Source organism: Triticum aestivum, chromosome 7A, assembly GCF_018294505.1.
Source record: "Triticum aestivum cultivar Chinese Spring chromosome 7A, IWGSC CS RefSeq v2.1, whole genome shotgun sequence".
Lineage (NCBI taxonomy): Eukaryota > Viridiplantae > Streptophyta > Magnoliopsida > Poales > Poaceae > Triticum > Triticum aestivum.
Window position 1 is genome coordinate 62646989 of NC_057812.1, and position 71486 is coordinate 62718474.

At 44.7% G+C, this 71486-nt stretch overlaps 4 protein-coding genes and 1 long non-coding RNA gene across 5 annotated transcripts; 1 reads left to right on the top strand and 4 right to left on the bottom strand.

Moving 5' to 3' along the window:
• Positions 1-15982: 15982 nt before the first annotated feature.
• Positions 15983-18274, bottom strand: LOC123151488 (iron-sulfur assembly protein IscA, chloroplastic). The gene is made up of 3 exons (XM_044571184.1): positions 17969-18274; positions 16673-16897; positions 15983-16439 (listed from the first exon to the last, which is right to left on the bottom strand). Exons 1-3 carry the CDS (start codon positions 18138-18140, stop codon positions 16264-16266), a joined length of 573 nt encoding a protein of 190 aa, XP_044427119.1. The 5' UTR covers positions 18141-18274; the 3' UTR covers positions 15983-16263.
• Positions 18275-20772: 2498 nt separating this feature from the next.
• Positions 20773-22656, bottom strand: LOC123154860 (uncharacterized). The gene is made up of 3 exons (XR_006477097.1): positions 22605-22656; positions 21009-21169; positions 20773-20893 (listed from the first exon to the last, which is right to left on the bottom strand). It is a non-coding gene; the product is annotated as an uncharacterized lncRNA (long non-coding RNA).
• Positions 22657-27874: 5218 nt separating this feature from the next.
• Positions 27875-31462, bottom strand: LOC123151445 (mitogen-activated protein kinase kinase 2). The gene is made up of 9 exons (XM_044571156.1): positions 31239-31462; positions 31040-31124; positions 30097-30237; positions 29684-29908; positions 29381-29563; positions 29062-29267; positions 28684-28729; positions 28486-28574; positions 27875-28395 (listed from the first exon to the last, which is right to left on the bottom strand). The coding sequence occupies exons 1-9, from the start codon at positions 31301-31303 to the stop codon at positions 28380-28382; spliced, it is 1056 nt and encodes a 351-aa protein (XP_044427091.1). The 5' UTR covers positions 31304-31462; the 3' UTR covers positions 27875-28379.
• A 2342-nt stretch (positions 31463-33804) lies between these two features.
• On the bottom strand, positions 33805-37974 carry LOC123147998 (nuclear speckle RNA-binding protein A). Its single transcript, XM_044567342.1, has 7 exons — positions 37771-37974; positions 35853-35956; positions 35636-35756; positions 35354-35596; positions 35211-35272; positions 34650-34731; positions 33805-34156 (listed from the first exon to the last, which is right to left on the bottom strand). The coding sequence occupies exons 1-7, from the start codon at positions 37817-37819 to the stop codon at positions 34041-34043; spliced, it is 777 nt and encodes a 258-aa protein (XP_044423277.1). The 5' UTR covers positions 37820-37974; the 3' UTR covers positions 33805-34040.
• Positions 37975-44631: 6657 nt separating this feature from the next.
• Positions 44632-46700, top strand: LOC123147999 (GDSL esterase/lipase APG). Its single transcript, XM_044567344.1, has 5 exons — positions 44632-44951; positions 45076-45206; positions 45455-45688; positions 45780-46035; positions 46161-46700. The coding sequence occupies exons 1-5, from the start codon at positions 44714-44716 to the stop codon at positions 46355-46357; spliced, it is 1056 nt and encodes a 351-aa protein (XP_044423279.1). The 5' UTR covers positions 44632-44713; the 3' UTR covers positions 46358-46700.
• The last annotated feature ends 24786 nt before the right edge of the window (positions 46701-71486 follow it).

Sequence of the window (71486 nt, forward strand, 5' to 3'; positions counted from 1 at the left end):
AGTAGGACCACCCTACCTAAAGGACGTCCGTTCCACAGAAGAACTCCATTTGCAAAAAAGAAGGGCAAGAAGATTGTGAACAGATAGCTAGCTAAGATCGATTGTATTTAAATTGTAGCCTTCATTTCTCGATTGTATTTCATGGGCACTTTTTGAACTATCATGAATATTTTTAAATTTCATGGACACTCGATCTCGATCCCCCTCCATCTCGATCGCTATCCCACCTCGCCAGATCCGGTCCCCCTCGCCGCCGAGCACCCCCCGGTCCACCGGCAGCCGCCGCCGACCCCCCGCACCCCTCCCCTACTCAACCGCCGCCGCTGACCCCCCGCACCCCGCGCACCCTCCCCCGCTCCACCGACATTACTGTTTGATGATATTTTTAAAAAAATTATTACTGTCTTATAAAAAAATATTACTGTTATGATTGAAACAAGTTTGAACATATTTAAACACAAATAAGTATCAAACAGCATTTTAAATGCATAAAAAAAATTTGTGGAGCCTGGGAATCAAACCCAAGACCTCCTGGTGTGAGAACTGGCTGCTGACCAGTCGAGCTAGTAGAAGGAACTTGGTGTGGATCAGGTCAGGTGGAAAATAACCTGTTGGCTCGAGTAGAAATCAAAAAAATACTAATGGCGCACCACGATGAGGTGCGCCATTAGTATGGATGTACTTATGGCGCACCTAGGGGTGGTGCGCCATTAGTATTCGCCCGATCCCCCCTTCCCTCTCCCCCTCGCCAGTTCCCTCTCCCTCGATCCACCGTGCCGCTCCTTCCCTCGTCCCTCCCTCCACCGCGCTGCCATCGCCGCTGCCCCGACCCACTGCGCCGCAGCCGCCCACGCGCCCCCGCCGCCTCCCTCTCCCCTTCCTCCCCCTCGAGCCCGCGACCTCCTCGGACGGACGGCAGCGCGAGCCTCCCCGCGCTCCCCGTGACCGCTCTCCACTGCCGCCGCCGACCCCCGCGCCCGCTCCACACCCGCTCCGGCTCCCCCGCGCCCGCTCCACACCTCTGCACCTCCCCACTTCCCCTCCCCTCGCACTGCTTCACCCGACTAGGTCGTCCCCGTCGACACCGCATCGTCCCCGCGACCACCGGCCCTCCTCCACCGCGACGACCAGGCGCCGCCATCCGCGGACTGCCTCGAGCTCTGTCCCCGTCCGCGCGAAGATACCCTCCACTCCGCGGGCAGGGGCTCTTCTCCTGCCGCTGCAGCTACAAGAGGAGAGGAGCACCGGCCAGCCACCACCGACGGACGCCTTAGTTTGGTACGACCTCGACCCCTTCACTGTTTTCTGCTTCAAAAGTAAGTTTGTAGAGCCAACAGGCATAGTATCCATTAACTGGAATTGAGCTAATTTTAATGGTATATTCGAAGTTAATATTTCGTTTAATCTAGTCTACGTGTTTGGTTTTTCTAACTAATATGAATGCCATGATTTCCAAGAACAAGATAGGATTGATGGGCCCCTGAAGCGGTTTCCATTAACCTTGCAGTGCATATTTGCAACAAGGTATTTTAGCATTTACACATTTAGTATAATTTTAGCATTGTTTCTCAGTTTGGCACACTACACATTATAGCAAAGATTCTCTATCTGGCACACTACACATTTTAGCATACTACACATTTTAGCACTGTTTTGGCAATGCACTGATTTGGAGTGATATCATTGGCTCATTGCTGCCTCTGTGCAATGCAGAACTGTTAAGAGTGATCTGGAGCAGGAGGGCGACGCTGAGCTCGGTTGGGGCCTCCTCGGCGACCGCTGCGGCGAGGTCTGTGCACTCAGTCTCTGAGTCCCCGCCGCGGAGAGTTGTACATACGCCAAGACCTTCTACGGTGAGCCCCTCACTCACTCAGCACCGAGTACTCTGCAATCTGGTCCTCTATCAGTAGCTTTTGTAGTAGTTCTTGCAGCGAATATGTCTTCCTGTTCAAATACAGAAGCAACACCCGGCGAATACAGAAGTAACACCCGACGAGTACACCCGGCGAGAATCATGAAGCACTTTTCTTTTAATTAAACACCTGCAGTAGTATACTTGGCTGAATTTAAACACTTGCAGTAGTACTTTGACGAGTCTGCTTGATCAACTAAATTTAAACACTTACAGTCTTTCTACTGCTGCTTGATCAACTGGAGTACTCTGGTACTTGATCAGTAGCTGTTTTGGTGTAGCAAGTGCAGCAGCTGTAGTACTCCATTTGGTACTCCATCTGGAGACTTTAACTGGATCAGATTAGGTACTCCATTTGCTGTAGTACTCTAGTTAATTAAAACTAGTGACATCACTTGAAGCAACTTAAGTCTGAATAATCAAATTCATCATACACTATTACTTGAATAAAAGATTATGTGCTTGCAGTGGAGTGCATGCGTTTTGGAGTAGCATCAGTAGCTACTGTTACTTTTCCACATGAAGTACAGTACTGGAGTAGCAAGTGTACCAATATTATTGGAGTAAAAAATTCAGTTAAGTTGTGCAGTAGTGTGCTCCTGCTTGCTCTTCTCTGAATCTTTTAAGTTAAATGAAACCTTTTTACTCCAGTAGAATTAGATGGATTTTGTCAGTACTGTGTATTTAAATGAATCTTTTGCTGTGTATTTAAATGAAAGGGGAGTATAAATACTGTTTGGTTAAAACCAAGATTCAGTATCTTGAACTACTCCAGTTGTTTAAATTTGACTTGGTGTAGTAATCCAATACTCCAAACTGTTGATGGACATATGGCCATTAGTTGGTGTAGTACTGCTTGGAGTAGCTTGTTGTAGAGATTTGTGTATTCTGCAGTTGAGTGCCAAAATAAACCTTGCTAGGTGAATCTTGTTTGCATTAGGAGTAATCGCTGGAAATTTACTGAATTTTGTTTCCAGTAGATGCACTATTGGAGTATTGGATTACTGCCTCTGTTTTTAATTAACCACTACTAGAAAAAGGGCTATAGATGGGAGCTCTGTCAGTAGCTAACTGCCTCATGTTCTGCTCCGTGAACTGCTATGTGGTGCTGCTCATGGATGATGGTAGGAATTTATGCAAATTCAGTGATTGTTGCAGCCAAGAAATGCCTAACAACTATTCTGCTCATGATCTTATTTTTAGTGATTGTTGCACACCAAGTTTTAGTTAAACACTGGTACTAGAATGATTTTGTGCTACTTCTGTTGACAGAGAATGGCATGTTAATACCATATAGGTACCCAATGTATTTTCCATGTTGTGATGGAGGCCTTTTTTGCCTTGTCCACCCGAGAGGCCCTTGAGTTTGCTGGAATGTCGATTAACTTCCGTTCCGGCCATATGTCCTATTTTCAGTAAAGGTCATGCTGAAATTTTCCGTGAATTTTAGCATGACTTTGCTAAAAATAGGACATATGGGGTACTTGTGACTAATGCATGGGCTGGGGTATCTTAGTAGTTAATTAAGTAGGATCAAGTGCCCCGGTGTACTTGTGACTAATGCATGGCTTTTAGGGTGCCTCGGTGTCGATAAAAACCAAAATGATGAAAGCTTAGGCTTTTAGGGTGCCTCGGCGTCGAAAAACCCTCAATGATAAAAGCTTAGCTTTTAGGATGCCTCGGTGTCGACAAACCCTAAATGATGAGACCATGATCTTGTTCCTTGACAATAACCAACTTTTTGACCAAACTTTGTTCCTATTTAGAGAGAAACATGGCCAACAACGATGAGGCCGGGGGTTCGGGCGTCAAGGCATTCTGGAAGCTGTCCCAAGAGATGGAGGAACAACCTCACTTGTATGAGGACGCCGCCTTCCCCACCGATCCTGAGACCACTGATGGTACCGCCGAGGATGACCCCACTGATGCCACCACTGATGGTGCCGCCGAGGATGCCACCACTGATGATGGCGGCGCACGCACAGATGGCAGCCAACCGAAGAGACAACGGAAGGACCGGCGCCCGACCGTGCTCCGCACCCTCAAGGAGGAAGATACTGAAGTGGACTCCGACGGGAATCCAACGGCGCCCGAACAAATAGTCAAGGGGTACTCGCTTCAGCTCAGGTGCATTCTCCGGAGCACCGTCTCGATCAACACCGAGAACCTGAGGCATCCTGACCGAGGGAATTTGCGCAACCTCCTCTTCACGAAGCTGCACGAACGATACAAGTTCCCCGCTGAATTTGAAAACACAAGCCTCAAAGGGAATAAAGTGAACAATGCTGCCCTCACGAAGATGAGCAAGGCCATGTCTACTTGGAAAAGCAATGTGAAGAGAATGATCGAGAAAGGTGAGAGTTATGAGAAGATCAAGGAGAAAAATCCTTCGATCACCGAAGATGACTACAACGACTTCAAGATCAATTGCTCGAGCACCGCAAACTCTGAATCAAGTAAGTGGGGGAAAGAAATGCGGGAGCTGAACTTAGGGGAACACACACTCGGTCCCAGCGGTTACAGAGTGGCGGAGCCTATATGGGACAAGGAGGAGGCGGACCGTGCCGAGCAAGGCCTACCGCCCCTCTTCGATAAATACGGTGACAAGCAGACCAGGAACTTTGTCAGGGCCCGGTACAAGAAGGACCCGAAAACAAAGGAGCTTACCACGGATCCGAAGACCAGGGTACTTGATCTTGTTCTGGTAAGGAATACACCCCCGTGTAATTAGCTCCATATGGTTGCATTCTAATTAATGAAGCCAAATTTCTAAATGGTTCACATTCCTTCCGCAGGCGACTGAAAGCAGTAGCGCGGGGTCGACTAAGAGCAACCCTTGGGGCACCACTCTAAATAGGGCGTTGAATGTAATGAAGAACAAGGATAAGCTCAGTAAGCCGACGTCAGCTGGTCGTGTGGCCGGCAAAGGCTTGTCGACAAAATGGTCGTCATACTATAACACTGGTGGGCGAAAGGAGAAAAAGACCAGCTCGGAAAGCCAGGCGCGCGAGGTTCAAGAACTCAGGGCACAAGTGGCGTGGATTCCGGAGATTGTCCAAGAGCAAGTGGAACAACAACTCGGAAGGACGATCACCGCCATTGTGCCTACCTTGATCCAGGGGATTAGTGCGTGGATTGCGGGCGGCCAACAGGGGTCGCCCCCGATTCCTAGCTTCACGGCCAGCAACTTGCAGAACGCGATGGCGGGGCCATTGGTGTCTCCGACGCCGGCACCGGAGCTTAATGCACCCGGGTGTACGCCAGCCGGCACCTCTGCAGCAAGCGGCCCCTCCGTCAACTGCACGCCCACCGTTGGCGGTGCCTCGACATTAGTCGAGCTCGACGCCATCATCACGGTAACTAATTAAGCCTCTCTCGGCCGAGGACTTCATCTCCTTGCCTTTGACTGGGCATCCCTGACGCCCTACATGTTTTCGCAGGGCGCCGCCGACGTTCCGTGCACTCTCCTGCACTTCGTGAACAACGAGTTGGTCGATGTCGCCAAGGGAAAAATCGTTCAACCGGGCAACCCCTTGTTCCATGGTACCCAGATGCCACCCAACTTGTTTAGGGTTCAACTGGTTCGGGTGCTGCCAGGCTGCGACGAGTTGTTACCTCCGATTCGACCCGTCGGGGCCGACGATGATGAGTGATGACCCTCAGCGCCTGCCTGAGCTGGCCCCTGCTTTGGCCGAAGAGCCAGATTCGTTTGGGGGCGGGGGACACCACCCCAAAGACAACACCGCCAGTCGTGCCGGCGCCAAGTCGGCCCCATGGCAAGACCGCCGCAACGGTGCCGGACATCCCTATGCCACTGGATCCAAACATGCATATGGCACAGGATCAGAATGACGACGACGACGATACATTTGCCAACGTCGATCAGTACTTTGCCGATCATGGGTACGGTGGCGACTTCATGGGGCCTCCTTCTCAAGAACCCAACCCAACAAAAGACGTGCGCGATCTAGCTGGTACCGCGGAGAAGCCAAGTTGCAACAGGCGTCGTCTACAGTTCAGCTCTCAGGAGACGCCTCCAGCTGCCGACTTCACCGAGCCTCAGATAGGCGAGGTGCGAAATATTATCAGCCCCAACACACTCAAAAAGGCGGTCTGTGAGTAGAACTCGGTCCCATTACAGGAGAAGAAGAAGGCACGCAAAAGAAAGACTAACAAGGGTGCGGGCTAGCCGGCACCGAGTACGATCCGTGCTCAGGACGGGCCATCTTCACCTGAGGATTTAATGAGGAGGCTGCATGTGGCGGGTAGGCCGATGCTACCGAGAAATATGCTCGATGCTGCAACCGGTGCTATGCGGAGTCTGCATGACAGTGTTCTTTCTTTGGAGAAGCGGCGTCTCAGAGAGAAGGATGTGGCATACCCGGTTTTCGCGGCCAAGGTGCCAGAGGGCAAGGGCTTTGTGGATAACTCCATCGGGGGTACGATCGTCCTGCGGTTTGATGACATCCACGCTATGTTGAACCTTCATCCGCTGCACTACACCTTCGTTCGGCTATTTTCGCTAAGTATGGAGATGCGGATCATTCGTGACAAGACCCCGGACATCGTGATAGTCGACCCCTTCTACATGTGTGCCAAGATCTTGGGCAGCGCTGGGGACCGGCAAGTCGCGAGTTCTTACCTCGAAGGCGTCATTCTGGCAAACCAAGATAAGGATAACTTCCTCGTGCCTACTTTCCCGAGTAAGTCCTCCCCTCAACCGCCCCGTAACATATGAATTCTTAGATTTCGATCGTTTTTCTTTTAACATTCCGTGTTTTCTGCAGTGACACACATTGCACGCTCATCCTCCTAAGCCCCAAATATTCCATGGCCACGTATTTCGACCCGGACCGTCATTCGAACGTAGACTACACAAATGTCAAGAAGGTTCTTGATGATGTTCTCCCCGGCTACTCCAAATCTGGAGGCACCTTCACCAGGCCTATTCGTAAGTACGGCAAGCACGTGTTCTCCCACAATACGATGTTCTGCTGCGTCAAGCATCTGCCTGGCGGTCAGAAGGGTGCCTACTACGCCATCCATCACATGCGGGCGATCGTACGGGACCAGCATCAACTTCTGCTACCGAGTAAACTCAAAGATTGGGCCGCGAGCATGTCGGCAATCCAGGACGCGGACATCAGACAAGAATTCTTTCGCATCCAGTCGGAGTTTGCGGAAATCATCTATCAAGATGTCCTTCGTACCTCGGGGCAGTTCTACCTTAGAAATCAACCGTCCAACAGTGACATCGACACAATGCTACAAATGCAGGCTGACAACGACCGTTATTTCATGACTCCCACGATAGACGGCGGCTTCATCCATGCTCCGGTCCCTTGAGTCGAGTCGAAAGCAGTGATGCTGTGTCTAGTTCTGAAACATCGATTGGCTCATGTTGTAATTAAACTTTAATGAACTTGTAGTATGTCTCTTTGGTTTCGAGAGTCATTCAACTTAGATGTAATCGATGCTATTAATGTCTTGCTTTTCTCTTCCGATCGTTCTGTTGCATACTTATATATTGCTTATGTATTGTCTGTGAATTGGTACTAACGTTTCGTTTGGCTACTGCATAGCGATGCCGTCGTATGTCATGTACAAGGGTAAGGTTCCCGGAGTCTACGACGACTGGGAGGAGTGTCGGAGACAGGTTCACCGATTCAGCGGTAACAGTTACAAAGGGTACACCACTAGGGCCGAGGCTGAATCTAGATACGCCCGCTATCTAGCGGTTTTTGGCCACGCGATCGTGATCGAACGCTCTAGATGATGGAGAAGGCTTAGGTGGGTTTTGGGCCAAAATGGAGGGGTGTTGGGCTGCAACACACATGAGGCCTTTTCGGTCCCTCGGTTAACCGTTGGAGTATCAAACGAAGTCCAAATGACACGAAACTTGACAGGCGGTCTACCGGTAGTAAACCAAGGCCGCTTGGCAAGTCTCGGTCCAATCCAGAAATGTTTAATCCCCACACACGAAAGAAAGGTAGAAATGACCACCGGAGGAGAACGAAGCGCCAGAATGCAAAACGGACAACCGGGAAAATGCTCGAATGCATGAGACAAACACGTATGCAAATGCAATGCACATGATGACATGATATGAGATGCATGACAATGAAAACAACACACGGCGACAAAGACCCGAACCCGAGAAAATAGAATAACTTAACGCCGAAACGGCAAGAGTTGGAGTACAAATTGGGAAAGTTACATATGGGGTGTTACAGTAGAGAACCTCATCGAGCCAAAACTCGCACTTTGAAAACTTGGCATAGAACCGATGTTCTCTGAGCTTATCCAGCACCAAACGCAAGTGCTTAGCATGATCTTCCTTATTCTTGGAAAAGACCAAAATGTCATCGAGGTAGACCAAGACGAAGTCATTTGTGTAGGGGTTGAAAATGAAGTTCATCATGCGAGAGAATGTTGGAGGAGCATTGACGAGGCCAAAAGACATGACAGTGTATTCATATGAACCATAGCTTCTGAATGCTGTCTTAGGGATATCTTGCTCACGAATGCGAATCTGATGATAGCCCATACGGGGATCAAGCTTGGAGAATACTTAAGCACCTTTGAGTTGTTCAAACAGCTCGTTGATGTTGGGAAGTGGGTACTTGTTCTTTATGGTCTTCTTGTTCAATGGACGGTAGTCAACACAAAGTCGGTTCGTTCCATCCTTCTTCTTCGCAAAAAGAACTCCACAACCCCACAGAGAAGAACTAGGTCGGATGAGACCCATTCTCTCTTGAATATCGAGTTGCTTCTTCAGCTCCTTCAACTCTTCAGGTCCAAGCTTCTAAGGATATTTGCAAACAGGTTTCGTGCCAGGCTCAAGATCGATGACGAATTCAACTGGCCAGTGCGGAGGCATTCCTGGAAGCTCTTCTGGAAAGATGTCTTGATATTCGCAAACGACTGGAATTTGAGAGATGGCATCCAGCTCGCCCTTCTCATTGAGAGAAAACAGTCGAATGGTATCATCCCTTGCGGCAAAGACAATTACATCCTCAGACGAATGAGTCAATTGAATCTGCCTGGCAGCACAATCCAGCTGAGTCTTGTGCTTAGAAAGCCAGTCCATTCCAAGAATAAGATCAATATCTGAGTTATCAAGGACCACTAGAGAGGATAGAAACTTATAGTCGCCCAACGTGATAGTAACATCCGGGACGCAATTGTTAGATGTCATTTGCTTGCCCAGGGACACGATCTTCAACGGGAAAGGAATCCTTTCGGTCACAAATTCATGCTTGGCAACAAATGGTCTTGAAATAAAAGAAAGCGATGCACCAGTGTCAAAAAGAACTTTTGCAAGAACATCATTAACAGGAAGGTTACCCATAATCACATCTAGCGAGCCCTCTACCCGAGCTGTGTTCAACAAGTTGACCTTGGCGTGCTTGGGGTTATGCTTGACCACTTCATTGCTAGCAGATCTCACGGGAGGAGGAGGAGGAAGGCGCCTCTGATTGAAGCATTTGTTGGCATAGTGACCCTTCTGTTGGCACTTGTTGCACGTGACCTCTGAAAGCGGACGGTGATACGGAGCACTTGATCTTGGAGCTTAAGACGAAGTCTTGTTCTGAAAGCCTGGGTTGGGTGAGTGGGAAGATCCATTGCCACCTTTGCTTTTTTGCTGATAAGGCTGATGGAACGGAGGAGGAGGCAGCCAATACTTTTGCTGCTTAGAAGCCACTTGAGTTGAGGAAGAAGGAGTTGCATCTCTGACTCGCTTCTTGGAAGCATCGCACTTGAGTTGAGCAATCTCTTGTTTCAGTGCCATGTTGTAAAACTCATCGTACTTCTTCGGCTCAAAAAGGACGAGAGCTAGTTGAAGATCTTCTCTGAGGCCACCCCTGAACTGATAAATCATGCTCTTCTCGTCAGGGACGTCTTGCTTGGCGAAACGAGCGAGCCTTTGGAACAGAATGTTATACTGGTAAACAGACAAGCTGCCTTGCTTCAGGTTGCGGAATTCCTCACGCTTGCTTTCAACAACACTCTGAGGAATGTGATGAGCTCTGAAGTCTTGACGGAATTCATCCCAGGTAATCACACGGCCTCCTCTAGAATCTTTGTATTGCTGAAACCATTTTGCGGCTTGGTCTTTGAGTTGGAAGGAGGCAAACTTGACAAAGTCCTCAGGCCTGACGTTACTGCACTCGAAATGCTTGCATATATCCACGAGCCAATCATCAGCGTCTGAGGCCTCGACATAGTTGCTGAAGGTCTTTGGCTGATTAGCGAGGAACTGGTTGAGTGTAGCAAACTGATTCTGATTGTTGCCATGGCCATGATTCCCTTGATTGCGCTCTTCCAGAATTTGCATGATCAGCTGCGTGTTTGCATTGGTAGCGGCCATCACAGCTTGCCATGCCTCCGGAGGTGGAGGTGGTGGTGGCGGATCCTGATTCTGATTGTTGCCCTTAGCAGGAGCCATCCTGAAGAGGGTGACATCCGTTAGCATATTGACAGACAAATATTCAAGCTGAATCAAACGGATAGAAATTGCAACTTATAGTCTTCACATCCGAACAAAATGAACGAATGCATTTCAATTGAAATGGTCATATTTCCATAAATTGAGAAGCCACTTAGAAAGAGGTAGAAGAATAAATCAACAAGGTACGGACAAGAACGAATACTTGGTGAGGATTGCCCAATCCCAAACCAAATATCCGCGGAAGAAGAACTAGAGCTACAAGAATTCCCACCTATGAAACTCCCGAACCTTTCCGGTTATGCAATCAGGTGTTGGGGATACAGGGGAAGCATAATATCTCACCCAAATCTAGCAAATCCTACATCCAGCTGTATCCATCCTTCAACACATAACCAAGAAACCTTCGGAAATCATTTACCTCAACCTTCGAAAAGCATCCGTTATACAAGTTATGGAAATACTCCCGAACTCCCGCCCCAGTACTGGGTGGCGTCGAGATTATCTCACCAACAGCTGCATAAAAGAGATTTTCGATGTCAGCAAAACTCAGGTATTCCAGAATCTCAACGATAAAATTGTGATGACAACACCTCGGAGCTCAACTCCCCGGGACACTGCCACAACCCCTAAATGTCAGGAGGCACTAAGACAATGTTCTCGTCACAAAACTATCGGAATGATTCCAAGATACCCGCGTGATCCTAAATTTTTTTTAGTGAAATTTGAGAAGAGAAGAGTCAAAACTCTACGTCAGGATGCCTCACCAGAGCGACGAAGGGACTGAGGAGTAAAAAGAATTCCTAACTCTCCGATATATATAATTCCTAAATGACTCAAAACATTTTTCTAGACTCAACAACGCCAGCAATTCGATCAAGCAGGGGGCTCCTAAGGTCGGGGAAGGCTCTGATTACCAACTTGTAACGCCCTCGATGCGGCTATATCTCCTACGTGTCGAAGCACAACTTAGAGGCATAACCGCATTGAAAGCAATATCGCAAGTGAGGTAATCTTCACAACAACCCATGTAAATAAATAAAGGGGAAAAGTACATAGTTGGCTTACACTCGCCACGTCACAAAAATACATAAATAAGTCATTACATTCATCCAATACACTCAGGGTCCGACTATGGAACCAAAATAAAGATAAACCCCCAAATGCGACAAAGTCCCCGATCGCCCTAACTGGGCACCACTACTGATCATCTGGGAAAGACACATAGTAACGACGAGAGTATTCATCGAACTCCCACTTGAGCTCGGTCATATCATCTAGAGCGGAATCATCGGTCCCTGTATCTGGTTTTGGAAGTAATCTGTGAGTCACGGGGACTCAGCAATCTCACACCCTCGTGATCAAGACTATTTAAGCTTATAGGTAAGGCAAAGGTATGATGTGGAGCTGCAGCAAGCGACTAGCATATATGGTGGCTAACATATGCAAATGAGAGCGAGAAGAGAAGGCAAAAGCACGGTCGAACAACTATGATCAAGAAGTGATCCTAGAATAACCTACGTCAAGCATTACTCCAACACCGTGTTCACTTCCCGGACTCCGCCGAGAAGAGACCATCACGATTACACACGCGGTTGATGCATTTTAATTAATTTAAGTTTCATGTTATCTACTACCGGACATTAATAAATTCCCATCTGCCCATGACCGCGGGCACGGCTTTCGAAAGTTCAAATCCCTGCAGGGGAGTCCCAACTTAGCCCATCACAAGCTCTCATGGTCAACGAAGGATATTCCTTCTCCCGAGACATTCCGGTCAGACTTGGCATCCCGGTTACAAGACATCCTCGACAATGGTAAAACAAGTCCAGCAACACCGCCCGAATGTGCCAAAAATCCCGATAGGAGCTGCACATATCTCGTTCTCAGGGCACACTCAGATGAGACTAGCTATGAGTAAAACCAACCCTCAAGTTTCCCCGAGGTGGCCTCGCAGGCAGCTCAGTTCGGACCAACACTCAGAGGAGCACTGGCCTGGGGGGGTTTAATAAAGATGACCCTTGGGCTCCGAAAACCCAAGGGAAAAATAGGCTAGGTGGCAAATGGTAAAACCAAGGTTGGACATTGCTGGAAGAGTTTTATTCAAGGCGAACTGTCAAGGGGTTCCCATTATAACCCAACTGTGTAAGGAACGCAAAATCTGGGAACATAACACCGATATGACGGAAACTAGGGCGGCAAGAGTGGAACAAAACACTAGGCAAAAGACCGAGCCTTCCACCCTTTACCAAGTATATAGGTGCATTAAGATAAACAAGATAACATGGTGATATCCCAACAATAAACATGTTCCAACAAGGAACGATCTCCAATCTTCACCTGCAACTAGCAACGATGTAAGAGGGGCTGGCAAAGCGGTAACATAGCCAAACAACGGTTTGCTAGGACATGGTGGGTTAGAGGTTTGACATGGCAATGTGGGAGGCATGATAAGCAAGTGATAGGTATCGTAGCATAGGCATAGCAAAAGAGCGAGCATCTAGCAAGCAAAGATAGAAGTGATTTCGAGGGTATGGTCATCTTGCTGCAAAATTCTCGGAGTTGCCTTGATCCTCGTAAGAGAACTCAACAGGCTCCTCGTTCACGAACTCGTCTCTCGGCTCTACCCAAACAAGAACAACAAGCAAAAGGAACACAATCAACCACGTGCAATACTCAACCAACATGATGCAAACATAGTATGATATGCGGGATGCGATATATGATGCATATGCATGATTTGGAAAGGAATGATTGAACCAGGACTCAACTTGGAAATCCAAGAGTGCCACTGGAAAGGTGGGGTGATTTCGGTTGAAATCGATATAAAGATCACCGGAATCAGATGCACGGTTTGGAAATGGCAAGCAAAACAAATATGGCACCGATCTGCGATAAACAGCAAGTAGCCTTCTAAATGCAACAAGAACAACATGCTACTGCACCCAAACATGACAACAAAATACATGGCAGGGATCCACTCATGATGCTTGACAAAAGATGAACACTTAGCTACGGCTAGTTCATCCATTAACAGGTTCAAACAAGCATGGCAAAAGTGCAAATCATTACAGGTTTCAGACTTGGTGAAATTAACAGCATATCAGGAATTTATCATCAGGAAGCAATGTTTAGAGCATGATAACTATATGCTACAGGAACATATCATGGCAAAGCAAGGCATGGCATGAAGCTACCCTAAGCATATAACAAAAGTCCCTTAGTGACCATAAGCCAAAAGGGATCAGAAAATACAATTACAAGCATGTGAACATAGCAAAAACATAAACAGATTCAGACTTAGTGAAAAACTGGAGCATGCAAAACAGATTAACAAGTAGGCATGTTTACGAGCTCGATGCACTCACTACGAGGCATTGCGTGACAAACTAAGCATACACCCATCAAGAAGACATGGCATAGAAGCTACACATGGCAAGAACAACAACATAGCATGGACGGATCAATATCAACAACCTCGGCAAAATCGCTAAACATGTTAACAATCTGCCAGGAACATTTTATAGCAAAAGTAGAGCTCGATTGACTCAAGCTAGGGTGCTCCATAATTGCAAACGAAGACATGGATGGATAGAGCACCACAATATTAACAAAACATCCTTACTGATCATCCTCAAAAGAGGCACGGATCACTAGGAAACAACATGAACATATGGCATAAAAATAATATCAGGACAAGGACTTAGTGAAATTCTAAGTCCCTGAAATCAACATCACCGAGTAAGCTACTTTGCATGCTTGTGCTAGTCACCACAAAGATCGCAAAAATACATGGCATACACCCTATAAAGAGGGCATGGCATTCATCAAAACACATGTAGAGCTCAGGATCATAGCATGCACACATTAATCATGGCAAAAATGACAAAAGGCCATTTGCTGAAACAGATCTGACATAATCATCACATAGCCCTCTTCCAACAGCATTTCGGGCATCAAGATGAGCTCAAATGAAAATGATGCAATGAGATGAAATGGTGTACTCGTCGAGACGAACATTTTGGTATGCTACACGAACGAATCGGATCTACGGATGCAGAGTTATGGCATGTGGAAGAATGCAAAAATAATTAGGGTTTCGGGGCAAAAGTCAACCGAGGTGGATCTCAGATTCAGATCCAACCGGTGCGGATCTCGAGGTTCGCCGGAGTTACTGTTCGCCGGAGTTGTCGAGGGTCGCCGGATCCGAGGGAGAGGCGGTGGAGCTCGCCGGACTTGGGAACGGAGACGGCGGAGAGGCGGTGCCGCGGTGGTGGCCGGTGCTGGAGACGGCGGACGGCGTCGGAGCGGAGGCTCCGCTCGGGCGAGGCGGCGGTGCCCTGGGCCGCGGCGGCCGCACGTGGGCTCTCCCGGGCCGGCGGCGAAGAGATGCGGCCAGGCCAGTGGGGGCGTGCCACGTGGCGACGGCGGTGCAAACCGGACGTGTCCGGCGGCGCGGGGAGCGGAATTTTAGGGTTTCGCCCGGATTTGGAATGTAGGGATCTTTATATAGGGATAGAGGGAGCTAGGAAGCTCCAAATGAGGTGTGGTTTTCGGCCACGCGATCTTGTTCGAACGCTCTAGATGATGGAAGTGGTTTAGGTGGGTTTTGGGCCACTTTGAAAGGGTGTTGGGCTGCAACACACACGAGGCCTTTTCGGTCCCTCGGTTAACCGTTGGAGTATCAAACGAAGTCCAAATGGCACGAAACTTGACAGGCGGTCTACCGGTAGTAAACCAAGACCGCATGGCAAGTATCGGTCCAATCCGGAAACGTTTAGTACCCGCACATGAAAAGAGGTAGAAAGGACCACTGGAGGACATAGGAGCGCCGGAATGCAAAACGGACAACGGGAAAAATGCTCGGATGCATGAGACGAACACGTATGCAAATGCAATGCACATGATGATATGATATGAGAGGCATGACAAAGAACAAAACACACGGAGACAAAAACCCGGCAGCGAGGAAATAAAATAACTTAGGACCGGAAACGGCAAGAGTTGAAGTACAAATAAGGTAAATTACATCCGGGGTATTACACCGTCGTATCTGAGCCGCCACTACCCTAGCCCTCTACGGTGCCGGCACAAGCACCCACACCGGTCGACCTTCGCCTCGGCTTTATCAGCGACCCCATGATCGGTCGTGTCGTCCCCATCTCCGGTGACCCCACCACCCCCCACCACAAGCACACACACACCGATCAACCTCCGGCTTGGCTTTGCCAGCGACTCCATGATCAGCCGTGTCATCCCCATCTCCGACTTGTTTCTCGAGTCGCCCTTACCGACGATGACACTCATTTCTCGAGTCACCCTTACCGACGATGACACACTAACTCGTTTCTCGAGTCACCCTTACCGACGATGACACACCGACTCATTTCTCGAGTCGCCCTTACGCACGATGACACAGCTGGCCATGTCATCCCCGCCTCCATCTCCACCTACCAGAATCAACTTACAGGCCTCTCATTTTCAGGCAACTAGAGAATATCAAATGCATTATCATAATCCCATTTGTCAAACCGACTTTTTGTGTATTTTGGTGTTTGTTTGATCCCCTTTTTTTACTACTTTTGCGGCTGATTTTCGACATCAGATTACAAAATAAGCACTTCACAAACTGAGCAGCGTAGTGTGCGCTCGTTACCTTGTAATCAGAAGAGAAAGAAGTATAGCTATCTTCGTGACTATCTTTAAAATTCTACTACCGACCAGTTACAACTTACAAGTCCCACTGGAACCTTGATACACACTGAACTGAACTGTATTACAAATTGTAGCCATTCATTCTGAGTATATCTGTGAACCTGTGGTATTGTCCATCCGGCCATTTCCGGATGCAGAGCAACCAAAGATGCATGGTAATATCACATCCTGGCACTATATTTCTAGTTTAGTTGTTGCAGGCAGTTGCTGTGCTCTGCATTTCCTTGCTGGTTGCGAATGACTTGCCGCACCCACACGTTTTTGTCGCGTTTGGGTTCTGGAAGTTGAAGCCGCCCCCGATGAGGGCGTCGCTGTAGTCCAGCTCCATTCCAAACATGAAGAGAAGGCTCTTTGGGTCACAGACTGCAGGCACACAAAATATACTGTCTCGTTAGAGTTATGGTAGACCGTAGACCAGGAGGTTTGGCCTGAATAAACAGAATGGGTTGTCACATGTACTTGTGATCAACAGCCTGTGGACTATTTCAAGCCTTCAAGGATTTATTTGAAACGCAAAAGTGTTACTCTAATCTCGAGCACAAATGCAAATCCATGTCCTCTGAAACGTATATACACAGTCAAGGCAAATCAGTTACCTATTGTGAAACCTTCATACTCGATGACTGAATCGTCAGGGTTGGCGCTTCCTCGGCTCTCAAACTCCATGGTGTAAGACATGCCAGAACATCCACCTTGTTTAACTCCAATCCTCAAACAGAGATCTTCATTCTTTTCGGACCTCATTCTGTTCAGATGCTTCAAGGCCTTCTCTGTCAATGAGATAGCTGGTGCGATACTACCAGGCGTTGCTGTTGCAGCAGCTGCAAAGTATGGTAAATGATTTTACTAAGTTAATGCTGAACAGAACTTGTCTGAAATTCTGCAGCATTTGCATAAAGCATTTTAACATCCTGAAAATCATAGGATATATCTGACTATCTTGTCGCCATTAAATCTTCAGTGTTTCCTCAACTATTCCCTTGCTCATGCAAGACAGACGAACCTATGAGTGATGTAGGATGACTGGAAGGACCAGGTTATTGAAGCCAACTTCAATCTATGCCGAGATAGTCATGTTCATCAGTTGTGAGTTGTTACACATTACTAAAAATATATAAGTTTACAAGGAAAGAACTTATAACGACGACATCTTTGCTTAATCCCCTTGGATGGATAGGAATAATGCAACCAAGGCCCAAGTACCTAAGTATGTACTAACGATAGATACAGATAGCTAGATATATGCATACGTCATACATATAATGATCAAACTGGTGTATAACAATTAAATTGTTATCTGTATAAAGTTTTTATCTGGTACAAACAAACTCCAGAATACCACAGAGAAGAAAAGAGAAACATGGCACACGCGTAACTGCTTTCCCACCCGATAGGCTGATACTGCAACCAGAAGTAGGATTGCCTAGGAGCATGTGTCCGATCTACCCATGTTGTCTAAATTGTTTAATAGGGGTCGTGGATGAAAGATCTACAATTAGGATGGGGTCGCTCTGATTATAAGCCTAGTGGGGACAACCACTTTGCCAAACAAGCTACTAGCAGGCAGCTAACTTAGGCAATACAGGCCAGGCAACGCCATCAACTACGCACTCAGCAATCTCCAATCGACGATTTCCAGCCGCCTGAATCAAGATAACAATGCGCGCTACCGATACATGAAGATCAGCCCCTGCCCTATGGCCATCGCTGCAAATTTCACATGGTGTGCAGCTACGCATCAATCCGGCTTCATTTTACGGGTTCTCACGAATCACAACAGAAGAAGCCCGGCAAAGGGATTCAATCCAAATCCATCCACGCCAAAACGATCCTACTTAATTCTATTGCATATGCGTAGAGGAGAACATCTGACATATGTGTTGACCACGGACCTGGCGGGGCGGAGGCGCGGAGGGAGACGGCGCGGGAGCCCCCGCTGCGGGCGGCGAAGCGGACCGTGCAGGCCGGGGCGGAGGGCGAGGGGGAGACGGCGAGGTGGGGCCGCGCCGTGCCCGGGAGGCGGCCCAGGAGCGGGCGGGTCGCCGTGCCGGACGCGAGCGCCATGATTGGAAATCGGGTGGGGCTGGGGAGAGAGGGTGGGGGAAAGCAGCGACGACGACGAAGACGGGAGAGAGGGAGGGAGCGAGGAAATATCCTGTGGCTCGCGGGCCGCCCCGAGTTTGGTGGCTTGTGGGCTCAGGGCTCTCTGCGGTCCATAATTATGAATGTTTTCAGGATGAACTTTTAACTTTACTAGTAGAATACCCGTACGTTGTTACGGGCACAAAAAAAATATAGATGAGTCTAAGAGCATAAATTGTGGCCATCTTTCATCTTTTCCACGAAGGTGTTGTCCCTCAACTTTTCTACATATACAGGTAATATATACTTTTAGATATATACCAAGATTGTGGGAAGACATAAGGTAACATTTCATATCTCGTTCCTTTCCATTTCCTCCATATTCACCATCGCAACAAGACGTGACATCATGTGCATTCTCCCGCAAAAAAAATAAAAAAAATGTTAATTCTCCCTAGTTGCCTCCTACTTTCTGACAAACCTTGGACCTCACCTCCGACCTTGTTATCACATAGTCATCTCTCTTCTCTTTCATTGTTCATATCCTTTCCATCAACGGATGATAGTACATTACATTTAGTTGAAAAATATTGCCCACCTCTCTTCATTAGTTCAAACTTTTAAATAAGTTGGCTGAAGCATGAATCAATATGGTATCCAAGCCAAAAGGTCTTTTGAGTTCAAGACCCCACCAACGCAGTATTAAAATAGAACATCCTGCGTTCTACATCGATCACACATCTAAGCACTAAATAAGCCTAAACGTGATAGTGCATTACATTTAGTTGAAATATATTGTCCATCTCGCTTCATCAGTTCAGATTTTTTGATGAGTTGGCTGGAGCATGAATTTAATAAACACCTCACGTTAATATTCTCTCATTGTCACATACATTTGAAAACAGTGACGATTGTCATGTGGGCGATGTTTTTGTCGATAATCTCAAGACCAACTGGCTCAGTATCTTGGAGGTGCTCATATGGGTAGAGTGTGCATGCATGCGTTCATAAGGATGAGTGTGTGTACCTGTTTGTAAACATCGGCGTTTGTACTGTGTGTGTTTTAACTTCAGAATACACAAGAATTATATCACAAGCACAAGTGTCAAGATATAACAACATGATGGTTTTCAAATTAAGGAGTTATGTGAATATACATTTCTTGCCAAAGAAAACAGGAATATACATAGCAACTGGTGAATAAAGTCATATGAAGGATATAGTGCACCCCCTCCTCCCATGTAAAATTCAACATGTTATTTGCTTTGCATCCATTTTATAAACCAAGCCTTGCTTTAGTTGATGCCACCTAACAAGAGAATAGGCAAACATATGTACATGATTACACAATACATTAATTTCAGTGGTATTTTTTAATATGTTCGATGCTAGGCTAGCATATTATCAGATCAACAAACAAAACTTCAACATTCATTCAGAAACTCGGGTAGGTGACGTCTAAATATTTTACCAACTTCAACAAGATGGAAAACAAATAGCAAGAAATATATGCACAATACAAAAGTGTCTCTTACCATGACAACACCCAATATAAATTAAAAATACGAAAAAGTTGTTACAGTAGTACTATTACTTACAACAAGAATTGTATGTTTCCTAAGCAAACTGCAACTTTCTAGAATAAATGTTTCTTGACATTCAATGTTCATTTTAGAATCCACGTAAAGTGTTGTGGAATAATTGTTTCTTGAAAGTCAACTTTCTATATAGCGTAATTTCTTATGCATGAGAGATAAATAATGCACAAAATATAGAACCATAAGATAGCTGGAAGAAATTGGTGAAACTATGAGCCAGCAACAGAATAACATGGAAAGCAAGTATGAGAAATATGAAACTGTTATTCCTCTATACAAAGCCAATACGAATTCCAACCCATGCTATTAGTGAATCCTGTTGACCATGAAGAAGCTAAATGGAAAAATACTACTTTTTATATAATAGAAAATAGACCGCAAGAAGACACGAAATAACAAAGAAAAGCAAAAAAAAGTTTAGAAGGTTGAACCTAATGCTAGCACCATGGTAATAAACCCATGTCTACAAAGGAACATTAGCATTCAAATGTGAGAGCTCAGTAGCTTGTCATGTCTATATTTTGTTGCACTTGTATCTGATTTGAAATTTAAAGAATTATGATGAGAAACTCACGTAGAACTGCAGTATAATCTTTTGAATAAACATTGTCAATTGTCTAAGAGTGCTAACATTTAAACTCATTCAAAATGTTGGCAAATGGAATGAGAAGTGTAATACCCGAGATAATACATTATAAGGCTACAACAAGTCCCCTCCAATTTTTAGGAAGCTCTCCACTATATGTGTAGCAATGAACCAGCCTCAAAACCCATTATAGACTGCTAGATAGATATTTGTTTCTTCAATTTCTAACAAACATATAAAATATTGATTGAGAAGCACTCCTGCTTACTACACAGTGATTCATAACATCAAAGTGCATGAACAAACTTGATTTTGTTGAACAGATAAAATTCACCTTGTTCTTCTTCACCAAAGTCTTCCCCAAGATTTTTCATCTAGTCTTCTTTCCCATATATATTTTTTCTTCAGAAAGGAGGCCTACCTAGGCTTCTTTCCCATATCTGCACAAGTCATGCTTAGAGTTGGTCCTTGTGAAGCACTAACCTACCTTGGCTCAACGCCAATGTGCATCAGCCTATCAAAAGCATAGGTGTAAGAATCATCCATGTACTCTGCACAAACAAGGGAAAAATCGTATGAGCTTTGATGCTTCACTATATTATAGTTTAGTAGAAGAGATAAACGGGCAGAAGTCTGGATGTATAGTAGTGGGGAAGCTGAGGTTACCTGGATTACCGATCAAAGGTGCCTTCCATTTGCCCTTGTGGTTCAGGTTCCTAAATTTTTGAATGCACAAAAACTTATGCCAGAAGTTGGACGCCCGAGGTATCCTATGCCATTTGGGGCGATGGAATTTCGAGTAACTGCTTGTTGAATTGATGATATTGCTGGGCATTGAATTAACTGAATCAGAGTGACTTCTACAGATAGGGCACGATAGAATCACAAAGCATAGAAAAAGTAGATAAGTTTGTGTGAGATACTCACAGTCAATAATTTAGAAGCTTCTACATTACTAAAAAATGCACTACATATATATTATAGTTGTATCCACTATTCTCTTAACGGGCATAAATTGTAGCAAACTAAGCCAACATAATCCGCCTGTAATACTTAACCAGTGTCCAACATCCTTGAGTAATAAAACCAAGTATTAATGTTGATCACTTACAAAAGAAATGGGCTACAATCACAAGATAAATGACATGGAAAAGGTCAACCGAACCTTTAAAAGTGGGAACTGTAGCGTCAGTCCAATTCCGCTGCCATGGCACCATTTTTTGCTGCACCTAGTGCCACCCAAAGTTTGTCCTAATATTCTATTGCTAGTATATAAGTTCTAAAGTATTTTACTAACAAACAAAAAGGTGGGAAAATGTGAATCTGCAAATTACGAGGACAAAATAAAATCAAAAGTCCAAACGGATGTGTTAAGACCAGTTTATACATGCAACCAAATGTTACAAAGCTAGCTTACATGAGTTCAATCCACCAGAATCGAGAAGATGCACAAAATGTTGGGAAACAAATTACAAACACTACCATTTTAAAGAACAAAAGGTAAACGTAGTCCAGCCTTTCAGTGAATACTGAAGCGGAAAATAGAAATATTTATGAATCTCCAGAACAAACAAAATAACACAGAGTGGAAGCTTAGAAAGATATAGTAATGCCTCGCCAGCGTCACCTTCAAAGTTGCATATGTTACACCCAGACACACATAATGACACAAAAGAATTATGCTGGAATTTAATGTTCGGGCTAGAAGTAATTTGTTTCCATTTTATTGTACCCAGATTCTGTTGGTTACTTTTCCTACTGAATTTATCCTGCATATAAATAAGGGTTACTGAATCGTTGGAACCTAATCATTGTCGGTACCAAATTTTTGAGCCATACTCCTAAAACAAGTAGTACCGATTGTTCCGCATAATACATGTAAGGTGTGTCAGTTTCTATCCGTGGCTCCCTGCTCCAAGTACCCCGCCGGTGAATCTTATGGCCGAAAGGCGACCGTGTGAAGCGATGGCGTCTGGTCGTAGGCGTCTGCTCATGTTTCTATCCATATAAATGTCAAAATGTCAAACCAGATGTGTGTGCTAGAAGATTGTTTCTAATTCAATATAAATGGATAATTTTTTACTGCTGCCCTTTATTTCTTGAAGACCAGTCAGTCTAGTTTTCCCTAGGTTCTGAAATCGCTGCATGGGCCCTCAACTTCTTCAGGTTCGGCTCTTGTGCAGATACAGTTAGCCTTTGCACTACAAATTTATTAGCAAAACATATGTTTCCTACATAGAACATAAAGCTAGCCAATCTCACCGAGAAATCATAGTGCCCTGCCTGAAGTTCCTGAAGCTCCTGTATGCCAAAGATATAACTCCGTTGTTGTCTGAGCTTCCACTGGGCAATGTGTAGACAACTCTAAGCTTCATTTCCTCAATCATCATATCAGCATCCTTGTTGAACTGAAGAATACATATATATATATATGTGGAATATAGTTGGTGGAATGTTAATCATCCAGAGCCTGATGACATTGACAACACAACACTAAATCATAGAAACCGGTGAAATTCCATAAATATCTTGAAGAAAGATCGATTCATAAACTTAGGTGGATGGAATAGAACACATATGTGTGTGCTCGTTTCATACTGCTGGGTGGACGGGATAAAATCGCCATGGACACTCTCTCATTGGACAGCATCTCTACTGAATAGGGAATAATTATCTCTATCAATGAGCAAAAGCAAACAACTGAAACAAGATAACTATATCACTTCAGTCCTTACATTGAGACGCCAATTTGATCACAGAAGACCATCTGTAAAAATGCAGAACAACATGGGCCTTGGCCTCAATTCGGCGACCCAACTTCAATTTTGAAAGCATGCAAGCAAGCGAGAGATAGGAGTGAGCACAGTAATCTGAAATCAAATGAGAGAGTGTCAGCATTGTCGTCGTGCTCCCCTTCTCAGGCCATCTCGGTGCAGCCACATCCTGTTCAGAAAATGTTCGATAAATGAATTGAATTTATTATATATGCTTTCATGTAATCACCAATTTTTTTAGTTATAAAATAGATTGACTTGGGATTTCCAAACATGTTGGTGTCAAATGTATATTTACTCACTTAACATTGAACTATACAATATTGTGTATAGGATATACTGTACTCAGGCATGTAAATACGATAACTTTGTCATGCATCATTCATACGAAGCTCATTCTCACTTTTCTCATTCATACGAAGCTCATTTGTTCTCCTTCTTTATTTGTATCAGAATTTCTGAATTTAATGATGTTGTCAGTTCTGACCAATTTGTTCAATGCACATACACATTTAATCAACCAGCACCATTAGCCATTTTGTGAAAAAACTAATTAAATAGAACCATGCACTACCCGAAACTACATGATGCCAATGTCCTTACCTTTGTTGCTTGCAAGAATGCATACTAAAACATGGGGCAAAATCGTAGCTCTAATCATGGCAGTCCTTGTTAGTTGTCGTTAATCTACATCTCATAGAAATATTATTTGCTGAAGACAATCTCAACATACAAATCTGAAGAGTTTTATTAAAAATCAGCTAGATGCCTTTCCCAAAATAGTACTCAATTCATCCCAAAATAAGTATCGCTGGTTGAGTTCAACTTTAGTATTTTGAGATGGATGGAGTAGTATTTTATACGAAGAGAATTATATAGGTTCCACACTTACAAAGATTGGTAGGCATAAATATGAGTACTATCCATGAAAGTCATATTCAGTACTTCGATGGAGAATATCAGTATCATCTTTAGAAGAATTTAGCACCATGTCTAGTTTAATTACACGGACACCTATTTGCAGAGCCATGATGATGGGAACGTCACTGCAGTCACTGATTAGCTGATTGCTAGTAAAATATGAGTACTGCGGTGTAACAAAATAGTGGGACAACCGTGCATTCATGTCATGGCGGACCTGGTAACATGAGATTTACATCAAAATTAAGAGCAAAGCTTGTAACAGCAGATTGTTCCTAGGAAAATAAATAAACAAATAGAGCAAATAACCAAATTCAAACCAGGTACCATTTCAGTAAAATCTGCAAAATGATCCTACAAAGCATTGCAGCAAATTTGTTGAGCTACCTCAAGGAATCTAAAAATGCCAAGACCGAAAGATCGACACTTACTATATCAGGCGCTTCCTTATCATCTCATCCATGATAATCTGAACAACCGAGCTTCAGAAGTTCATAAGTATCTGCTAGATCGCTCAATCCTGTATTCCTGTTGTAGGGCAAAATCAACAGTTAATTGCATTAAGGTTTCAGATACAATAGATAGATACGTAAGATGCATCATTATGGTGTACATAGATGAAGCATTATAAGATGATGACACTGTTCATACCAGATAGTTCCCATCGCTTTCACAGTTTCCCATCTCTACCCATGTTTCTATGCATTTTGGATCATCATCTGTAGAAAACGAAGTCTTGAATATCAGTTTTTTTTGCCACCACACGGTACTTCCTAAAATTAGGTGGTTGCTTACTGTCAACAAAACAAGATTTTATGTTAGAAATAATAAGGGCATGTACTGTTTAATACAGATTCTGCGCAGTCAGACTTCTAATCCTATTGGTGACTATAGACAAAGATAAGATACGAGGTAAACAACTAAACACACACCCTTGGGAACATACACGGAAGAGATTCAGGATTGTGTTTCTAGTAACAGTATACCTCTGGCCATCGTGTTTCTAGTACCGGTGTGTGCCTCTGGCCATCGACACGAAGAGGTGCAGGAAGCGGAGGGCCTCGACATCAAGCCCCAGCCCGTCAACGTCGCGACGCTCGACGAGCAGGCACATATGCGTTCACGCGTCCTCGCCTCCCTGCCACGGTCGAGCGTCGCCAAACGGCCCCACACAAGCTTTGACTCCATGAGTTACATGCTCCTCTTCCCGTGACGAGCGCCGCCTGCCTGTCCCCTAGATCCAGCCTCGACGTGACAATGTCGAGTGTCACCGCCTCCGATTCCTACGAGCACGAAGCCGAGGGCTCCAGGAAGAGGCCGGAAGAGGATAGGTGTAGCGGAAGAAAACCTGAGCGAGCTGTGGGAGGGAGGAGGGGAGAAGGGACCACGATCTCGCTCGGGCAAGGAAAGCGATAATTGGGGAAGGATATATTCTGTAGTTATTGCGAGGATCGTGCGAGAGGATTTCTTGGGCTACGTAAAAGTGTGTGGGAGGGAGCGAAGGTGGAGCTAAGTATGGAAAGAGATCGGTGGCTTCAACGGCTGTATTTTTTTCCGAGCGGAGCTAAGTATGGAAGAAGATCGGTGGGAGAAATAAATCAGAGAGGGAGGTGATTTGTTTGGAAGGTGATCTCCTGTATATGGTATTATTTTTGAATTCTTAATTACCAAATATTTACATGATTGAATTAAATCAACACCTGCCAAAGCAAGCACGAATAAATGGAAGGAGTATCAGACACGATTCGGTTTTAAGTGTGAAGAAGAAAAAATTAACATGGGAGTGGTGGTGGAAGGTGAGACGAAAATAAACCGGACGAAAAAAAACCAGACGAAAGTGGGAGGACTATTCAACCAACTCGTCCATTAGGAGTAGAGATTAAAAAGAATTTGAGTTGATTTACTATTTTTGTCTAAAAAAACTATTTTTGTAACAACGGTTTGACTTTCCTTAGGGGAGCAATTTGACTTTACTGATTAATTAGAAAATGGTTCAATATCCCTCTAATAATGCTACATAGATCAAAACAACTTAAGCAAACATGAACAACAACAACAACAACAACAACAACAACAACAACAACAACAATAACAACAACAACAACAATAAAGTTGATAAAACTAAAAATTACAACAAGATCCATTGAGTCTACCTCCGGGGAGGAATCTAGAAGAGAAAGCCTGCACAAAGCCAATTGAGTAGCCGCATGAGCTGCCCACTGAAGAGGTGAGAAACTAAGACCGTTAAACGCACAATTAAAGAAAAACCCTTGCAGTACACGGTGTCATATTATTGCTTTATTATTGGAATGCTTTTGAAGAACACCAAACACGCACAAAGCCGGAGGAACCACAAACCAAAACAAACACCAGAGCGAACACCAACACAAAAACATACCGAGTCCGGACAACCACCTGTTATATTAGGAGTCTTACATGGGACTAAAGTGTTGCTAGCTCCATGAATAGAGCTAGGAGACCTTTACATCATATCATCTCGTGCACCATTGCACGGGTGCCGCCGCCTGGCGACGTTGTGGGGTTTAAGGTCAAAAGAAAATCCATTTGGCAACATGTCAGGCATTTTATCTTTCGTAATTGGCACAAAATAGTGCATTGCTTGAAAATAAGGCTGTCCCACTTAGAATTCAGTAACTCGTCAATGTATAATTTTTAAATCGGTCATAAGATAGGCCATGCTCATTGTGTTTTAGCAAACTAGAATTTCTCCAAGCTTATACCCCTATGGGCTTTAGAGTGGAGCCTACATGGTAGATACTTCTCAAGTAAACAACTCAATGAATTGTCCTTTGCAAACTTTGTATAATCCTACATGTGAACCGAGGTGAGTGAAGACATTGTTTTTCCTATAAGCTCGTCTTAGCTTAAAAACCTTATCTTAGAGATTTTTCCTTTAAGACATCTACTCACAGTGTTTGTGTCCTGGTCGTAAAGCTTATATATTCATCAAGACCTTCAATTTTAGCGCATTGGGAACACCCAGAATTGCTAAACAACTTTGACATTACAGTAGGAATCTCTCCTCACTACTTTCACCACTTAAAAAGAAAGTAAGGTTCCTATTTCGGTCTCAGCATTTCGCTCCTCTTTCATCCAACCTTACATATATTTTTCCTTTCCTCTTCCTATTTTGATTTATTTTTCTTTCATCTCTTCTTTTTCCACCGGTCAACTATCCCACCACTTACTGACTTACCAAATACTACCTCTGTACCGAAATACTTGTAGCTGGGGGAACTTGTTCCCCCAACTACAAGTATTTTGGTACAGAGGGAGTAACACTATATTATTCTTCGATAAGCCAATAAATACATATCCAATAAAGTTCTTTCTTTTACACAATCACATTAGTATGGACAGTAAATCATGAGCTGGCATAATAAAATATTTACGAATTTTGATTACCACCGAACGTTCGTAAGGAGGACATGGCAAATCGAACGTTTTTCATTGTAACTTATGTTGCAACGAGGAGGGCCAGTTCGTTTAGCAAGCATGGCAAATCCATCCAGTTCAATTTTATGCCGGGATTTGCAGTGCTTTCTAAAGGAAATTGTTATCCTTACAACAATATAAATTGCCATAAAAAATGTTCGATTTGCCACGAATGTCAGCACAATAATGTTTTTGATATTTATACCCCATTGCAAGGCAATTATCTAGTGGAATTACAAAGGCTTTATGCAGGAGACGGCAATAGAGCCAACTTGCTGTGTCCATTGTATTTCAACGCCCAGAATATTTGCATTATAACATTGTTGTGGTTTCTGGAACCGTTATAGAGCAAACAATGTGTATACTAAATTAATTACACTATTTCACAACATAACATAATTTTATTTCTTCTTTGCATGGATCAATTTTGGATTTCAGTTCTGTGAAATGACAAATTACAATAAGTTGCCCTTCACGAAAGCAACCATTCCTGATTTCAGAAGCCCACCACCACCCTCCACTTGAAGTGTCACATCACCATCAGAACTAAAAGCTTGGAAATACTAGTCCAAATCAGGTCATGAAGCGACCCAGCAAAATGTAGTTTCATTACAGTAAAAATGAAATGCAAAAGCGATAAGCCCATACATAACAAAGGTCTAAGTCAGACCACAAACGGATGGCTCCGGTATGCAGACAGGCAAAACTTCGATGCTCACTGATGGTTTACAGACTTGTATTCGTATAATTATGCAGCCAACTGTGTCATACTCGGTTCAAAGATATCACCAAAGCCCAGTTCATGAACAAAAGGAAGGGGGAAAAAACTCCATTCACTTGCTTCAGTTAGCTCCATCTCATGACGCATGGTTGAGCATTTGTCGTCTCACAATGCGATTTGCCTAGTAAAAAAAACGAGAATAGACCATCACTGGAATTGTAAAGGAATTGCAATAACCATGTATGTACTCTTCAGTGGGTTATTGGATTACTTGAAGGTGGCAAGTGGTGATCCTGCGGTCGTGAAGTAGTCAGAAAGATCGATGTTCAGGTCATCGTACATGCTCAGGAATGGATGAGCCTGGACGTCAGAGGCAACAGATAGAAGAATTGGATCAAGATCAGTCAGCCAACTAATGATGCTTTCGAAAGAACATACAAAATTGGGAAGCAAACAGAAATTTCCTTACTGATAGGGTTTGGGCAGATGACCTATCTGCAGCATTTTTCTGGATACTGAAATCCAAAAAGAAATAAGAAAACAGATATTAGCCATCTGTTGGACACTGATGTTGCATAATAAATAAACAAATAAATAAAAGATCAATTAATCTGCCAACAGATGAGATGAGAGAAAAACAAATTGTAGGTTCAGACAATACGTGTCCGCAAGCATATTCCAGTTCCAGAGAATCACTACTTCACAACTCACAAGCAAATGGTAGAAAAAACACTATGATGGTATTGTAGCTAAGCTCATAGTTTTAAACTTTAGAACTAAACAAATTACAAATATTGCCCAAGTAATATTGATTAACAAAGGGGGGTCAATGAAGAAGCACAAATACCAAGCAGAAATGAATGAACAAAACTCTGGTGAAAACTGATCTGATGGTGCAGAAGGTGATGGTTGGTCGACAACAGCTTCAAGAAGTTCATAAAAGCTTTCACGAGGAGGATATGGGAAATTGCCAGTGGCACATTCCAGCATAACTAGGCCCAAGCTCCAGATATCACTCATATAACCATGTTTCTGCCCACTGATTCTTTCAGGCTGTCAAGAGTATACATTTTACATTGGTTAGCTGGAACAAAAAAAATTGGTGGACATCTTTTCATGCCACACTGGAAGACATGTCTACATAATTTAAACAAACTTTCACTCACCGCCATGTAGTTAAATGTGCCAGTAAATGTATCTCGCTGTGCGGAAGAACTCGAGATGATGGCACTAACACCAAAATCTGATATCTTTACTTCACCCCTATGATTTATCAATATATTCGATGGTTTCAGATCTCGGTGTATAACGCGCTTCTCGTGGTGCAAGTACATCAGCCCTTTCAACACCTGCATGAGGAAGTTACAATTGTCGATTGAAAAGGTCTATTTCATCTTGAGGCGACATTCTGATAGCCAAAAAAAGAAGAAGGGGAAACTATGTGGTTGATTATGTGACATTTCACTGGCCTGCTTACAAATTGCAGCAAGGTAGGCCTCTGGAACGGTTCTAACAGCCTTGAGGAAATCAGCGAGAGAGCCACCATCCATATACTCCAAAGCAATAGAAATAACACCATTGACATAGAAACACTGATAGCATGTGACAACATACTGGCACTGTGTAAACAAGCTTATTTTCAGCTCCTGGGCCATCTGCTTGCGTATGCTTTCCTGAATATTGAGCTGTATAACCTGCAGACATGACAACAGTGCAGCAATGGAGGTGAAGACCCTTTGTAACATATATATAGGTAAAATAGCAGAGAGGATAGTTACAGTCACCACCATAATTTTGTAACGAAAAAAGTCGAAGGAACCAAAAATACATAGCAAACATTTAAAGAAAAAAAGCATCAAATAATGTATGTTTGGGACAATACCTTGAGAGCAAAAAACTGGCCGGTCCATTTGTGGCGCACTAATTGCACGGTTCCGCTATTACCTTTCCCGATCACTTTGATTGAATCTAGATCGTCTATGCTCAGCTGATGATTATTATCCAACGGCTTGATAGGGGGAGCCTAGAGAAGCCGAGTATGTCAACAGAAAGAAGGTAAGACACAGACTAGATAAATGAAGAGTATAATATGTTCAGAACAGGAATGCAATTAGACAATTCCGAAAACAAAAATGGCGGTAGACAGCACTCTTCCGGTATAAGCAAGTGAGCATCAGCATTTCCGTATAAATATGACCAACTACTGGATGCGTGATAAATGGTATCAGTAATAAACTGCATAGGAGGATATCCCCACATGAAAGATGACCGCATGTATTCCACCATCTAAAGGAAATAAAATAAATCCTAAATAGTAGTACTCCCATCATTTTTCCTAAGACGTTATTCTGAAATTAGGGGATAGGAAACCCCTGATCCCTACCCTCTGATCCAATCTCATGTATACAAGGTCACTATAAAAAATAAGTACAATTTACATCTATGCAAGGCCACCATCTCTTGTCGAGAAGAGTTGATTCGATTTTTGGCTGAATGGCTGGTCTGAAAAGGGGGACATAATGTTCTTTGAGGGAAATAAAATAAAATTAAAATTAACGATAGTACATATCATTATTTTTCCTAAATCGTTCTTCTGAAAAGGTAACCAAGCACCGGAGGACAGGAACCCCCTGCTGCTAATCCAATCACGCATCCCAAAAGAAATTTAAAATCTGCTGACGATATCAACGAGATTACTAGTACAAAAAACAGTACGGGCTGCACCAATCTGCCAGGCAGGTCCAGCCCTACGTGTCTAGGACAAGATGAGCTGGGGAATTTTAATTTTCAATCTAGGGGGTGCCGGGTTGAGTGGGCCGGCTTACCTCGCCTTCCTCGCTCTGGGGGACGATGCGGAGCCCGTCCTTGTTGACGAGCAGGTCCCCGTCCTTGAACGTGCCGCTCTGCGTCCTGCCCCCGCGCCGGAGAAGAAAACCAGTCAGCACGACTGCACCAGCAAAGCATCCGAAGGAGGGGAAAAACTGAAGGAGGAGGGAGAAGGACAGTCGGAGGTGGATTGCTTACAGGAACTTGCCGATGGTGGAGTCCTGGGAGGGCAGCGCGAGCTTGCCCGGTTTCTTCATCGGCATCGGCGGCCGGCGGCCGGGCAGCTCGCTCGTGGACGGGCCGGGCGCGGGCGGACGGTCGGAGCTTGCTAGGTGGCCTCAGAGGGGAGGGCGGGGACGCGGAGGGAAGGTGGGGGGAGAAAAACGACGGTTCGGTTGGGGTTGCTCTGCTTTGCTGCGCTGGTGACGAGCGACGAGTCTTGGTCTACCTCGTCTGGAATTTGACCTTTCTTCGCTGTCAAATTACGCATTACGGTGCCACGTAATTCTACCACGTACTCCCTCTATAAACTAATATAAAAGCGTTTAGATTACTACTTTAGTATTCTAAATGCTCTTATATTACTTTACGGAGGGATTCTGCTGGTACACACTGCACACACGCCTTGGTAAGGTGAGGTGTGAACAACACCTAAACAACGAAGTCATGGTAGCAGGTCGTACTAGTGCACACCAGAAGAAGAGCTAGGAGTAGGACTGCAACGTCATGTCATTTTTGAATTTTATCACACGACGATCCGGTTTTCTCTTATGCTTGCAGAGAAAGATATAGCAAGGACATAAATGCTTGCAAAAAATGCTTCAAGTCAAGGATGGCCCTTTTTTTCTTTGGCGGTTCCTTGTGGAACATATTGCAAAAGCCCGTACGGGAGAAAAGAGAAAACCTAGCACGATTTTTGCAACTTTGCGTGAACTACATAAGGGCATGACCAATGCATGGCCCCAGGGTGATGCCCCCATATGCCATGTAGGATCGGATGTCATGAAAAGATAGATTTGGATGGAGAAGCGGGATCCTGCAGAAGGCGGGTGCTTGGGGAGAAAAAATATGATCCCATGTAAAAAGCTGAAAAGGTTTGAGTGGAGAGCGGAGATGCATGCGTGCTAAATTCTTTATTTTCTAGTATTTCTTAATGAGGCTCACCGATGTACCTTGCATTGGGGAGAAAAAAATCAATAGCCTCAAACTGCTTTTTTTTTTCATGGAGCATCTGTATTCATATGCCATCATAGTTCACATGGAAGGGGCGTCAACGACATCACCTGTTGCTGATGCAACTACTCCCTCTATAAAGTAGTGACCTAAACGATTTTATATTAGTTTATATAGGTAGTACATAATTTGACATTAACATGCATAGGAGTCACTTTATAATACTCCCTCTGTTTCAAAATAAATGGCTCAGCTTCATACCAACTTTGTATTAAAATTAGTATAAAGTTAAGTCACTTATTTTGAGACGGGGAGAGTAGTATAACAATGGTTCAGGCCGGCTTATAGCACAGTCAAGAAAATAGCATTACCATAGGAGTACACAGCTGAGAAAAGAAGCACCGAAAATACAAAGGCGCTCGCTGACGGCGATGACGGAGTACACCAGAGGAATCGTTAGAACGCGTGCGTATACGACTCGACTGTTGGATTCCACCCGCGCGCTAGAGCTACAGGTCGCCGCTGGCAGTGCCATGCCGAGCAGGGAAGGGTAGAGCTCTCACGCCGCCTCACCACCCAATTTGGGAGGCGCACACATACCCACTACCCATCCCGGTCGCATGGAAATACTCTGGAAAATGCAGAGGCCCGGCTCCGTCTCCTGTCCGCCGAGTTGAGCCATCACTATCATCATCATCATCCAAGATAAAATAAAGCATGAAAAGGCTAAACCGGCTACATGTAGGCGCCAACAAGTGATGTGCTGCTACATAAAATCTTGTCTGTGTATACATGGAAGCCTAGTGCCAAGAGATGCTTTTGCCTCGGTTTCAAAAGAAAAAAAAAGAGTAAAAAAGAGTAAAAAAGCCTAGTAAGAGAAGAAGAAAAGTGAGATGAGAAGAAAAGCTCATCAAGAAGTATCAAGCTTCTAGAGAAAATCAAAAGACTGCAATTTTGCAAGCAAAATACTCGAGCCGTTAGAAAACGCCAGCATTCTAGACGTCCAAACTTTGGAGGCGACGACGATGCTACAGCCTACAGACACTTGCAAACTCAAGCCACAGATAAAGATGAAGACACGAAAAACCGATAAAACATTCGCGATCCAATGGCTAACCGACGTGCTGGGGTTTCTCTGAAAACCCCAAACCACGTCGCGCCAGTCGCCTCCTTCGGGAAGCTCCAGCAGAAACAACCGTCGCGAGAGCAAAGGCGGACGCGTACGACAGGCGAGCACTTCTCACCGTCGACATCCCGCCTTCTTCTCCAGCGCTCACATTCCACGGCAAAATCAACGGCAAATCCAGCGAACCTGAGCAACTTGGTCTCTTGCGGTTCCTGTCCCAAATTGACAGCTCTGGACTCTGGTGGCTGTATCAGGCCCCGGCTACAAGATGCCACTCCTCACTCCTCAGCATCACTAGTGGCAACCCCAGGATATCAGACATATTGTATCTACCTACTGCCCCTGGAGTTGCAAAGACAGTAACAGTTTATGCATACCATTTCCAACATATCCACCTGCAAAAAATGTGACGCGGGAGCACGGCGAATGCCATATCATTTCTAGCATATCCACCCGCAAAAAATGTGACGCGGGAACACGGCGAATGCCATATCATTTCCAGCATATCCACCCGCAAAAAATGTGACGCGGGAACACGGCGAATGTGCCAAGGGAGGCAGGTGGGTATCAGACAAGTCTGTCCAGCTAGCCAATCTCCAGCTGACAACGGCCCATCACAGGTTGCTACTACAGGCTCAACGAACATAGCTGATCTACAATGGCCCACTGCCTACAATACACTGCTGGCAAAGGGGGGGATATCAGCGAGCACTAGGGCGTTTTCGATCTTCATGGGATGGCGGAGGTTGGAACGGGAACCTTGCGAACTGAATCTTGAGGAATGGGCCGTCGGCCTTCCTCTCGTCGAAGCGGTATTCTGCAAAACAACAAATGTTGATGTTCAGTCTGTGCGGCCCAGAAACGCTTATTCTTATAAGTTGGTTCCAGCAAATACTACTTTGTTTTTTTTTGTTTTTTTTTGCGTGTGTTGATACATGAATAGCGAACATACAGAGACAACATTTGGTTTTGCATATTAAATGTGTAAGGCACATGTGTTTCCAATACTTGCAAAGCTCCTGTTGATACTTTATAAGTATGCTGTGATTATTCTTGTTCAAAAAAAAGATAATGTCCACACTAAAAGATATACTTCCTCCGTTTCTAAATATAATTCTTTTTAGAGATTTCAATAAGAACTACATACAAATGTATATAAACATATTTTAGAGTGTAGATTCACTCATTTTGCTCCGTATGTAGTCCGCATTGGAATCTCTAAAAAGACTTATATTTAGGAACGGAGGTAGTATGAAGGAATATAAAGTGAAAGTATCAAAGCAACAAATGCACGCCACTGAAACAAGAACCTTGGAGAGCCTCCATAGCAGTCCCTGCACATTTTGCGTCACTGAACTCCACAAAGCACAGAGCATAAGCCTTGTCACCACTCTGCAAGAGGAAAGTGGTAAAAAAGTGAGTTCGAAATTGGGTTAAAAAAGGACATTTCACCAGTAATAAGGGGGCTCAACTCTCTGCAAATGTAGAAAGCAGAAGTAGCTATTTGTTCATTTACCCAAGAAAATGAGGTAACGCGTTGCAGTTGACACAAAATACCAAGATAAAGTTCAGGAATAAAAACTTGACGTAATTTGACATCCATAATTTCTGTTACTTTTAGAGCCTTAGGTACTCAAACGTACAAGTAATAACAATTAATTTCTGTCCTAATATCCCACGTACTTTTTCAAATAAATATGCTTCATTGCAATTGCTTACATTTCACCGCATAAACATATATTTAGCAAAATGGGGTTCTCATACAAATTCGCACATGCACGGGTTTGTAAGTGAATGGGTGACTGGTTATGAACTACCCAACTGTTTGGAGTGTGGAAAAAATGATGCATTGGAAAAAGCACGGGACATACACGTCTGGGCTCCTTGTGCACAAGTCTGAGGTCCTTGAAGCCAACGAAAGGACGGAACAAATCTTCCAGAGGAAGTTAAGGTTGCAAATGGAACTAATGAGATACAAAAATATGATGCGGAGAATACTGATTACAAAGGATACGAGCTACTTCTCTCCTGGTGCAATCTGTTGGGAGACCATCAACAAAAAGAATGTTGGATTCATCTTCTGATGGCCGATCGACAATCAAAAGGGGTTTGGGGCGCTCAACTTCTGAAACACTGACACTTTTGCCAAGTGAAGAACTTCTCTGGACTAGAGCTGGGTCTTCCAAAGGGCTAGGTCCCCGCGGCCTAGCTCCAGCTGGCAGTGCACCCAATCCAACCAAAGCAGGATGGCTCACGCCTGCTGGAACATCCAAACCATAAGCAGGATGGCTCACGCCTGCGGGAACATCCAAACCATAAGCAGGATGGCTCACGCCTGCTGGAACATCCAAACCATAAGCAGGATGGCTCACGCCTGCTGGAACATCCAAACCATAAGCTCTTGACTGTAATGGTACCTGTGGATCAAAACAATTTGCTGTGTGATAAACCAAAAAGGTATTTACCTTGCTCTTACTAGTAACTATAAATTTGCAAAAGTGAAGTTGTCTTACATCAACTCTAGGTATATTTGGTACTCCTCGCAGAGCAGCCATTTTTGAAGCATAATAGGATGATTCCTCATGTGGAACATACCCAGGATAACCGCCCAGTGGAACTGCTTATAAAATAAAATTATCCCATGGCAACAAAATCCATGTTAGGCATTTATAATGCGGTATAAGTGTAATTTTCCACATCAAAAGAGAAAGAAAAGGAAATAAATAAAGAGATAAAACAGAAGGTACGTCTCATCAAAACAGGCATACATGCATGTATATGAATGCAAACTACATACAACTTCCTACATTCATCTTTCAGCATGTATAAATATGTCCATGGAGACTTGCTTATTCTTGCACTTCTGACAACTCAGCAACTTCGACAATCTATCCAAACGAATGCAACTGAAGTAGCCACTAAGTTGATTGAACAATGGGTCCACTGTCCACAGTTGGCACGAGGGAGTGCTTCCAAAATTACAATTATAGATACACCATAACTATATCTTGTGTTCCAACACTCAATAGACAATAGTATAATCATATAAAAAGGTAACAACTAACAATGGCAAACTGCCTTGACAACCATAGAGGTTCTTCCTACCTATAGATGTTCAATTCAAGAATGATTTCCATGACCACATAGTATCAGATACGACATCACATTCCCTCAAAAAAAAAAGGGTACAACATCACATTAACCCTCACAACATAAACCGCCTGATTCAGGGCAATCTTACACTCCACTATCTTTTAGCACACTTCATATTCCTCCAAACCTACTTACCAAAGCCAGTTCCAAATAGCAAAATGCTCATATGGATAGTGGGAAAGCTATCCTTTCCTTTCCCGCGATCACTTAAAACCGAACAACGAACACACTATGACACGAATAAAGCAATTGGTACCGAAGGGACAGGATTTGTGGTAACCATGTTTACTGGAAAACACCAGAAGTTACCATGCGGAATTTTCAAACGAATTTCCAAATTTCCTGAAAATTTTATAGGAAAAATGTGACCACAGGTCTTACACATATGCAACCATGGTGCAGTGGTAGCTCGCTCTTGGTGTTGCCCCCTTGGAACACGAATTCGACGTGCCTATCCCACACCTCTAGTTTTTTTATCTCTAAATGATTAAATCTTGTTGCGCGCACAAGTGACAGTAAATATTGAACATAGTTTGCTAAAAATGTACCGATGGAGGACTCGTACCGGTGACGTCTCGCTTGCGAGCGTGCGGAGCTACCACTACAGACCGTGCGAAGATTAGCATCAAATTGAGATACTAACTTATTTATCACCAGATTTTTCATACTAAAATTGGACAACATTAAAACGATTCGGTATCTTTTTGTCTGGCAACACGTTTTCTGGAGGAGGGCGGTAAATGCTGTTACTCTTGTGGGATACGATTCACGTGCGCTCCGTGGATTACTCTTGCTGTGAAGACCCATAACTCATCCAGGTCAACACAAACCTCAGACATCACAGGACACCTATCTGGACCATAGAGGTATATATATGTACTATATATACCATCAGCCATGCCCTAGCAACAGCAGTGTGGTATGGGATGCTACTAAAACTCGCCGCAGGCTAGAAACTAGTCGACTCAACGGAACAACCCAACCACTAAGCACTGGCAGATTGGTAGCAATCCAGAATACACACAGATTCATCCCAGTCGAACCAATCTTGCCGCAACAAAGGTTCCCCTCCTTTGCAATCTACAACCCAATTACCCAAAACCTCACCCCGCGCGAACCCTAGGAATCTTCAGCGGCGGCTACAGACGAAGCAGAGAGCGGAAACCCACACCCCCTTCGCCCATCATCTAGAGATTTGCCTCCCCGACTCGAGACGCGGCGAGAATCGATCCCGTGGAAGAGGGGACCCGGCTGCGTGGGGGTCCGAGCGACGCGTACCTCTGTCGTGAGAGGAGGACGGGAGGTACGAGCGGTAGGGATCCGCCATGGGGGCGGCGTGCGGCGGGAGCGAGGGGTCGGCGGAGGCGCTGGGCGGCGGCCGGCGGCGAGCGAGCGAGCGGGTTGGGTTTGGGTTTGGGTGGAGGTGGGGCGACTTGGGGGAGCCCTGGACTGTCTGTTGGTGCGACCGGTTTCGTCTTTGGTCTGGGCTTGTTCGTCTAATCAGGACACGGCCCAGATCTCAGCTTTTTTAAAACAACGGCCCAGTTCTTTCCGTGGGAACGCGTGGGCATTCAGAATATTTTGTAAAGGAAAACATTCATATTTGGGGATCACCCCCTAACCAGTGATGTATTACACCAAAAAAAAATTCCATCCTTTCCAAAGACTTCGTACTTTTATGTGTTGTAAAAGGGAAAAAGAGATGGTGTACATATGTGGTATGATCCTTGCTCATGGTATGACAAAATTCTCTTCGACTGGTTGTGCCAAAGAAACATGTATATTCAACGTCCCCTGCTCCTGTTCCTCATCTTTTTCTCTGCTCCTTCTCACTTGCCCTTGCCTGCTAACTGCTATCTGTGTGGTTTGGTCCTTCTCATCGATTGGTTTTGCCACAATTTGGTATTGAGAGCCCAATTCCTTTCCCCCGAATATGCCTCCACATGTCGTTCCTCTAAGCTCTCGCCTAATGTGTAACATATACAAATGTGGGAGTACATTCGGCACTGGGTGTGATTTTCGCATTGGTGAATTCAGGCAAAATCCCCCTTGCTAAGTTGGACTTGTTTGGAGTGTGAGCAACGATACCAGCCAAGCCCTTTGGCTAAGACCCGCCATGTTCTAACGCCAGGGAGAAGACTATGAATCAGGCCAATAACTTGCTATGCATGATCCTCAAAAGTGAGTCGACAACCAGACCATCATCCTGGAAGCACCATGAGGGTCAACTCCAATTCAATCCCCGGATATCACTCAAAATATAGGGCCTACGCAAGCAACTCAATCTCACGTGACCAACATCCATGAGGCCTGCAGGACGCTAGGCTGAGATAGCGTCCTCGGACCCATCGCGTACAGGGAACTCCTATTCAACGCGTCGGGCGCTTTCCTTAGATGCCCTTAGCAAGAATGGTGCAGGAGTAAGAAAGTCTATTTCCTCCGCATTTCAAGAATCTTAGCAAGAAAGGCGCGGCGTGCACCCAAAGCTCCCCCACGCTCGAACTTGGCCCGGCCTAGGTGTGGGGCTCCCTTGTTTTTCTTTTCTTTTTTTCTTTTATTTTATGTTTATGTTTTTTGCTTCTTTAAAAAAGTTTGAGATTTCAAAAGAAGTTTAGGATTTTAAAAAATCTTCACTAATGCAAAAAAATATTCACGGATTTAAAAAAGTTCACAAATTCAAAAACAATGAACATTTTTAGAAGTTTCGCGAACACTTTGAATTAAAATGAACATTTTTGGCATTTTATGAACAAAATTTGAATTCAATGAACATTTTTTTAATTTTATGAACAAATTTTGAATTCAATAACATTTTATGAATTCTATGAACATTTTTTAATTTTGATGAGCATTTAAAAAAAATTCATGAATATTTTTGAAAGAATGATGAACATATTTTAAATTTTATGAACTAATTTTGAATTCAATAAATGTTCGCCCCAATTTGAAATAATGTTAAACACAAAAAACAAAATGAAAATAAAAAGATAAAGGAAAAGGAAAATGAAAAGGAGAAAAAAACCAAAACGTGTATGTTCTAGAACCTTCCCAATCCGGACATGGCTTAGTTGGGCCGGCCCACATGTACGCAGCGGGGGAGTCGGGGGTACGTGAGCGGTAACTACCGGGCTACCTACAGCGGAATAGGATCCCCGGCGCGTCCACGTAGGTGACTTAAAACAAAACTAACATTACAATATTGACATGGTGACAATACCAATATTTCTCGAGCCCGGCCCAAAAACAAGCCCGAACCCCAAAAGCCTGGCCCGAACATTGTTCCGTGGATTATACACGTGTAAGCCCGTAGTGAAATGCTGAGAAATCAAAGCCCGAGCCTGGGCCGACACTTTTAGGCTGCAAAAATGGAGCCCAAGCCCAACTCGAACGTCAAGCCTGAAGATCGGGTTTTTTTGGATCGGGTCATCATGCCAGGTTGTCCATGTAATTTTTGTTACTTGTCTTGCTTTTTGTACTGTCATGATATTTGATGAATAGATCGAAAGTTTTTCGAAAAAATAAATATTTTTTGGAATTTTTTTGTGTGAAACTATTCTTTTGAACTTATATCGAAATGCATTTTTTGTTTTTTAGATTGTGTATAAAATGTAAAATGTCCGACCGAGCAAATTAACCGTGGTAAAAAATCTTCCTTCGGCGGTTCCTTCCCCTGCAATCTTGCAATCCTCCTCCTATTCGTTCGGTACGAACTTCGAGGCCTCGCTACAGTCCAAATGGCGACGGCTCCACCACCAGCACCATCCCTCCCGCCGCTGCCCGCCGGTCGCCGCCTCGCCTCCGCCGTCCGAAGCTTCCCGCCGTGCTGCGGCCGCCAGCAGGGCAATGCGGCCCAGCCACCCCGCCGCCCGGCCCCCGTCCCCTCCGCCGCCAACGACCCACCACCGCGCAACCCCTACGCGCGCGCGGCCACCAAACCCTCGTCACCCCCCGCCGCGGCTCGCCTCCCCGGGGCCAAGGGGCACGATCGCGGCGAGGCGGACGGGCCGATGGCCGGGACCAGGGCTCCGGCGGCCGCGGAGGTGGTCACGCGCCGCCTCTCGGCCGTGCGGAGGTACCCTCCGGGCTGCGGGAGGGTCGTCGCGGCGCCCAAGCCAGAGGCCCCGGTGGCGGTGGCGCGAGAGGAGGACGCCGGCGCTATCGACCTGCTGGCGGCGGTGTGCGACGTGGAGGCCGAGGCGCTCGCCGCTGATCGGAAGGCCGACGGCTCTGATGGTGAGGGGAAGGGTGGAGGAGACGGTGACGGCGCGCTGGCGGGGTGCGGCAGCCCTGGCCCGCCGCGGGACATGGCCGAGATCGCGCTGGTGCCGTGGGCGCAGTACGGGCAGAGGTCGCAGCAGCGGCGCAAGTCTTTTGAGGGGGGACTGTGAAAGTGTGAAGTCCTTTGTTTTGCTGAACAGGGGTGCCTGATTTTGTGACATTTTGAGACCGTCCATGGCTTGCTAGATGATGATTCACGGCCACGGCGAAAGATTTGCTCAGTTACTGTGGCATCAGATGGTTTTGTAGCTCTCTTTCTTTGGTGAAGATCAGCATTTCAGGTTGTGGTCACTGATACATGGGTTTCTGTTTCATGTTAAGCCCATACTTAAGTGATGATGTTAGTGGTAGTCAAGTGTTTGGTCAGAACGTATGATAGTGGTATCTAGGTGTCGGAAGAAGCCTCGTTCGGTTAATATGGTAATGCTGCTGTAAGCCTGTAGTTTTGAGATGCCAGTAAACATGAAGCACCTTTGTGTTCAGTACTCATCTGATGTGCATTATCTTATTGTCGAAGAACTGCGCCGAATTGTTGGCTTGGATGCATAATTAGGAGTATCTCAGTCATAAATTTCACAATGATCCATATTGGAGACGAGAGTGTGTTATGTACATCGATTGTCTTGTGACCTGCTAGCTTAATGAACCTTACATGTGCAAGAGTAGATACTCTTTCTACTCTTCTACTTCCAGTTAGTTTCTCAGAATTCAGTTATGATTTGGACATTTGAATGATGTTACTGTTGATACCTTGCTTTATAAGGGTATCATTGTCCTTGTATGCTTCATTATGTTAGTTGCACTATCATCGTCTCTGCAACTGTTCTCTCCATCTTTCATAGTTAACGGATCTGTCCTGTCTAAAAGAACTGCATTTCACTTTTCACTAGAAGGATGACAATAATTACAGAAATGTTTTCCGCATTGCGCCCGTATCTAACTCATGATGAACTCTAGCTATTCTGAGATTTCTTCTAGTTGTTGTTATGTTCAAATCTGCAGATACTGTTTGACAGATTCCCAAAAGGCCGTCCTGTGGTTGGTATTTGAGTACACTGATTATGACATCCAACTGATTTTGCTGCTACTTAAACACTATCATGTTCCTTTCAAGTGCTGACGCTCCACAGGGGAGGAAAGCTATAGTTGAATTATACTTGTTTCCGTTACACCTCAATTCTTCTTTTGTATGTTATATCTCTGCATTTACGTGCCTCAACTCTGAATATACCATATATGGCAACTATGGGCTAATATTTTTGGCTTAGTTACCGAATCTGGTCTATATTACCCATGCAGTGCTCCATGCTCCCTTCTATAATTGGGTAAACTGCTCCCTTCTATAATTGGGTAAACTTATCCCTTTTATAATTGGGTAAACTAGAGATACAATCAATCTATTAAATTGTTTTATCACTTCATCATGGAATGCTAGTTCAACACTCTTTAGCTCTTGCACATAATTTGTGTAATTTTCTCCAAATTAGATTGCTTTTGTTCCTTCTACGAAGCAGCAGATGTTATACTGTATGTTGATTGAGGTCTGGATATGGTATATCTTTCAAGCTTCGTTTGAACACTGACACCAGAAAAGGTTTATTTACTGTTCTAGCATCATTTGGTAGCCTTCCATATCTCATATTTCCGTTATCTCTTTGTGACCCTTTTCAAATGATTTTGACAGGATAAAAGGTCGCTGCAACATTTTGAACTTCTGTGACTAAAGCCTCAGTGCTTACTGAGTTAGGTGCCTTTCTCCTTGGTTGTGTTTGCTACTTGCATCACTGACGGTTTATATGAGCTAGGGCTGTCAACATTGATGTTAAACTCACGGAAGATGATGATTTTTCTATATATTCTTGCAATGGTAGGTCCGTGTGTTACCTGTAGCCATCGTTTTTTATGTATAGTATATATTATAAGGTATTCTCATCTTCTTATATGTGGTGATGTCAACCTTCTGTAAGGAACTGTCTAGGAAAGCATTGGATGGTTCAGTTTAGCAGCTTGGTCGGTTATCCAAAACTTGCAACTATTCTATTGTTAGTCATCTTCACAATCTTATGTATGACATAGGAACACGCATATCTCTCTTTCCTTTTCAGCCTTGAAGTTATCAAATAAGGTGGGACCCTTTATCAGCTCCTCTGGTTTCAAGGTGATGTCATGCTTTCTGTGTTTCAGATAAATCTTAATATAGGATCTTGCTTCTATTTCTTCCTTTTCTTTTTGTGACTACGATACAAAATCAAATTCATCATACCTATTGGTATACTCCTGATAGTTAGATATGGTTTATGCCACAATCATGATAATAGCTATGCATGGTGTGCATACTTGGTTAAACTAATTATGCCGTGCGCATAGGCCAAAGTTGTCATACATTATGATTCAAACGAGTCGATGGCTTTCGGCGCTTTTGATGGAGATAAAAGTATTATCATATCTTTGTTTAGCATTTTTAACATCCTGCTGTTAAATCTTTTCAACATTTTTTTTTGAGAAACTGAAATCTTTTCAACATTCAACAAACAAAAAATTCGTTGGATATTGCTAGCTGCATGGTGTAGTGTGCAGAAAAATTTATACTCTTTCATACATGCTCTAATACATAAATCTTCATTCCCTTTAATGCTTACCAGACCACGTATGTGTCTGTTTTAGCATTATTCTAATTTTTTTTAATTGCAAAACTTCTGATCTATCTCACCCTCGATTTTTTTTACCACTAGAAAATGGCAGTTGGAGCCATAATGATTGACGGCACCTACAACGTACAGTTATATCTCCAAATCGTGCAGACTACCAGGTCCTTCATCAGGTAAGCTCATCTTAGCTTGAGTGTGTATCTGTGTACCTAACATACTGTAGTGTTTCCAGCATAGGCCTGAATCCACCTAGAGCATGCTTAAAGTGAGCATCCATGTACAGCTCAGTTCCTACTAATCAGCAATGCATGAGAATCTTTTTCTAGAATACGCACAAGCATAAGAATCTTATACGGACTCTTTTGCCCTAATAATTCAATAATAGCAGCATTACTAGTAAACAGGAGTATACTGTATACCATCCTGGTACCACTACCAGCAGCCACTGCTTTCGCCGTAGCTTCCAAGTAGTAGTAGCTTACTTGAACCAGGCAAGAAAGAAAGAAAGAAACCTACCGAGCTGGCACGGCGTTCACTAGTGTCGAGTGGCATTGATGGAAGTCATCCTTACAAACCTACCGAGATGGCACATTGTACTTGAAAGATTTGCACCGCACAGATCATATCCTCCAGAATCTATTGCACCCAGGTCCTGTGAACGATCCTTCCAGTTTGGACCCAATGCATATATTGTGCTCGTACAACATGTGCATTAACTGGTTAGCTAGTGGTTGCGTGGTGGGCTGTTGGAGCCTTCATTCATCTCATGTTCCTGCCACTTCTATTGCCAATGTGTTGTGATCGATGTGCCTCATCAGTCAGCACCCACAGCATCCCCCTCAACCACCGCCCTGCTTCCCTATCAACACAATAAATAGTCGCCATTGCGGATGGAGGAGTTAGTGTGGATAACCATGCGGTGGATGCAGGGCATGGTGATGTGATGCGACAACCATGCGGCTAGCAAATTTGCGATCGCGTACTATATTCAGCGTGTTGTCTGACGGAGAACGAATAAACATGATGCAGAAATTAGATGACAGCCAGGTCCCGCCGACCGGGCTGGGTGCTTCCTGGTCTTTGTCAGGGCGGCTTGTTCACATGGTGTAGTTATGGACTCATAACAAACGCATTAACCACTGCAATTGTGTGTGTCATCTCGTTTTTGTGTGTGTGCAGGCAGCCAGGCACACGCACTTGTATATAAAGCTCACACACGTTCCATTAGAGCAGATCGTGCGCTTCTCCTCACAAGATAATCACAGACTCGATCGAGAGCTTGTCTTGGTTCTGCAATGGGGGTGAGGTGCCTGCTGCTCCTGGCTGTGCTCCTCTTGGCTGGGGATCATGGCGGGGAGGCGCAGCCGCTCGTGCCCGGGGTCTTCACGTTCGGCGACTCGTCGGTGGATATAGGTAACAACGACTACCTCCACACCCTCATCAAGGCGGACTTCCCTCCCTACGGCAGGGACTTCCCCAACCGCGTGGCCACCGGGAGGTTTTGCAACGGCAAGCTGGCCACCGACATCACTGGTCAGTTTGTACACTCTCTCTTGCTCCTTGTTAATATGTGTTCTTCAGCATCTACGTACATGGTGGTGCAGTATTATGATTGCACTTGCTGATGTATCAATTTTTACGACTTGCGTGGTTGCACCTGATACACTGGGGTTCACGAGCTACCCGCCCGCGTATCTCAGCCCGCAGGCGTCAGGGAAGAACCTTCTGATCGGCGCCAACTTCGCATCTGCTGGATCAGGCTACTACGATCACACCGCGCTTATGTATGTAAGTATTATCGATCATCGGTCTCTCGAGGAATCGGCGCCATGAAAGGAGAAGCTCTAGCTGAGATGTTCTGCCTGCATGCTACTTCATGTTCATTGATCAATGATCATCAGCTCGTCGATCATAAATGGATTAGTTATCTGTCACCGCCTCATTATTATTTACCTGACACCAGTAGCACTTTGCATATTTGTTGTAGAGTTTAAATGGCCTCTAGTTAACTTTGGCAAATGAATTGTGTGACGCAGCATGCCATCCCTTTCTCCCAACAACTGGAGTACTTCAGGGAGTACCAATCCAAGCTGACGGCGTTCGCTGGGAGCAGCCAGGCCAAGTCCATCATCAGTGGCTCATTGTACATCGTCAGCTTCGGTGCAAGTGACTTTGTGCAGAACTACTACATCAACCCTCTGCTCTTCAAGACCCAGACCGTCGACCAGTTCTCGGACCGGCTCGTCAGCATCTTCGTCAACAGCGCGACGGTAAGCCACGTCGCGCCAGCCTAAACAAACGATCCATCCTTGGTACGGGTCAAGTGAGGTGATTAATTTCTGAAACTGAAACCGAATGCAGCAACTTTACGGCATGGGAGCGCGGCGCATCGCGGTGACCACGCTGCCGCCCCTGGGCTGCCTCCCCGCGGCGATCACGCTGTTCGGGCACGGGAGCACCGGTTGCGTGTCGAGGCTCAACAGCGACTCCCAGCGGTTCAACGGGAAGATGAGCGCGGCCGTCAGCTCGCTGTCGAAGCGGTACCACGACCTCAAGATCGCCGTCTTTGACATCTACACGCCGCTCTTCAGCCTCGTCACCTCTCCTGGAGATCAAGGTACCACTACTGTTACTCGACCTAAGGCCTCTGGGTGCCATGCATGGCACTGTTTGTGCTTTCCCGGCATTGCAGCCTTGCGCTCTATCGTTCATGCTCAACTGTGGGCGCGTCTCTGGTGTCAGGGTTCACGGAGGCGAAGCGGGGATGCTGCGGGACGGGAAAGGTGGAGTTCACGGTGTTCCTCTGCAACCCCAAGTCGGTGGGGACGTGCTCGAACGCGTCAACCTACGTGTTCTGGGACGCCGTCCACCCGTCGGAGGCGGCCAACCAAGTGATCGCCGACGCCCTCCTCGTCACTGGCATCGACCTCGTCACATAATGAACCACGCACTGGTCGGCTAACGTCGTCGGTCGGAGGACGACGATGGCACACGCTTTTCAGGCGTCCTGAAGGGAAAATAATGTGTGCCCAGAGCTCCCGTGCCAAGCGTGTCGTTGTGGCGGGAGGGGTTACTTTCTCGGGCTGTGCCACTCACCATATCGCCAGCGTTTGTAGCTAGGGACTGGGACACATGGAAACATGGTTTATACGTACGAAAAGCTCGAAGTTATGGGTGCAAGCACCGGATCTTTTCTTCTTTTTTCTTTCATTCATGTCCTTCAAATTTGATGATAACTGTGTTTTTTTCGCAAATGATTGCATGGCTCCTTTTGAACAGAAACCGTGTTTCAAGTTCTATCTATGTGGTGACATGCCAAACAATTCTTTTTTGCGTGTGGCTTTAATGAACGGGCAAAGAAGATATAATTTGTTTTTTTTTTTTGAGACACAGAAGATATAATTTGTAGGACCCCCCAGTCACCAGGAGGAGCCTCCGACTTGGCCGGCCCATCTAAGGGTGCAGAGAGAGAGAGAGAGCTCTTTCCTGGTTTATTTTCCATTTTTCGATTTGGTTATTTCAGATTTTGTTTGGTTTATTTTCTTTATTTTTCTTTTTTAGGTTCCTTTTCCATTCTTTTATTTATATTTTTCAAAATGCACAATATTTGGAAGATATTTTTTAAGATATTCGAAATCACTCCCATATTATGTAGACACTTTAATGTACTCCATACACGTTTCATAGAAACATGTTGGATACTGGAACTCAAGTCCACAGAGATTACTTGATTCACATCCGTTTTACCATTCCAGAACCGCTCGTGGAAAACAGAAACAAAAAATAACTTAAAAAATAAAACAAAAATTAAAGTATTATACTTTACGATAAGACATTAATTAAAAAATTAATAAAACGTTCGTAAAATTGGAAAAATGTTCCCGGACTTAATAAAAGTTCACACATTTAAAAAATAAGTCATATATTTTGAACTACTACGAATATAAAAATATCCTTTTTCAAATTTGATGATCTTTTTCTAAGTGATGAACTTTTTTTAAATATTTTTTTTCAAATTTGATGTTTTTTCAGAAACGAAGATTTTTTTAAAAAAATTTATGAACTTTTCCGAATTTGCAACGTTTTTCAGGGTTGATTATCTTTTGTTTTTAAAATCGACTTTTTCAAATTTACAAACTTCTCCCAAATTGGAAATTTGTTTTCTGAATTTGTGGACTTCTGAAATTCATGATCTTTTTTTCTAATCTACGAACCTTTTCAATTTCATGATCTTTTTTCAATTTCGTGAACCTTTTTGAAAAAGTCAACTGGCCAAATGATGCGCGTCATCTGGTGAACAGGTTAACTACATGGAACCTGTTCAAAATGAAAAGAAAGCTGGTGTTGTTTGGGCCGACCTGGAGAAGCTGCCACATGAGCGGCAGTTGGGCAAACGGGCGCCTAAGGTGCTGGGAGCTCCTATATGCCGCCCGCGTGCGTCCAATCGTCGCGGTTTCGCTGAAGCGACGCGCACACAGGCCGGCCCAATTATAACGCGGTATGAAATTTGAAACAGAAAGAATTGAATGCGTGGGATCGAACCCACGACCTCCTGCTGGATCCTTGCGAAGCTAGCCAGCCGGACCAGCGAGATCGAACGATCTAAATGTAGCGCCAACCTTAAAGTAGAAAGTACAATGGTAAATCCTTAATAAAAGCATTGAACATTTTTATGATATACTTTGAACAAAATTTAAAATACAGTGAAACTTTTGGGAAAACATACTGAACAAAAATATATTCAAAATGGATATTTTATAATATGCGCTGAACAAATTCTTAATATACAATGAACAAAAGTGAAATACACAATGAACATTTTCTAATATACGTTGAACAATTTAATAATCTATGATGACATTTTAATAATGCAAGGTGAACTATGTTATAGTATACAATGAACATTTTCTTAATACAAAGTTTTTTGGTAATACACGGTGAACTTTTTATATAGTACACAATAAAGAGAAGAAGAATATAAACAGAAAATCAAAAAGGAAACGTAAAAGAAAAATTGGAAGGAAAAAAGGAACCAAAACATAAAACATAAAAAACCGGAATAAACCAGTTGAAAACCGGCCAAAACAGTGAAAAAGCTGGAAGCAAAAAACCTCAGAAGAAAAACGAAAAACAAACCCGAAAGAAACAAGGAAAACAGCAGCGAAGCAAATCCGCACGTGGGCTGGCCCATGTAGTGACTAGCTTCAGCGAAGGCTCATCCTTTTGACGCCTGCGGGCGTCAAATAGGATCTGCCTAAGGTGCTGACTAGGGCTCTCCCTCGGCGAACGTTTCCCTCGTTCACCAGTGTGGGAGGGCCATGATGACCCCCAGTTGGCCCAAAGGCCCACAAAATAGTTTTTTTGAGAAAAATACCATGACAAAAATAAAAAAAATATGAAAAAAATGCCATAATAGTTGCCATGTTCGTAGTCATCACCAAAACAATCGTGTGCAAAAAAGTGGCACTAAAAAATAATGCCACCTCTCAATATTAAAAATGTCTCCCCTCTTAAAATAATAAACATGCTCATCCTATTATTAAAAAAATGACATGATCTTATAATAAAACTGTCATTCTCTGCCATCCTTTTATAATAAAAAAATGCCATCCTCTTATCTTATAAGTAAAAAATGGCACCCTCTTATAATAAAAATGTCATATCTTAAATAATACAAATGCCATCCACACAATAATAAAAATGCGATCCTATTATAAAAAATGGTGTGCTCTTATAAAATTAAACTACCATCCTCTTATAATAAAAAAATACCATCCTCTTATTATAAAAAATGTCATCCTCTTATAAAAAAAATAAAATCCGGTTATAATAAAACCGCCATGTGAGAAACTATAAGAGAAATTGAGATTTTTGGATGAATTTTTTTTTTCAAAAATGCTAAGTTATATATAAAAAATTTGTTTTAACATGAATGTTCACGAACCAGCTCTCCAGCCCATTGGCAAAAAGCCCCCGCACTCTCGCGAGAGGTTGCAAGTTCGAGACCTCCCCCATCGTGCGCCTCCAGCCATCTGACATAGCGTTCCACTGCATCGACATCTGACAGTGATGGGGGCATTTGTTACATTGTGATCCCAATTATTGAACCCATCAAGTGCACTGCAATATTCCCGCAGACGCTGTAATTTTTTTAATTTCTTCAGACATAACAAAAAATGTGTGCGTGTACTGCAAGTGAACATACTACCCCACCAGGTGAGAGAGTAGGGATGGCACCCGCAAGGTTTGGGTACGAGTGAAGCCACCCCATACCCTTACCAGTCTATTTTAAGCTTACCCATCACCTATACCCATACCCGCTAATGGGTACAATTTTTTTCCATACCTATCACCCGGCAGGGCAAATGGGTACCTACGGGTAAAAATATACATGTTTGCATAACATCAATTTGCGTGATAATAATCATAAACAAAAAGATGCAATAACATCAATACATATAAGCAAGAACACATCATAAACACACCACATTTTATAAACATCAACACTTTCTTGTAAACAACAACACATCAAAACATCAACACATATTCATAAACATCGTACATAGTCATACATTTTTAAGTTCACAAACTCATGACAAAGGATAGAGATAATTTTTCCGTACTTGTTAGATTTTACAAGGATACATGGATATGCGGGTATGGGTTATATGATCTTACCTGCTCTACCCAATGGGTTTGAGATTTCCCTATTTACATACTCACAGGTAACTTTTTGTCCCATACACTTACCCTAATGTGCTTTTTTATGGTACCCTGTATTGCTACGGAGGAGAGGGAGCAGTATACAATCATCCACCGTTGATTTCATGAGGGCAGTTTAGTCAGGTGATTTCATCCCATCGATGAGTCGATCTGCTCGTTGTACTTATTAGAAGAGAAACAAGCGATTACTCTGGTTATTCCGTCGGACGTCGCCCTGCTCGCTGTCGACTACGCCGTCGTCGAATTCACCATCGCCTCCCTGTATCACGACATACTCTGTCCACCAGTCTCCACCCGCACGATTGATGTAGATCGTCAGGCGCGAGTTGACCTCGCCGCCGGGTCACCGCACATCCAGCCAGGGCACACATCACCCTCACATGCATGGCCGCGTCATGTTCCGTACAACTCGCTACCTGCAAAAAAATGATACAGACGGCAACCTCTCCCACCTCCTCTGTCTTGGTACGACGGGTGGTTTATCACTCAAGTCTGAGTACTATTATTGTTTTCCATTGCTTCCCGATCGATGGGGATGATGTGTGGGTTGATCTGTGGAGCTCGTCGATTCCTAGCTTCAGAATCAGAAATAGGCACCACATCTAACTTCTCTAGCCGGCGGCCGCGAGGTGATCCCGTCGAATAAGGGGAGCACATTGGGCTCGAAGAACTGTGCCATGCCGCCGGAGTGCCTGGCCATGAGCATGGGCGAGGAAAGAGAAGCGGGCTACTGGACGAAGACAAGATGCGGTGGTGGCCGCCGACAAAGGAGAGGGTGGAGGCCTCGTCGAGGAAGACGATCCTGGCGCGCGTGACATCGTAGCGTCCACAAGCATGATCGAGAATAAGGAGGTGACCAGGTGGACATAGACTATGAGCCGACGGGCGCGTGCGTGCAGCCATGCGGCCGGAAATGTGCAGAGGGAGGGGTTGTCTTGGACGGGAGGCAGGTAATTCTCTTTCTCCCTAAATTACCCTTAGGACGTGTACTGCTTGACAATGAGCGGCCAGGACAACTGATACTGCTGGCGATGGTCCTCACACAACTGAGCAGTATAGATCAACCACCATCCTTGGATTTTGAGAACAGACGGTCTGTATTTATTACTGGATATAGTAAAAGAGCTCTATCCTAATAAGGTTTTTACCCACAGGATAAGTGAGTAATGGATAGTCATTACCATCCCTATGAGAGAGGAAACGAACACCAACTCTCCATGCCATCTCCTGTTCCTCTTCTCCTCCCCAACCCACGGCTAGGTTGCAAACCCTAGCTCCTCGCTGATGTGAACCTCACCGGAGATTCTAGATCCAGCTGCCACCCCCACCGCCGGCGCCCGGCTCCATCATCCCCCTCTTCCCCTCTCGCTAGCCAGGCCAGGCCACCAGGCGCTCAAGACTCGTAAGCGGTGAGCTCCTCCATCTGCGCAGTGTAACGATGCCGACCTGGATTTTAGCACTTGAGCTGATTGGGCAGATCGATCGATGCTCTGAGTGACCAACTTTGTTTCCTCCTTTCAGTAGATCTAAGAGTTTACCTGAAATTCTTGGCTCTGATGCGCATCTCCTGTTGTCTCACTCTATTCCTAAAAGAAAAGAAAAGAAATGGCGCATCTTTTGCAGATTACTACTTTACTTAACCATAATTTGCTCCTTTTAAGTAGATCTACTGCGCCTGGTGTAGATGGTTGGGATTTAGGACTGCATACTTGGCCTGTCACCGTTTCAGCATGTTTTTTAGAAAGCAGATGGCACAGATTGCCACTTTACCTTATTGAAATTTGTTTTATTTTAGTTCACCTGAGCTTTGCATTGGAGTTAGTTTTTATCTGGCACACATGTTAGAGCTGTGTCGAATATTATTGTACAAGGTAGGTTACAGTTGATTTTGGACTGTGTGTAGATAAGGTAGGAGTCGTGTCCAAATAGGACGCTTGTATCCTAGGCCTCTCATATATAGCGGGGTAGACACACGATATAACCTATGCCAACATAATAGCACAGGCACGCGGAGGAGCCGACGGTGTGTGCCGGTGCCCGGACGCCAGGGTGCGGTATTGTGACGGTGTCACGAGGAGGAGCGTCCGTAGTCAGGCTCTGGGATGTAGCCATATCGGTGAACCTCGTTAACAAATCTCTGTGTCGTGTTCATGTGATTGCTTGGTTCTCTGATGATTAATGGTATACCTCGGATTTATTCTAACAAGTGGTATCATGAGTAAGGTTCGATTTAAGATTGTATCTATTGATCTAGAGGTGGAGCAGAATTCGTCGAATCGATTGGTGGTCGGAGACATGCGACGGGAAAAAATGGATGGAAGCGGCGGGAGTTCTGTTCGTGTCAAAGTAATCGGGAGGCAGCAAATCGCATCAAGCGGCGCGAGGCGCGTGGCACGCGGCCGTCGAGATCGGCAGATCGAATCAATTCGAAAGCTGGCAGCAGACGCGTGTTGGCATGCGGAAACCATAGGGTGCATGTGGACCGAGGCGTGTAGCTGCAGGTCTGGGCAAGGCGGTGCGTTCAAGTTGGGTGAGTCAAGGCGGTTCAAGCAGACGCGGGTGTCACGACTTGGGCCAAGGCGGAACGCTGACGCGGTTGAGAAACGGCTCGGGTCTCACTGATCCTGTGGTGTGCGGGCAGCCGCAATCGGACATGAGTTTGCTAGAGCTGTGCGAAGCCAGAGGCCAGATGTGCGCGGAGCAGGGTGCAGGCGAATTGATCGGGAGATGTCGGTTTGGTTGAGGAGATGCATCGTGAGATTTGTTTATGGAAAAAAAATGGCAGCCTGCAATTGGTAGTACGTGGCTTTGTGCTTGGGAGTGTTGGAAGTGGTGGCGCACATGCTTGGTGTACCATGGAGGCTACCAGGAAATCAAATTTTCTTTTTGGGATGTTTTGCTAATTGCATATGGGGTTCTACTAGGAGGATGACAGGTTGGTGACATGCATATAAGGCTCGGAGGCGTCTACAGCATGTCGTGGCATGAACATGCATACACAGAGCGTCAAGGCAATGCACGGAGATGTGTGGAGACGGACACGACGCAAGGTGGAGCAAGATTGCAGTCGGATAATTTCGGCTGGGTCGGACAGTCTGATGGATCGGCATGGATATCGGTTAAAGCAGAAGACGGCGGTGATTTCAGCGACGACGACATAGGAGCGTGATGCTGATGGTGGCCGACTTCTGGGGCGTGGAAACACGTGGTGCAGGCTTGAGGGCTTGCGGCTTCGACGGACTATGGCGCAGGGTTGATTCAAGGTTGTGTACACATGAGAGTTTGAAGTCACAAGGCGCGGGGTGGCATGTACAACCACCATGGAGTCATGTTGAAGGTGGAACTCGAGTCTGGCAAAGGACTTCACTCTGTGCTGATGGAGGGGCTACGACGTAAGTGCACGGAGAATCGCAGCCTATTTCAGCGGGGAAAGCGAGAGACACGTGGATCGGACTGGGTACCAGTGGTCTGATGAAGACGTGATACTCGGCATCGGTCGGTGATGATCGGTGGTTCTCTGCAGTAGGGGTTCGAGTGGTGTGGGTTCGCGATCCGGGAGACTCAACCAGAACAGCAGAGACTCGACGCGGTGATAGCGGGGAGGCGTGCGGTAAACACGGGACACAGCGACAGGCCAAGGCACTGGTGGTCAGACATGTGGTCAGACAAATTGTGCAGGGTATGCTGAAGCAGTGTTGACGAGTACTATGTTCAATTTGGTGACTAGATCTATCGGTGCCGGAAGATGGACAAAGAGTTGACCATGGAGAGTCTGAGAAAGTGGCGGAAAGTATGAAATTGTCAAAAGCCGAGAGAGTACATGGCCGTATATTATGTGGTGTTCAGTGCATGTGGCAAAGTGCGGATGACAAGTACAGAAGAAGGCGGAGTGCTATAGCTATGCGACATGTCAGAGACTATCCGGGAAAAGGGGCGAGTGACTGTGAATTTGACTCAGGGTGACACAGGGCGACGGTGAAATTCCTTCAAGTTTCAGACAAGCAGTCAAGAAAGAACGGTGACGTTGAGTTCAAGTAACTCTTATAAGTGGCATTCAATATGTGAGTTGTTCACTTTCACGCAGGTCAACGATTGGTATGTGATGGCGTTGAGCGGATACTCCGGGAGTTGGGAGCACAAAGTAGAGCGATGATGAACTTAATTTTGCTCGAGTGTTGACTATGAAGAAGACGAGAAGGAACTACAGTTGCAGATGGAGTCAGATCGAGTCAGGAAGTAGCAGTGGTGCTCATGGCGTATCTCAAGTCCAATATATATGAAGGTTCAACGCATGGATGAACAGAGGCAAAGCCAGATTTTCTCAGAATCTAGGGCTAAAACTAAGTGGCTATAAAAAAAAGACAAATAACACACATACTAATGCATGTTTGAAGTACACCACAAATCCGCATTAACAATGAAATATGAATTCATTATTACCATGAGAACAAGTTTGATAAAACATGTAAACAATTTAACAAAGTGCATCATTACAAATGTTGGTACCAAATTAATGAAGAATTTGTTCCTCTAAGATCACTGTTTCTTCACCACCAACAGTAGAAGGACCTCGAGCTGCGAACATAAATCAAGTATATCTGAAATCAAGACACTAGACATGGACTATATAAATTTTCATGTGAAATTTTGCAAAACAAGAACTTGTGGTTTTTTTAACTAAAGTAATACTCCCTCCGTCACATAATATAATGACGTTTTATTAGTGCCTAAAACGTTTTTATATTATGTGACGGAGGGAGTGCGATTTTAACATCACTAAGTCCTTAATTTTGGCTGATACAAAGGAACTAGGGAAAAAGTAGATGATACAATATCCAACCGGTTGAGGAGATGGAGAAGAATAGAACGGCTCGATGGGCTCATATCCTCCTCCAAGCTCCAATGACACGAGACGATCCAAGGTTCCGAACGCCGGCCGCCGGCCACCGCCGCGCAGGTTCAGACGTCCTGCCTGTCGAGTCGAGCGGTTGAGGGGAATTGGCGGCGCAACATGAACAAGGTCTTCTTTTTTATCGATCTGGCCACATGATGGAAAGCGAGAGAGCGAGCCTGCGTCATGTATCCTGGAAGAGCTTTGCTACACTTACGGGAGTACTATTACGGATTAGGGCGACGCTAGGCGCCGGCGCACCGGCCCAACAGTTGGGCCGGTCCAGCCCTGGCCGCCCGATGCATCGATTAATTACTGTCAGATCTGTCCCTCACTTCGTTCTCCTCACGAGTCATTTTTCAAAAAAAAAAATTACAACGGCCCGAGCGCCGCCGACAGCACGCCATATCCCCGCGAGAAAACGGTCGAGCTTGAAGCACCACCGTGGCGTTCCTCGTCGCCGGTGGGCGCCCTCGCCGGCCGTCCGCGCTTGCCCGAGATCCGCGCTCGCCATGGATGCAGCTCCGCCGCCCGCGCTCGTCAGAGATTTGCACTTACCATGGATGCAGCTTTGCCGTCCTCGCTTGCCATGGATGCAGCTTCGCCGCTCACGCTCGCCATGGATGGATCCCGCCCCTCACCGCCCGTGCACGCCATGGATGCAGCTCCGCCTCGCTGGTGATTGACTGGTTCCAGCAAATAGAATTGCCCGTTGTAGCATTTTTCGTTGTTTGTTGTAGCAAAATGGAGACACAGTTGCAGCAAAAAAGAAACGTCGCCGTTTTCACTGGTTGTAGCTCGCCGTTGCAGGTAGCAACATTTGCATAATGGACGGATGTAACAAAACCCATTGCAGGATGTAGCAAAAGCCTACGACGGTTGCAGCAGAATGTCGTCGTCGCTGTCGAGCCTCGCAGCTCAGCCGTGATGGATGTCGCAAAACGTTATACCGGTTGTAGCAAAAAGCGATGCTAGTTGTAGCAAAACGCAACGCCAGCTATGTGTTGTAGCAAAACGTGATGCCGGTGGTAGCAAAATGCTATGTCGGTTGAAGCGTGTAGCAAAACTGCAGCGTTTTATCATCTTCTTCCACCTACAGCCGTCGCTGGTTGAAGCTTTCTTATTTTCAAAGTGTATAGTTGTAGCTTTTTCTCTCAATGGTTGGAGCTTTTTCCAACAACCGTTGAAGCTCTTTTCTATCAAAAGTTGTAGCTATTTTCTTTTTAGTAGCGCTTAGTCAAGGCTTTTTTGTGTCGTTCCGGTTGAAGCTTTTTTCAACGAAGGTTGTAGCATTTCATGTCAACGGTTGTAGCTTTCCGACGATGGCGCTGACTGCTTGTAGCTTTCTCTACATTCGGTTGAAGCTTTTCATCTAGGGGGATGAAGCTTTTTTTAAACGGTTGCAACATGAGGGGGTGCGACAGTTCTGCAGAAGCCTCCGGTGTCGTCCATCGCCGCCCGACTCGTCGGCGCCGAGCAGAAGCACGAGGCGTGTGGGACTTGCAACCGACGGGAATGGGATTGGTCAACGACCTTGCTGCATTCAATGGCGAGCGGGGCTGCAAGCGTGGCGGGATGAGATCTACATCCATGGCGGGTGGGGATTCGATCTTCCATGGCCGACGGCGAGCTACTCACGCGCTACATCGATGGAGGCAGGAGATGCGGGCGTCAGGGCTGCGTGCTGCAACAACGGAGCAAGGAGACGAGGATGGGGCGAAATCCGCGGAGCTGGGAGACGGGATGGGATGTTATCCACGGGAGGTTGAAGAAAAGCAGCGATTTGGATGGCCCCCATCCTGTGTGTCGCTTGGTGGATGGCTGGGGCGGAGTGCGCGCGGACGCGACCGGCGCAAACTTTGGCCGGTGCGCCGTTGCCAAACATTTACCTACGAATTAGCACCTACGAACTGATTAGGAACAGGAGATTGGAAATCACGGGGTCCCAACCCTGAAAATTAGGGGGAGAAGATTAGCATTGTTGGAATGGACACGTACATCCGTAGGTATGGGTCCGTACTCCGTAGCGATGCCAGAATGCGAGATGATCGGGATTCCTTTTTGGAGCGATCGTGCATCGTGGGCTGGTGGCGATGGAGAGCTCTGTTAGTCGTATATGGACTGAGGCCTGGGACTGTATGTGCATGTCTGGGGCTGGGCTTTGTATGTGCATACAGAAAAATTCCTGCTAGATTCATAGTTGCGACCTGGCCACGCCTGGGGCTATAGCCCCAGTTGTCCCAGGCCCAATTCTGCCCCTGTGGATGAATCTAACATGGTGGAGAATATTCGTCAAGGTGGAGTTTGTTAGAGTTGTGTTGAATATTATTGTATAAGGTAAGTTACAATTGGACTTGGTAACTTGGCAAATGCAAAACTCCAGTCAAACGACAGCCGCGACGGAGATGGCGTCTGCCCTGGTGCGCGTACCCGCGCGGCCGCCGCCGCCTTGATCTCCTCGCTCCGGTCTGCTGCGCGTCCGGCGTGCCCAGATCCGGCACCCCCGTGCCGCACTCTCTCCTCTCCTTCAGTCTGCCTCTCCGTTCATTCGCCCGCCATGGCTCCCCAAGCTCCGACGTCGGCGGCCGCCCCGACCTCTTGGGAACCTCCTGCCGGTGTCCTCCCTGCTTCAACGACGGCGCCCGCTCCAGCCTTTCGGGCGCCTCCTGCCGGCGCCACCACCGATACGACGACGGAGGCCACCCCGGCCTCTCTAACTCCTTCTGACGGCACCACCACTGCTACAACGACGGAGGCCACCTCAGCCTGTCTGCCGCTGCCCTCTGTGAACGGCGCAGCCGCGACTTTCCTTGCCTTCCGCAAGGCCGACCCGGCCGTGCGGGGACGCCTGCAACTGCTGCGGCCCTCCACAACCAAGACGCGGGCCAGCTCCGATCTGAGCCTGGCGACTCCGACGCCTACCACGCCGCCTGTCGCTGCTGCCGAAGACGATGGTCTTCATGGAGCTCCCTTTGTTGGCCCCGATTTAGGTGCAGCCCCCGACGCCGCTGTGCGGACCCGGCAGCCGCCATTGGCCGTGTCGTGGGCTTCCCTCGCGGACAACGTCTGCAGCATTGATGATGAAGATGAGCTCGCCTCGCTGACGCCGTTGGCTGCCAGGTGCTCCAGTGGGGTGAGCGATCCGGCTGCCGCTGCTGTTGTCGCTGCTGCTCCTGAGGCGTCTTTGGACCAGGGATGGGTGAAGGTGGGGGGCCGGCGTCGTTCGGCGTCGCCGACATTAGCTCTGGCTCCCCGGCCTATCCCTGCCTGGCTTCGCGGTCGATGCTGCAGATGCCTCGCCCCTGGACACCGGGCGACGGTTTGCAGAGATCCCTTCCGATGCTCTCGTTGCTTGGAGAACGGTCATCGTGCTTGTGACTGCCGCAACCCATGGCGTTCTCTTAGCTCTCTGGCATATCTTGTTGTCCCGCCCGTCTCTCGCCTTGGCATCCAACATTGTCAACCTCCTACTCCAAGAGAGGCCCAATTAAAATCCACACTCCCTTCCGTTGCGCTTCACCGTGGATCTTGGGCGTCTGTGGTTTCTGCTTCCGCTAGCCCGGCATCCCCATCCATTGATGTGCTTCAGACCGCTCTGGCTGATCAGACCGAGTTGCTTCAGGGTTGGCAGACACGTATTGAGAGCTTCCTGGAACGGGCTGAGGCTGCTTTGAGCAGGCTCTCCTTTTTGCCGGCTATGTTTCTGGCCACGCAGACACCACTCCCTCTTGTTGGCTCCACGGAGGACGAAGGGGCAGATCCTTATGGTTGTTTCTCCCCTCGTGTTCGGGACAATTCATCATTGATGTCTGCTTCGTCTGTTGTGCATGTCGATGTGGGCGAGTCCATCGCTGTGCTTGCGACTCCGGTGCTACAGCTCATGCCCGAGCTTCGGGATATATGTTCGAGCCCTGCTTCGCCTCTGTCCTTGGAGCGGTTGGAAGTGGACTCGTCGACAACCTTGTGTGAGGGGCATGTTTTGCCTCTGTCGTGTGAGCAACTGGAGGTGCCGAAGTCCATTGTGTCGATGGTTCCTGTGGTGGAGGATGATGTGTTGGGGGTTCCTCGGGCCGATGATGTCGATGCGGCCGGTTTGTTGGTGCCTGCCCCTAGTAGGAGCCCCTTGGTTGATGACAACTACATCAAGAAGTACAATGAGTTCTATGATTTTTTTGACAAATGGGTGGCGGATCAGTCTGGACCCGGCATCACAAGTGGTTGCCTCCCCAAGAAGAAACCCAATAGGGAGAAAGCAAAGAGAAACAAAAGCAAGAAGGGCGGTGTTATTCGGAAGACGCCCACGATTTCATGATGGAGGGTGCTCCGTTTTTATCGTGGTCGATGTTCTTGTGTGAAGCTCCGCTGTGTTGTACAAGTGTCAAGGGTTTCGGTTGTGGTGCATTGGGAGGGCCACATGTGCGGTCACGGTGTTTCCTGTTCTGTGAGTAGTACGACCTTGGGTTGTTTGTATCGGTTTTTGCCCGGTTTTCCAAAAATTAACTGGGCAATTCTCTTCTTCTTAATTAATCGATGAGGCAAATCTTTTGCCTCTGTTTAAAAAAAAAACAATTGGACTTGGTTTTGGATTATGTGTAGACAGGGTAGGAGTCATGTTCAAATAGGAAAATTGTATCCTAGGCCTCTCATATATAGCGAGGGTAGACACACGATATAACCTATGCCAACATAATAGCACAGGCACGCGGGAAAGCCGGCGGTGTGTGCCGGTGTCCGGGCGGCCAGGGTGCGGTATTGTGACGGTGTCACGGGAAGGAATGCCCGTAGTCAGGCCCCGGGGATGTAGCCATATCGGTGAACCTCGTTAACAAATCTCGGTGTCGTGCTCATGTAATTGTTTGGTTCTTTGATGATCGACGGTATGGATCAGATTTATTCTAACAACACAAACAACAAATATCCAATAATATACTTTGCGCGGATGCGCAGCCATTATTCTGGACTGTACTAGAATAAGATGGCACTTCCTTTTGACACATATAGATGAATGTAGTGAGCCCTTTCCATCTAAACAAAAATGGAAATGGTCTGTGTGGTCATGATGTTGGGCCATTGCAAGAACTAAATTCTTTTGCAGCTCATTATACTCTGCTCCTGTTGGCGTTTCTAGCCAGAGTACGGTAAATCAAAGGACCCTTCTTTTCTATTTTAGTCATGCACCTCAATTCTCTGAAAAACGTGCTCTGTCTAAGCTTAGTTGCAGTTACTACTTACTGCAGCTGTTGTTACAAAGTGCAAGAAGCGTACATATGTATTATATAGTACAAGGTTAGGTGGTAAGGCGAATTTAGTTTATTACTCCCTTTGTCTCAAAATATAAGAACGTTTTAATACTACATTAGTGTCAAAAACATTCTTGTATTATAGAACGGAGGGAGTAGTTTTCTCTAGTGGATTGATGGTTTCTGCTGCGTGCATGCTCATAGTGTCATTATACTCTGAACTTCTTCAGCTTTTTTACAAAATTGAGCTGATCGCCTTTGCTCTTAGAACAGTACAAGAAGCATATGTATTGCTAGTTGCGGTTTTCACTCTGTTTTTCTTCCTTTGTGCGAATACACTCTGTTTACTTATGAATCCCATGTCTTGTCTTGCAGGCTTGCATGATGGAGGCTGCACAGTATGGACCTTGGTTAGATCTTCCACCCGAACTCCTGGGCCTTGTCCTCAAGCGCCTCCCTTCCCTAGCTGACCGTGTTCGTCTGAGGATAGTCTGTCACCCATGGCGCTCTAACAGTCTGCTGCAACCGCTTCCTCTTCCATTCCCATGGCTCACCCTCCCTGATGGAACCTTCCTCAGCATCCCAGGAGGCGAGGTTCACCGCATGCCTGTACCAGATGGTGCTAGTTGCTGTGGCTCCATTGATAACTGGCTATTTCTTATGAGCAGTGATGATGCATGCACGTTGATGAACCCTTTCTCCAAGACCGCGTTGGAGCTTCCTAATCTGCTCATAGTCTGGCAGCGTAAGGCACTCTACGAATCTGATCCTAAGCAACTTTTGTACAAGTTGGTGGTACCCTCGCCCCTGGACATATCACCTGATTCCCTTGTTGCGGCATTGATCAAGGATATAATGCTCATATCAGTACAATTTCAATTAGCCAGCCACTGATTGCGACTTATTCATTAAGAGTCATTAAGCAGCCATTACTACTTTGCCTATGGGTTGTTGCGTTCTTTGATGGAAAATTGTACGCGTTCTCTATCTTTAACGAGCTCTTCATCCTTGAGTTTTGCTACAACCTTGGTAGTAATCCGAACATCAAGTGCGCAATCAACCCTTTTAGTGATTCTCGTGGAAGACCAGACTGCATTCCCACAGAGGAGTCGTATAAGGCTGGTCATAGTGGGAGTAACATAGGTAGTAACATAGATGCCACATAAGCAAAAATGATGATGTGGCAAGTAGTTAATGAGGAGAGAGGCAAATAGAGTAACATAATATGTTACCATCACATAGCGGTTTCCAATGCATAATGAGTCTACAAAGTAATAAATGAAGGCAACTATGTTATCACACCTATGACACTACCCACTATGAAGGTAGTAACATAGACTAGTAACATATGTATGTTACTAGTCTAAGTTACTCCCCACTATGACCAGCCTAAGGCTGGTCACAGTGGGAGTAACATAGGTAGTAACATAGATGCCACATAAGCAAAATTGGTGATGTGGCAAGTAGTTAATGAGGAGAGAGGCAAATAGAGTAACATAATATGTTACCATCACATAGCGGTTTCCAATGCATAATGAGTCTACAAAGTAATAAATGAAGGCAACTATGTTACCACACCTATGACACTACCCACTATGAAGGTAGTAACATAGACTAGTAACATATGTATGTTACTAGTCTAAGTTACTCTCCACTATGACTAGTCTAAAGTCAGGATGTAGCTAGTTGAATGTGGTGGTAGACTGTTGATGGTTGAACGGGTTTTTCGTCACACTCCCTCTAATGATGATCCTATTGAAAATAGTCAGACTTGTGAGTTCGTTGTCCTCGAGGCAGACTTGCACGCCGACCCTTGCCGATGGAGAAGGATTAGAGAGTTGGGTGGACATGCTCTCTTTATTGGCCAGCACTCCAAGTCTCTGCCTGCTAGAGAATGCAACGGATCCCAAGAGAATTGCATCTACTTCATTTGTGACTATTGCCATCCAAAGTATTGTTTCAGTCCATTTCACGACTGTGGTGTGTACAACATGCTAAATGGGAGGATCACGCCATTGATGTCTCAGACTGCAGAACCTGCACATGATGCCGGCCAGTGGCGCCCGACATGTTTTTTCCCTCCAGGAGATGTGTGATCAACCCAACAGGATTTGCTCTGCTGAAGCTTTATGAGCATTGGGGTGGGTAGATTCTCATACGTTCTGCTGAAGCTTTGTGATAATGTTTATTGTGCGAGTTGGGTTATTAGTTAGTATAGTATGATGATCAACCAGCCTGGTTCTGGTTATCTTTATCCTAGTGCTATGTTATGTATCGTATAATCATGTGAACATTAAGTTAGTGTCATGATGTACGCTTCAAATCTTATGGATCTCAATGGGATTTATTTGTATGTGCAGCTGATCTTTTATCTGAGTGATATGCATTAAGCTATGTCATGTGCTTGCACACACTTTTTCCTCTGAAGGTGAACGGATTAAATTGGTTGTGTCACTAGCGCCTGAATCCTTGTTCTTTGTTTTTTTAGAAAAGGAGGTTAACCCCTGGCCTCTGCATCATTCGATGCACACAACCATTTTATTAAGAAAAGAGGTCCAAAAGTCTCCTCAAGTGGTCCCAAAAGATCATGAAGAAACAAATGCCACACGTGGCCAAAAATAAAAAAAGCCACAACCAGCTATAATAGATCAAGATGTCTACACACCTAGCCTATTATTGTACCGCCATCTATATCGGCTGTATGTATCCCGTGCAACCGTTTCTCATCGGTTGCACCCAATAGCCATGTGCGCCCTGTGGTTCATATGGCTCAGTAAGGACCATATACGGATCCATGTAGACGCTCTGAAGATGACCTGCAAAAAAATAGTAATGTTTTGTCTGTTAAAGGCAACATCATTCCAACAATTCCATATTGCCCAAAGCAACACACATGCCCCGACTCTGATTTGTGCAACTGTCTGAGGTGCCACCCTATTCAGCCAGTCATGAAAAAACTGTGATATTGAAGTTGGCGGAGTGATGTTAAAAGCAACATGAATAGTTCTCCAAAGTAATCTAGCAATCGGACATTTAATAAGTAGATGTTCAATTGTTTCATTCTGGTCACAAAAGCAACATCGCTGACTCCCTTCCCAATTGCGTTTGGCTAGATTATCTTTGGTTAAGATTACACCTTTGTGAACAAACCACATAAACACTTTTATTTTCAATGGCACCTTAATTTTCCAGATATGGCCCGACCTTGGGATGTCTCCAGTATTGATTAAATCCGTATACATTGATTTAACCGTGAAAACACCTGACCCCGTTAACTTCCAACTTATCGTATCATTGGCATCCGAAAGATTAATCTCCATTAACCTACGCACAAGATGCAACCATGTATCCCAACATGGACCCACAAGTGCCCGTCGAAATTGAATATTAAGTAGAATGGACTGCAACACAGATGCAACCGAAACTTCTTTCCATTGTGCAATGTGATATAAAGCTGGATACTGTAACGCTAATGGAGTGCCCCCTAACCAAGTATCCTCCCAGAATCGAGTTCATTGCCCATTCCCCACTTTAAATGTCACTTTGTTAAAGAAAGCAACATTCGTCCTCATAAGTCCTTTCCAAAAAGGTGAGTCCGAAGGCTGTGCCGTTACCTGAGCCAAAGACTTAGCGTATAAGTATTTGTTTCGAAGTAACTGCAACCACACAACCTCAGTCTCCACTGAAAGGCGGTATAACCATTTGCTCAATAAGCACCTATTTTTTACTTCTAAATTCTCAACACCCAATCCGCCCTGGTCCTTTGGTCTACAAATCATCTCCCACTTGGCGAGCCTATACTTGGCCTTATTCTCATCAATTTGCCAAAAGAATCTGGATCGGTAGAAGTCTAATCTTTTCCGTACTCCTACTGGTACTTCAATGAAAGAGAGGAGGAACATCGGCATGCTCATTAGCACCGAATTAATAACAATTAGCCTTCCTCCGTACGATAAAAATTTGCCTTTCCAGCAACTTAATTTCTTCTCAAACCTATCCTCAATACATTTCCATTCTTTATAGTAAGTTTGCGATGATGAATTGGTATCCCTAGATACGTAAAGGGAAGCACACCTAATTCACACACGAACAACTGTTTATATCTTTCTTGCTCCTCCTTGGCGCGTCCAAAGCAGAACAATTCGCTCTTATTAAAATTAATCTTGAGTCCGGACAGTTGTTCGAATAAGCAAAGAACTAACTTCATGTTCCTTGCTTTCGCGAGGTCATGCTCCATGAAAATAATTGTATCGTCTGTGTATTGTAGGATAGATACCCCACCATCAACTAGATGTGGGATAAGACCACCTACCTGACCATCTTGTTTCGCTCTGTTAACAAGCATGGTCAACATATCAACCACAATATTAAAAAGGATCGGTGACATGGGATCACCCTGTCTTAATCCTTGAAGCGTTCGAAAGTAATGACCAATATCGTCATTAACTTTAATACCAATGCTACCTCCCTTCACAAAGGATTCGGCCTGTTTTCTCCAGGCTTCGTCAAATCCTTTCATGCGCAAAGCTTGTTGCAAATAAGGCCACTTGACTTTATCGTAGGCCTTTTCAAAATCCACTTTGAAGATCACTCCATCAAGTTTCTTCGAGTGGATTTCATGAAGGGTCTCATGCAAGACAACCACCCCCTCTAGGATATGTCGTCCTGGCATGAAAGCGGTCTGTGTTGGCTGCACCACACTGTGCGCAATCTGTGTGAGACTGTTTGTGCCAACCTTCGTGAAAATTTTAAAGCTCACATTGAGCAAACAGATCGGCCTGAATTGCTCAATACGGACCGCTCCCTCCTTCTTTGGCAGCAAAGTAATATTCCCAAAGTTTAATTTGAAAAGTTGTAGGTGTCCATTAAAGAGATCATTGAACATAGGCATCAAGTCACCTTTAATGATACCCCAACACTTCTTATAAAATTCCGCTGGAAAACCATCTGGACCAGGAGCTTTGTTGTTTTTCATTTGAGCAATCGCTTCATACACCTCCTCCGAAAAAGGGGCTGTGAGAATCTCATTCTCATCATCTCGAAGTTGAGGTATGTCATCAACTCTGTCCTCATCCAGGTTGACAAAATTCTCAACTGGAGCCCCGAATAATTGTTTATAGAAATTAGAGATGTAAAGCTTAAGGTTCTCATGGCCTACAATCGTTCCCTCATCCTGTTCAAGTTGAATGATTTTCTTTTTCCTATGTTTTCCATTAAATTGAGTGTTGTTGTCCCCTTGAACCACTTGGCGTACTTTTGCTCTACCCGCCCACTTCATTTCTTCCTCTCTAAGAAGCTTTGCCAGACTGACCTCAGCCTCTCTCTTAGATACTCGGTCATCTATGGCTAGAGGCACACTCTCTGCCTTAATGTCAAGATCATCAATAAACTTGAGAAGCTCGCCTTCTCAACTCTATAAGCTCCACTATTATTCTTAGCCCAGCCTCTAAGGAACTGTCTAAGATGTCTAATCTTGTATTGCCATCTTTCCTCCGCAGAGGCACCTCTTTGCTCAGCCACCCACTCCCTTGCTACCAACTCAAGGAAGTCCTCTCTCTCGAACCACACATTTTCGAAAGAGAAAACACTCTTATTGCCCAAGTGAGTCGCCTCACCTGAATCAACAAGAAGTGGCGTATGATCAGAAACTCCTCTAGGCATTGCCTGCACTGACACTAGAGGAAATTTTTGTTCCCACTCAGCACTCGTGAGAACCCGATCCAGCTTTTCATAAGTCGGGGTAGGAAGATTATTTGCCCAAGTAAATTGCCTACCAGTGAGCGCAATCTCACATAGGTCCAAACTTTCAATTACCGCGTTAAACATAAAGGACCATTTGGCATAAAAATTATCATTGTTTTTCTCCTCTCTTCTTCTAATGATGTTGAAATCCCCACCTACCAGAATGGGTAGAGTCTCCCCTCCACAAATTCTGGCAAGATCGGTAAGAAAGTCCGGTTTGAGTTCCGGCTGTGCCACGCCATACACAGCCACAAGAACCCATCTGAATCCGTCCACCTTAGACCGAACATGGAATTTAACAGCGAATTCTCCCAAGAAAACATTTAGCACCTCAAGAGTCTCACAATATAATTAACTCCAAGGAGAATCCCACCTGATCTTCCCCGAGGTGGCAAGCAATGCCAGCCAAAATCCAACCCCCCTGATATCGTCCCTGATACGTCTCCAATGTATCTATAATTTTTGATTGCTCCATGCTATATTATCTACTGTTTTGGGCACTATTGGGCTTTATTTTCCACTTTTATATTATTTTTGGGACTAGCCTATTAACCGGAGGCCCAACCCAGATTTGCTGTTTTATGCCTATTTCAGTGTTTCGAAGAAAAGGAATATCAAACGGAGTCGAAACGGAACGAAATCAACTGGAGAAGCTATTTTTGGAACGAAAGCCACCGGATAGACTTGGACTCCACGTCAGGAGATATGTGAGGTGCTCACGAGGGTGGGCCCCCCCCCCTAGGGCGCGCCCCCCCTAGGGCGCGCCCCCTGCCTCGTGGGGCCCCCGTGGCTCCTCTGACGTACTTCCTGCACCCATATATATCGTCGTACCCCAAAACTTCCAGAACAGAGAATAGATCGGGAGTTCCGCCGCCAGAAGCCTCCGTAGCCACCGAAAACCAATCTAGACCCGTTCCGGCACCCTGCCGGAGGGGGCAATCCTTCTCCGGTGGCCATCTTCATCATCCCGGTGCTCTCCACGATGAGGATGGAGTAGTTCTCGGGGCTGAGGGTATGTACCAGTAGCTATGTGTTTGATCTCTCTCTCTCTCTCTCTCTCTCTCGTGCTCTTGATTTGGCACGATCTTGATGTATCGCGAGCTTTGCTATTATAGTTAGATCTTATGTTTGTCCTCCCCCTCTTATCTCTTGTGATGAATTGAGTTTCCCCTTTGAAATAATCTTATCGGATTGAGTCTTTAAAGATTTGAGAACACTTGATGTATGTCTTGCCGTGCGTATCTGTGGTGACAATGGGATATCACGTGATTCACTTGATGTATGTTTTGGTGATCAACTTGCGGGTTCCGCCCATGAACCTATGCATAGGGGTTGGCACACGTTTTCGTCGTGATTCTCTGGTAGAACTTTGGGGCACTCTTTGAGGTCCTTTGTGTTGGTTGAATAGATGAATCTAAGATTGTGTGACGCATATCGTATAATCATACCCACGGATACTTGAGGTGACATTGGAGTATCTAGGTGACATTAGGGTTTTGATTGATTTGTGTCTTAAGGTGTTATTCTAGTACGAACTCTAGGGCTGTTTGTGACACCTATAGGAATAGCCCAACGGATTGATGGGAAAGAATAACTTTGAGGTGGTTTCGTACCCTACCATAATCTCTTCGTTCGTTCTCCGCTATTAGTGACTTTGGAGTGACTCTTTGTTGCATGTTGAGGGATAGTTATATGATCCAATTATGTTATTATTGTTGAGAGGACTTGCACTAGTGAAAGTATGAACCCTAGGCCTTGTTTCAACGCATTGCAATACCGTTTACGCTCACTTTTATCATTAGTTACCTTGCTGTTTTTATATTTTCAGATTACTAAAACTATTATCTACTATCCATATTACACTTGTATCACCATCTCTTCGCCGAACTAGTGCACCTATACAATTTACCATTGTATTGGGTGTGTTGGGGACACAAGAGACTCTTTGTTATTTGGTTGCAGGGTTGCTTGAGGGAGACCATCTTCATCCTACGCCTCCTACGGATTGATAAACCTTAGGTCATCCACTTGAGGGAAATTTGCTACTGTCCTACAAACCTCTGCACTTGGAGGCCCAACAACGTCTACAAGAAGAAGGTTGTGTAGTAGACATCAAGCTCTTTTCTGGCGCCGTTGCCGGGGAGGTGAGTGCTTGAAGGTATATCTTTAGATCTTGCAATCGAGTCTTTTAGTTTCTTATTTTATCACTAGTTTAGTCTATAAAAGAAAATTACAAAAAAATGGAATTAATTTTGTCTCATACGCTTCACCTTTTAATATGTTTCATGAGTATGATGGAAAGGATAATTGTGCTCAAGTGCTAGAAGAAGAAATCTACAAAATGTTTGGCACTAAATATTTGAATGATGAGCATGATTGCAATGTTGTTAGTACGAATTCTTTGAATATCCATGATACTAATGATGATTGCACTAGTTATGATGAAAATACCTCCTATAAACATGTCAATTTTTGTGGAGTGCATTGGGTTTGTAAGTACGCACCAAATAGGAAAGATAGATATTGCAAGAGGCATAAGTGCTTAGAAATTAAATTGTTGCAAGAAGAGCTAGATGAATGTGCTGAAAAATTCAATATTTTTCGTGCCCCTTGTGAACTTTGCAATGAACATGGTCATTTAAATCTCCAATGCAAATTGTTTCATGACCGAATCGTATCCAAAAATTGTGATAATTTGATTACCCTTGAGCATCATAAAGAGCTTAGTCTTCTTTTGGGGTATGAGGAAATGAAACGTATAACTGAGGGTATTCCAAAGTTTAATCTTGATATATTTCTTTATTTTGATCTAGAGAAAATTTATATGTATTGTGCGGTGAATTGTATTGAAAATCCTTATATTGCCAATTACATAAAGAAAAGAAAACAAATAGAACATGAAGAGAATGCTAACAAAAGGGAAGAGACTTCCCAATATTCTCCTATTATTTCTTATGATGAATCAGGTAACGAAGAGGAGCCCTCTATTCAACCAATCTCATTAATAAGGAGCTCCAAAAAGAGGATTGAACCCACGCATGATGTGGTGAAGAAGAAGAAAAGAAAAAGGAAGAGAGGTAAAAAGATATCTCTCCCAAATAATGCTGCTCCTGTTACTATCGTGCCTCATGAAAATATAATTGTGGAAGATAATGATACTTCTTATGATCTTGAAAATCTTTTTGGCACTTGCTTGGAAGAATATGATAATTGCTATACTATTGGTGCTATCTATACTATTAATGATGAGAGTGATCATGCTTATGATATGAAAAGACCCAAGCTTGGGGATGCTATGTTTGATGAAGATGATGTTTTTGAGAATATATTTGCTGCAATTGATGTTTGTCCCAAGCTTGGGGATGCTACGCTTAATGAAGATGATATTTTTAGTCTCCCAAGTTTTAATATGCAAATTTATAATGATGATAGCATGCCTCCTACTTATGATGATTATTGTGATGATACTTATGCTATAAAAAGTAGTGATTATATTTATAAAACTTGTCATGATTATGATTACCCCTTCTCTGAACATTACTCTTTTAATATGGAAACAATTTATAGTATTCGAGTTTCCTATGATACTCCCACTATTCCGAATGAGAAGAATTTTGCCTATGTGGAGAGTAGTAAATTATCTATGCTTGTAGATCATGAAAAGAATGCTTTAGGTGCTGCTTATTTTGTTGAATTCATTCATGATGATACTGAAAACTATTATGAGGGAGTAATATATGCTTGTAGGAATTGCAACAATATCAAGTTTCCCTCTATGTGCTTAAAGTTTTGAAGTTATGCTTGTTTTGCCCTCCTATGCTAGTTTATTATTGTTTCCATAAGTTGTTTGCTCACAAAATCCCTATGCATAGGAAGTGGGTTAGACTTAAATGTTCTAGTCATATTCTTCATGATGCTCTCTTTATGTTTCAATTCTTATCCTTTATGTGAGCATCATTGAAATCATCATGCCTAGCTAGGGGCATTAAATGATAGCGCTTGTTGGGAGGCAACCCAATTTTATTTTTGTTCCTTGCTTTTTGTTCCTGTTTAGTAATAAATAACTCATATAGCATCTGTTTAGATGTGGTTTTAGTTTTTTAATTAGTGTTTGTGCCAAGTAGAACCTTTGGGAAAGTCTTGTTGATCATGCTGTCAAAAACAGAAACTTTAGCGCTCACGAGAATTGCTGCCATTTTTATTTGGAGAGTGCTATTTAGTTAATTATTTTTGAAGATGATTAATAGATAAATTCCTCAGGTCCAGAAATTTATTTGAGAATTTTATGAGTTCCATAAGTATACGTTTGATACAGATTACTACAGACTGTTCTGTTTTTGACAGATTCTGTTTTTCATGTGTTGTTTACTTATTTTGATGAATCTATGGCTAGTAAAATAGTTTATAAACCATAGAGAAGTTGGAATACAGTAGATTTAACACCAATATAAATAAAGAATGAGTTCATTACAGTACCTTGAAGTGGTGATTTATTTTCTTATACTAACGGAGCTTACGAGTTTTCTGTTAAGTTTTGTGTTGTGAAGTTTTCATGTTTTGGGTAAGGATTCGATGAACTATGGAATAAGGAGTGGCAAGAGCCTAAGCTTGGGGATGCACAAGTCACCCCAAGGTAATATTCAAGGATAGCCAAGAGCCTAAGCTTGGGGATGCCCCGGAAGGCATCCCCTCTTTCGTCTTCGTTCATCGGTAACTTTACTTGGAGCTATATTTTTATTCACCACATGATATGTGTTTTGCTTGGAGCGTCGTTTTATTTTATTTAGGTTTGCTTTCTGTTTTAATAAAGTATCAAGATCTGAAATTATTAAATGTTAGAGAGTCTTCACATAGTTTCATAATTATTCGACTACTCATTGATCTTCACTTATATCTTTCGGAGTAGTTTGTTGTTTGCTCTAGTGCTTCACTTATATCTTTTAGAGCATGGCGGTGGATTTATTTTGAAGAAAAATATGAACTCTCATGCTTCACTTATATTATTTTGAGAGTCTTAAATAGCATGGTAATTTTCTTAAATAATCTTAATATGCTAAGCATACAAGATTTGTAAGAATTCTTATGAGTGTGTTGAATACTAAGAAAAGTTTGATGCTTGATAATTGTTTTGAGATATGAAGATGGTGATATTAGAGTCATGCTAGTTGAGTAGTTGTGAATTTGAGAAATACTTGTGTTAAAGTTTGTGATTCCCGTAGCATGCACATATGGTGAACCGTTATGTGATGAAGTCGGAGCATGATTTATTTATTGATTGTCTTCCTTATGAGTGGCGGTCGGGGACGAGCGATGGTCTTTTCCTACCAATCTATCCCCCTAGGAGCATGCGTGTAGTACTTTGTTTTGATAACTAATAGATTTTTGCAATAAGTATGTGAGTTCTTTATGACTAATGTTGAGTCCATGGATTATACGCACTCTCACCCTTCCACCATTGCTATCCTCTCTAGT

Excerpts from the sequence above, each read along its gene's own strand:
- LOC123151445 (XM_044571156.1), bottom strand. The coding sequence starts at position 31,303 with ATGCCGATGAAGAAACCGGGCAAGCTCGCGCTGCCCTCCCAGGACTCC. Across the intron at positions 29,564-29,683 it reads TTGCTGCAATTTGTAAGCAG|GTGTTGAAAGGGCTGATGTA; the intron begins GCCAGTGAAATG and ends TTCCTCATGCAG. Across the intron at positions 28,575-28,683 it reads CATCTGCCCAAACCCTATCA|GCTCATCCATTCCTGAGCAT; the intron begins GTAAGGAAATTT and ends TCTGACGTCCAG.
- LOC123147999 (XM_044567344.1), top strand. The coding sequence starts at position 44,714 with ATGGGGGTGAGGTGCCTGCTGCTCCTGGCTGTGCTCCTCTTGGCTGGG. Across the intron at positions 44,952-45,075 it reads GCTGGCCACCGACATCACTG|CTGATACACTGGGGTTCACG; the intron begins GTCAGTTTGTAC and ends GCGTGGTTGCAC. Across the intron at positions 45,207-45,454 it reads ATCACACCGCGCTTATGTAT|CATGCCATCCCTTTCTCCCA; the intron begins GTAAGTATTATC and ends TGTGTGACGCAG.
- LOC123147998 (XM_044567342.1), bottom strand. The coding sequence starts at position 37,819 with ATGGCGGATCCCTACCGCTCGTACCTCCCGTCCTCCTCTCACGACAGA. Across the intron at positions 35,757-35,852 it reads CAAATATACCTAGAGTTGAT|GTACCATTACAGTCAAGAGC; the intron begins GTAAGACAACTT and ends TTTGATCCACAG. Across the intron at positions 35,273-35,353 it reads CACCAGGAGAGAAGTAGCTC|ATTTGTTCCGTCCTTTCGTT; the intron begins GTATCCTTTGTA and ends TTCCTCTGGAAG.
- LOC123151488 (XM_044571184.1), bottom strand. The coding sequence starts at position 18,140 with ATGGCGCTCGCGTCCGGCACGGCGACCCGCCCGCTCCTGGGCCGCCTC. Across the intron at positions 16,898-17,968 it reads CCGCGCCTCCGCCCCGCCAG|CTGCTGCAACAGCAACGCCT; the intron begins GTCCGTGGTCAA and ends CATACTTTGCAG. Across the intron at positions 16,440-16,672 it reads GTATGAAGGTTTCACAATAG|TCTGTGACCCAAAGAGCCTT; the intron begins GTAACTGATTTG and ends GTGTGCCTGCAG.